The sequence below is a fragment of the Monodelphis domestica genome, chromosome 4 (assembly GCF_027887165.1).
Source record: "Monodelphis domestica isolate mMonDom1 chromosome 4, mMonDom1.pri, whole genome shotgun sequence".
Taxonomy (NCBI): domain Eukaryota; kingdom Metazoa; phylum Chordata; class Mammalia; order Didelphimorphia; family Didelphidae; genus Monodelphis; species Monodelphis domestica.
The window spans coordinates 372837336-372909424 of record NC_077230.1 but is presented as its reverse complement, the minus strand read 5'-3'; the positions used below and the strand labels follow the sequence as shown (position 1 = coordinate 372909424).

The window sequence follows — 72089 nt, the reverse complement described above, 5'->3', positions numbered from 1 at the left end:
AGAAAGAAAGAGAAAGAAAGAAAGAAAGAAAGAAAGAAAGAAAGAAAGAAAGAAAGAAAGAAAGAAAGAAAGAAAGAAAGAAAGAAAGAAAGAAAGAAAGAAAGAAAGAAAGAAAGAAAGAAAGAAAGAAAGAAAGAAAGAAAGAAAGAAAGAAAGAAAGAAAGAAAGAAAGAAAGAAAGAAAGAAAGAAAGGAAGGAAGGAAGGAAGGAAGGAAGGAAGGAGGGAAGGAGGGAAGGAGGGAAGGAGGGAAGGAGGAAGGAAGGAAGGAAGGAAGGAAGGAAGGAAGGAAGGAAGGAAGGAAGGAAGGAAGGAAGGAAGGAAGGAAGGAAGGAAGGAAGGAAGGAAGGAAGGAAGGAAGAAGCAAACAAACAAAAAGAAACAAAGAAACAGAGAAGGATTAAAGAGCCTGTGCTAAGGCTGAAATGAATTTCAGATGAAATATTGTATGTGACCATGATCCAAGATCATTCAAAAAGACCCATGATGAAAAATGTCCATCTCCAGAGAGAAAACTAATGTCTGAATGCATATTGAAGTATATTTTTAAATATCTCTTTATAATTGGAAAATTAGGGAATGTCCTTCAATTGGGAAATGACTGAAGAAATTGTTGTATTAGGATGATGATAGAATACTGTTGGACGAGATTATTTCAGAAAGATCTGGAAAGACCTATATGAACTAATTCAGAATGAAATAAGAAGAATCAGAAAAACATTGTACATAGTAACAGCAATATCGTGGAATGATCAACTGTGAAAGACTAAGCAATACAATGATCCAGACAGTTCTAAGGGACTTATAGCAAAAAATGCTATCTACCTCTAGAGAAAGAACTATTGAAGTCAGAATACATATCAAAGCATATGCTTTTTCACTTTAGTTTTTTTGAGTTTTTATTTGGGAGTTTTGGTTTTATATGAGTATTCTCTTATGAAAATGAATAATATGGAATCATTTTGAATGATGAAAAATGTATATCCCAGAGTGAATTGCTTCCCAGCTCTGAGATGGGAGAGAGAAAGAAGTAAGGGAGACAATTTGAATCATATGACTTCAGAAAACTTATGTGGAAAATTGTTATTACATATTTGATAAAGAAAATATCTTTATCAAAATAATTCTCTTTATTTTTTTTTATTTCTTACCTCATTTCTTCAAATCATTTCCATGTATTCATTCCAAGGCAGAAGAGTAATAAGAATTAGGCAACTGGGGTTAAGTGACTTGCTCAGGGTCACACAGCTAGGAAGTGTCTGAGCTCTTGACTCCATGCCTGGTGCTCTATCCCACTGGAGCCAACTAGCTGCCCCTTTTATGTATTTTTTAAAAATATGGCCAATATGAAAATATGTTTTGCATGACTTTATACATATAATAAATGTTAATAATTGCACATAAAAATTTAAATATTTAATGAAATAAATTTTTAAAATAAAAAAATACAGAAACCTACTTGATCAATGACAAAAGCCCAGTGGAATTTCTCGTTAGCTACAGGAGGGAGGATGGGAGGACAGAAGGGAAAGAATATGAATCATGTAACCATGGGAAAATATTCTTAAATAAATAAACAAACAAACAAAAATTTAAAAAATACAGAGACCTAGAGGAAAAACCTCAAAACCACATGGGAATAGTACCAACCATCCTCTTGTCCTGACTATCCTGTCTACTACTGGCTTTTTCTCTGCTACCTGCAAACCTATCTATGACCATCCATCTTTTAAAAATTTGCACTTGTTCCAACCATTCCTGTAGCTATTCCATATTTCAAATCCCCCTTTCTCTCTAGGATAAAGCATCAGTCCTTCCATTTCTTTTTTTGAACTCTTCTAGGCCTTCTGCCCTAATCATCCAACTGAAAATGCCCTCTCTGAAATTACCTGGGATCTTATAATCAAATCTAATAACCTTTTTTCAGTCTTCATCTTTTTTTGAATATTCTGTAGCATTGGTCACTACTAATCACCTTCTTCTCTTGCTACTCTTTCCTCTTCAGTTTTCATGGCACAGCTCTCTCTTGGTTCTCCCCTTCTATGTGACTGTTCCTTCCCAATTTCCTTTGCTAAATCTTTAACTGTGTCATGCCCACTAACTATGACTACCCCCCCCACTCCCCTCAAAGCTCTGTCTTGGGACCTCTTCTCTACTCCCTCTATATTATCTCATTGGTGATCTCATCAATACCAATGGGTTCAATTACCATCCCTTTGTAGATGATTCCTGAATTTCTATATCCAGCCTTATCCTCTTTTTAAAACTCTTACAGTCTCACATTATCAGTTGCCTTTTAGATATCTCAAATTGAATATCCTATGCTTATCTCCAACTTAACACAAACAAAATGGTTTTCATCATTCCTTTGCCCCTGGGGAAAAAAAAAAAACAGGATAGTTTTCCTATTTACAACTTTCTTATTGTCATGGAGGAAACCATCATCTTTCCAGTCACCATGGCTCACTTTTAGTTTTCCCCTTTACAACATCTCACACAGCCACCACCTAGCTCAGCCCCTAATTGCCTCTCTTCTGAACTAATTTTTAAAGTTTTAAATTTAATTTTATTGATTAATTTAGAATATTTTTCCATGGTTACAAGATTCATATTCTTTCTCTCCCCTCCTCCCACACCTTCCCATAGCCAATGAGCAATTCCCCTGGGTTTTACATGTGCTATTGATCAAGAACTATTTCCATATTATTGATATTTGCACTAGGGTGATCATTTAGAGTCTACGTCCCTAATCATATCCCCATCAACCCATGTGATCAAGCAGCTGTTTTTCTTCTGTGTTTCTGCTCCCAAAGTTCTTTCTCTGGATGTGGATAGTGTTCTTTCTCATAAGTCCCTCCGAATTGTCCTGGATCATTGTACTGCTGTTAGTAGAGAAGTTCATTGCAATCGGTTGTGCCACAGTGTATCAGTCTCTGTGTACAATGTTCTCCTGGTTCTGCTCTTTTCGCTCTGCATCAATTCTTGGAGGTTGTTCCAGTTCACATGGAATTCCTCCAGTTCATTATTCCTTTGAGCACAATAGTATTCCATCACCAACATATACCACAATTTGTTCAGCCATTCCTCAATTGAAGGGCATCCCCTCATTTTCCAATGTTTTGCCACCACAAAGGAGTGCAGCTATGAATATTTTTGTCTTTTTCCTTATGATCTCTTGGGGGTATAAACACAGCATTGATATGGCTGGATCAAATGGTAGCCCTTTTAAAGTCCTTTGGGCATAATTCTCCTGAACTTTTGAAATAGCCTCCTACTTAGTCTCCCTGCCCACTGATCTTTCTTCCATTCAGCTACCAAGGGATTTCCCAAAGGTTCAGCTCTGACCATGTCACTGATCTTTCTTCCATTCAGCTACCAAGGGATTTCCCAAAGGTTCAGCTCTGACCATGTCACTCTCTATTCAGTAAACTCCAATGGCTTCATTATTATCTCCACGATCAAATATTAAGTCAACAGTGTGACTTTTAAGATTCTTCATAATACAGCCCATTCCTACCTTTTCAATCATCTGTATTTTACTCTCCTTCATACACTCAATGATAGTCATGTTTGCTTACTTGTGTTCTTCACACAGCCCTTGGTCTTCTCTCTCCCTTGTTCCCCATACTTAGAACACTTTCCCTACTCACCTCATCCTCGTTATTTCTCTGGCTCTCTTCAACTCAAATCTCACCTTTTGTAGCACTCCTTTCTTACTCCCCTCAGCTCCAAGCACCTTCCCTTCCTGAAATTACTTTCTATCTACTCTGAATATATCTTAAATATACCTAGTTTTTTTCATGTTTGTCTCTTCCTTTAGAATGTAAACTCCTTGAGGGCAAACAATGTTTTTGTCTTCTTTCATATCCTATGTGCTTAGTAGAGGGCCTGGCATTTAATATACACTTTAAAAATTCTCACTAATTAATAAGAATAAAATTATAATAACTTCATTCAGTTAAGAAATTTGTTATTTTATCCACCTGTGTGATAGTTCATTCAACATTAAAAATAGAAGACTAGCAACTTGTCTATTCTCCATCAAACACAAAGATAAGAACAAAATGATAGTTTTAAAATAATAATTATTGTTATTGTTGAGGCTTTTACCAATTTTTCAATTTTATTTTTATCTGCATATTATTCATTATTGCAAGTGAATAATTCCATAAAACCAAACCCCCAAAACATATACCCAAATAAGCAAGTGATAAATGATATGTTTTCATCTGTATTTCTATTCCCACAATTCTTTCCCTGGAGGTAGATTTTTATTCATAAGTCCCTCAGAGTTGTCCTGGATTATTGTATTGCTGTTAGTAGCAAAGTCTATCATATTTCATTGTTCCACAATATTTCAGTTACTGTGTATAAATTTCTCCTGGTTCTTCTTTTTTCATTCTGCATCAGTTCATGTAGGTCTTTCCAGTTCTTTCTGAAATCATCCTGCTTATCATTCCTTATGGCACAATAGTATTGCATCACCATCATATACCACAATTTGTTCAGCCATTCTCCAAGTGAGGGACATCCTTTTAGTTTCCAATTATTTTTTAAGAAAATCTCTTTGGGGTACAGACCCAGTAGTGGTATTATTGTATGAAAAAGTATGCATTCTTTTTAACCCTTTGGGCATAATTCCAAATTGCCCTCCAGAATGGTTGGATCCATTTACAACTCCACCAGCCTTTATTGACTTTTTTAAATCAATTTTTACCAAAATTACCAATAGTCTCCTAATCATTGAACCCTTACTTATTGATTGATGCAGATTATACAAGAGAATGATAGAAACTATACAAAAGTATTACTGCAGACTAAAAATTTAGCACTGCCTAATACTTATACAGACATGATCTGGTAACTAAAATTATATATATCCAGAGGTTTGCTACCTTCATAACCAATAGATAACAAATCATCACACTACAAATATAGTTCTCAAAATTTCCTGAAGAGCTCAACCAATAAACTGTCCTGGGCCTAAGCCATCATCAGAGACAGAATTGTTGCCCACGAGTACCCAGTCATAACATTGATCCATAAAAATTTTAAAATAACATTTTAATAACTTGGTTATTCATTATCTCCAATCTACCTTTGATGAAAAGTCTTTGAAGTATAGAGACCCAAGAAAGAAGACCAGGATCATATTGGGGCAGGATGCAGTGCAAGTCATTCCCATAATCCTGTCTGCTATTGGAGTTGTGAACCAAGGATGCTTTCAGGGAGCCTACAGAGTACAACCTGATTCTCAATACTTATATTTAGTTACCAAAAGCCATTATTTTATCCACCTGCATAACAGTCCTCCAACATGCAATAGAATATAGTATAATGTGATACAACATGATACATATTATTAAGAGCCTGTTATGTGCCAGACACTGCTAAAGATTGGAGATACAATTAATAAAAAGAAAAGAGTACTTGCTCTCAAGGAGCTTATAACTTAATGAGGAGAGACAACATACAAAAGGAAGAAATATACAAAAGAATGATAGGAAGACAGTGACTTGAGCAAAGACCATTTCTATCTGATCTCCTCTGAAAAATATTGAGATGATGATGATGATGATGATGATGATAAAAACAACTGGAATTTAAGAAATTTCTTTATATATATTTTGTTCTTGAACATCAAACAAGGAGGTAGGTATAGCAGATAGCATTAGCCCCATTTTATAGATGAAGAAACTGAAGGTCAAAGAAACAGTTTCTTCCCTATGGCTACAAAACTGGTGTAAGAATTTCAAACCCTGTTTCTAGTGTGGTACATTTTCCAAAGAGTGAAGTAACAAGAAAAAAAAGTCAAAAATATTCTAGCCAAGGACCTATTAAGAATGTTTTTCAGTGAACCCATACAACCCAACAGGGCTGGGGTGGTCCCTCTCCAGAAGTTGGAAAGAGGGATCCCTATTCTCACTTAAAGAAGAAAAGAAAGAAGATTAAGTTTGATAAGGAAAGACTAGAAGATGCCTAGGACTCCATGGGATTGGAGTCAGGAAGAAACTAAATTCAAATCTCCTCTTGGATATTTGATATTGCATAGCTCTGAGATCTTGAACAAGTCATTTAACTTCTTCTTGCCTCAGTTTCCCTCAACTATAAAATGGGAATAATAATAGCACTTATCTCCAAAGGTTATTGTAAGGATTAAATGAAATAATGGGGTTAGCAAGAGATGAAAGAGGCACATGTATGTAGGACTGACTGCCAAGGGCATCTACATGCCTGGGATTCTGGGAGGGCTAAGTATGCACAAGCATCTGGAAAGAGTCTCTGGATTCCTGTGTAGGGATTTGAGCTCCAGGAGCTCAGAAGTGTGGACAAAGAGCAAGTAGTTGCTACAAGAATGCATCTGCCTGATGTAAACGTGGAGTTGGCAGCCAGACACCTCTGAATCTGGGAGTCGAGGTTAAAACGGTGGTTGTGGCTTAAGAGTCAGTGTGAAACAGTGTTCGCAAATGGTGTGTGTGTGTGAATTCATTGTTTTTCACACACACACACACACACCATCAAACATATACCAGTACAAAATAAACTCAGGTAAAAAGCTGTAAGATTATTCCTGTTCCAGATGACTCAGAGGATCTAAGCTCCCTTCCTTCTGTTTCAGGAGAAAGCTAGGGACAAGGGCTGAGTGACCTGGGGCACTGGGCATTGTGACTTGAGACATCTGATAATACTTTGATTCAACTCTAAGGGCTAAGAACTTAGAAGCTTTGTCACTGCTTCACTGTGTCAGCACCTCTGCCAGGAGTCTCACAGTCTTCATTTTATAGGTGAGGAAAATCAAGATGCCCCAAATGGGGCATCTTGCCCAAGGTCACATAAGTGACAAGCAGGATTTGAACCCAAGAGACCTTAACTCCAAAGTCAATCCTCTTTTCCACCTGCCATGCTGGTTTGTTTTTTGTTTTTTGTTTTTTGTTTTTCCTGCATGTGATGGGAATTCTCCTTTAAATATACTACAGAAGAAAATAAACCAGCTCCAACCTAACTCTAGAGCACATCTCTTGGCTTGGCCCCCATCCTCACTGTCCCCCCCCCCAGTATTCTGAGACTGTTTTTTCATTCTGATCCCTACTCAAATGTTGATCCATCTGAGAGTCACTGCTGATCCCTCAGCACAGTTATTAATAAAAATAAGAATAGTTAGCATTTATATAGTACCTACTCTGTGCCAGGTATTATGCTAAGTGCTTTACAAATAGTATCTCATTTGATCCTCATAAAAAAAAAGGTAGGTGCTATTATTATCCCCATTTTACAGTCAAGGAAACTGAGGCAAGAAGAGGCGAATTACTTTGTCCAAGATCTCACAGCTAGTAAATGTCTGAGAGAGGATTTGAACTTTGATCTGTCTGACTCCAAACCTAGCATTCTAACCCCATTGTGCCACCTACCTGTACCTAGATTTTCTTGGTGGCAAGTCCAGCACTGTAGGAGCTGTACTGGAGATTTATCCAGTTCTGGGAGCTATGTTGTAGGAAGGATAAACTACAAAAGTATCCAGAGGAGAAAGATTGGAATGGTGAGGAACCTGGGAATCCTGGTTGAAGGAACATGTAACGATCAGCCTAGTCAAGAGAGACTGGTACTTCAAGTACTTGGAGGGTTTACCTCTGAAAGAAGGATTTGATGTATGTTGCTTGATCCAGAGGGCAGAACTAAAAACACTGGGTAGAAGGGGTTCAGAGACAGGCTTAGATTCTATGTCAGGAGGGTTGTATTCCAAGTAATTTTCCTTGGATCTGGAGGGGAGAGGGAAAGTAATTAAAGGGTGGGATTGTGGTAAAAAGCCCAAGAATGTGAGGCATCACAATGGATAGAGTGTCAGGCCAGGAGTTAGAAAGATCTGAGTTCAAATTTGATCTTAGACACTTACTACTGTATGACCCCGGGCAAGTCACTTAACCCTATTTGTCTTAGATTCTTCCTCTGTAAAATGAGCTGAAGAAAGAAATGGCCAACCATTCCAGTATCTCTGCAAAGAAAATCTCAAATGGGGTCTCAAAGAGTCAAACATAAATAAAAGATAGAATAACACAAAAATCATGTTTGTCTCGGTTTCCTTATCTGTAAAATGAACTGAAGAAAAAATATTACAAACTACTCCAGTATCTTTGCCAAGAAAACCCCAAATGGGGTCATGAAGAGTTAGACACAACTGAAAAATGATTGAATAGGAAACCTCTCTTTTAGGTGATCAGTTTCCCCTGTATATACTGAATCACACAGGCATGGATCCAGAGCTAAGAAGGGGAGTCCACTGTATAAAGTGAGAAGATATAACATTCCAGCCCCATGGGCACAGCAGCAAAAATGACTGTTAAATTAGAGAAAGCCCCCTAACAATCAGAAGCAGGAGCATGGCAGTTACATAGCACTCCAAGGTTTGCAAAGCCTTTCACTTGAACTTCATGATAACCTTCAAATGTAGGGACTCAGCCTAACTATTAAAGAAACTGAGACTTCCTAGCTGTGTGACCCTGGGCAAGTCACTTGACCCCCATTGACTAGCCCTTACCACTCCTCTGCCTTGGAACCAATACACTGTATTGATTCCAAGAGGGAAGGCAAGGGTTTAAAAAAGAAACTGAGGCACAGAGAGCTTAGGTGATTTTTAGGGAACTAGCAGTCATCAGAAGGATGGTTGGAGGCCAGATCTTTCCCCCGTATGAGTCCCTAACTTTTGCTCCACACTAACCTGTTCCCTAAGGAACAATGTAAATGCAATGTTATTTGAGGCAAGAGAGAACACTGGGAATAGGGGATCCTGGAAGACTTCCCAGAAGAGGTGGATGAGCCTTGAAGGAGGAGAAGGTTTCGAGAGACAAGGTAGAGTGGTGCTTTCCAGATATGGGAGAATGGCAAGGAGGAAGCCTTTGTCATTGTATTGTTCCTCTCTGCTCTGCCCCTAAACTGGGTAGGGTCAAGACAGACTGAGAAGGTTCCAGGGTGTAGACTGCCACCTCCCCAGTCGGGAATGAGGAAAGGCCAAAGACAGATTTCCCCACAGGGTGAAACTAGAAGCAATGATGGGTCAAACAGTAGCTAGCATTTATATAGTAGCTATTTAAGGCTTGTAAAACCACTATGTGTATAAGTGTGTGTTTTAAAATTTTAGACTTGACAAGCATCAAATAAAATGGGCAGTTCCATATATAGAGAACAGGGAAAAGAACTGAACATGAACATTCCAGACTTCCATTAACTATAGTTTGCTTTTCTTTTTAAATATACACTAGGTGTTTATGTATGTTTATGTATACAGATATACACTATGATGTATTTAAAGGTAGATACCAAAGGTGGAGGAGCAGCCTTGAAAAGGGTAGTTTTTCCTAAACATCCCACACCCCCAGGGCTCCTCATCCACCTTTCACCGCATCCTCATCTGTGGCTCCAAGAAGCTACAGTCAAACCCTGCTGGGGAGGGGGATAGCTAGGTGGCTCAGTAGATTGAGAGCCTAGAAATGGGAGGTCCTGGGTTCAAATTTGGCCGCAGACACTTCCTAACTGTGTGACCCTGGGCAAGTCACTTGACCCCCATTGCCAGCCTTTACTGCTCTTCTGCCTTGGAACCAGTACACTGTATTGACTCTAAGAGGGAAGGTAAGGGTTAAAAAAAGCTGTATGGATGGACAGGATAAGCCAGATGGAGGGCAACTGATGAGTCTCAAATCCATGGATGAGTCAGGGGGCTTCTACCCCAAGCATGTGAAGGCTTCCCCCAGCAGAAGGGGTACCTGCGAGCGATCTGCTCCAATGGCCACGCAGGTGGTTGCAGCTGGTGCTGTGGAGAGCTTAGAGTTTGGTGGGACACTGAAGACGGCAAGGCCATCTGTCACTCCCCAGGGCTTCGCCAGCCATCCTGACTTGCGGCTTGCCACCGGACTTGGATGACTGGCAGCAGAGAGAAGCTGCTGACTTTATGCAGCTCTGCCTCAGTTAAATCCAGTTCCCACATGCCAACAAGTCACCCCACAGAGTCTTTGGTTTTCTTCCAAGCAGCATGTTTTATGCAAAGACTTTGCAAGTCTTAAACTCTCATATACGTGACAGCTTGATGATGGTGAGCGTGTTGTAGTCTGATAAGGGCAGATAGCAGGATTATAACCTCCTTCATACTGAAACTCAGTGCTTCTTCTTTTAACCCTCACCTTCCGTCTTAGAATCAATACTGTGTATTGGTTCCAAGGCAGAAGAGTGGTAAGGGCTAGGCAATGGGGTGAAGTGACTTGCCCAGGGTCACACAGCTGAGAAGTGTCTGAGGCTAGATTTGAACCCAGGACCTCCAATCTCTAGACCTGGCTCTCAGTTCACTGAACTACCTAGCTACCCCCTCCCCCTTCCATAACTTCTATAACTCTACTTGTGCAGTTGGTTTTTTAACTCAGGTATAAGTGTTAATATTATCCCTATTAAATTTCATCGTATCTGATTCAGTCCAATTGTTCCTCCATCAACAGCTGGTACCATTATTAGGCGAACTGGATGCATACCACTGAATTGCAAAGCTACCTACAGAATGGCAATACTAGAAGGGACCTTAAAGATTAGCTAGCCTAAGACCCTCATTATACAGAGGAGGGGCTATGGTCCAGGGAGAGGAAAGGACTTGTCTAAGGTCACATAGCTTTTTAGTGGCAGGACCAAGATTAGGCCTCTGGTCTCTTGAAGCAGCAAAGAGGAAGAAGAAAAAAAATATTTCTTTTTTGCTGAATTTTTATAAACCTGATAAGAATTAGGTCTAAGAAGGGGTTAAACCTATTGGTCACCTAAACCTGCTCTCTCCAGACCTGAGAATTAGCTCCTGGTTCCTCCTGAATTTTTTTGACACTTTTTCTTCCTCCTCCCTTGGTTTTAGCTTCTTCTCACCAGATTCTCACCTGGAGGAGAGCCATTGGTTGACACCTCTTCCTCTCTCTCTGTACCCATCAATCAACATGGTCATTCTTTTAGGTCTTTAAGAAGCTCAAGGTTTTTTTTTTCTTTTGTCAGTCTCAGCCATAGAATCAATAAGCATTTGTTATGTGCCTACTATGAGGCAGGCATCATGCTAAGGGCTGGAGATACAAAGAGAAGCAAAAGATGGTCCTGCCCACTAGAAGCTCACAATCTAATGGAGAGACATAAAGCAAAAAAATACAACAAAAAGCTATACCCAGCATCACGGTACATAATTAATATAGAGAAAGTACTCAAATTAAGAGAGACTGGGAAAGGCTTCCTATAAAAAGTGGGACTTGAAGGAAGCCTGGGAATCTAGGAAGCAGAGATGAATAAGGGAAAGCATTCCAAGCATAAGGAACAATTGGTGAAAATGCCTAGAGCTGACATATTATTCGATGTAAGATCAAAATAACTCCAAGTATTCTATTTTATAACATTTCTTAATAATCACTTGAAGTAGAGGAAATAAAAAGACAAAAGTAAAAAGTTTAAGTAAAGAGAAGTTTTCCCAACCACATTAGTGGGAAAAGAGAGTAAGAGGTGAGGTTATAAAAACTTTATCTCCAAAATGTTAGGACATGACATGAGGACAAAAGTGGGATTCTGGGAATCGTAGGTTTTAGGGTAACAGATTCTAATTTCACATCAAGGAACATCAAGGAGGCCAATATTGCTGCTTAGAAGGATGTGTAGAAGGGGGTAAGATGTAAGAAGATTGGAATGGTAGGGGAAGTTGAGGTTATAAATGACTTTGAATGACAACACTTGTGATTTCATAGGGAGGTTCTGGGGAAGGACTTCTACTACCAATGGAGTTTCACCTTCTCTTCAGACTATGATTCTAAAAAGTTTCCTGGGTCTTTGGGGGGTTACGTGACAAGGGTCACATAACCAGTGTGTCAGAGGTATGGCTTGGACTCAGATCTTCCTTCCTCCTTTAAGAGGTTTTACTGTTTCTGAATTATTTCAGAAAAGCAGGCAAGAGTTTAAAAAAACAATAAGGCAAAGTAAGAGTTACCAAGTCTTCAGCACCAACTCTGATCTTCTCTCAGCTCCTTGGATTCCTTTAGGACTTGACTACAGCCATGTTGGTTCTTGTCCCCAAAAAAACAGCTAGCTGTAGACCTGTCTGGGGTTGATGCCAGTCTGATTATGCACTAGTTTCAAAGGGCTAGTATTTAGACCTCACTGCCAGACCCTTGGAAAACCCCAGTTTCCAATCGGGAGACAAGACTGACCCACTAAAAGGACTGAGGTTATGTTAAAAGTCCCAAATACCCCAGTGGTAAGATTCCCAGAAACTTCAGTTTTCTAGACATAGAGACTCTCCTAGGATTCAGCTAACTGGGATGATCACTCCTGCTGACTCTGAAGAGTGACTCAGGGATGAGACCGCTGGCAGAGAAGAAAACTTTGGCAATATCTTCCTATAAAAAAAGGGTCATATGCAAAAATGGCTCAAACTGAGTCAATGACTAGACATCGCTGATCTGAAAAATAATCACAACCTAACTATTGCAAGCAGACCCAACGGAGAGATACAATTGATATTTTCCAGTTAGTCAGTCAATAAGCGTCAATAAAATGCTTGCTACATACCAGACATCATGCTAAGCACTGATGAGTCAAGAAAAGGCAAAAATGAGCCACTGCCCTCAAGGAGCACACGTTCTAATGGAGGAGACAACATGTCAACAACCATGTACATACAAGATGCATACAGTATAAATGGAGGGTAATCAATAATCAACTGTGATAGACTCAGCTACTCTCAGCAATACAATGATCCAGGACAATTCTGAGGGACTTATGACCAACGATGCTATTATCCACCTCCAGAGAAAGAACTATTGGAGTCAGATGCAGATGGAAGCACACAATTTCTCACTTGTTTATCTGGGGGGAGTTGTTTTGGGATTTGAATTTTATATTATTATTTACTTGAAAAAAATAAACAATATGGACATAGATTCTGCATGATTATATATGTATAACCCCGATCAAATTGCTTGCCAGCTCAGGGAGGGGAAAGGGAGACAATTTGGATCATATAACTTTGGAAAACTTATGCGGAAATTTTTATTGCATGTAATTGGTAATGAATAAATAAATAAATTATAAGTGGGAGGGAATCTCAGGCAGATGGTAGCAGCAGTAAGGGTAGTGGAAAAAGAGAAGAGAGACCAGAAGGGCTTCTTGAAGATGGTTGATTTTTAAGCCAAATCTTAAAATAAACCAAGGAAGCTAGGAGCAGGAGGTGAAGAGGAAGAACATTTCTGGCATTGGGGACAGTCAGTGCAAAAAAAGAGACACGAAGTCAAAAGATGGAGTGTCAAGAGTGAGGAATAGCCAAAAGACTAGGGTTGTTGGATCATAGAATATCAAAGAAGAATGGAGTGACATAAGACCCCTCAGAAAGGTAGCAAGAGACCAAGTTGTAAAGAGCTTTAAAAGCCAAACAAGGATTGTATATAAGCCTAGAAGTAACAAAAGAGCCCCCAAAATGGATTGAATGAGAAAGACTTCATGGTCAGACTTCATGAAGATCCCTCTGGGGGAAAGAACATGATTTGTGTAATCCTGGAAAAATGCCCTAAATTAATCAATTAAAAAAAAAAGATCTCTCTGGTGGCTGAGTGGAGGACACACTGGAGTAGGGAGAGATATGAGGCAACAGTCCAGGCTAGAAGTGGTAAGAGCCCCAAATAGGGTGATGATGCCCTGCAAATAGAGAAGAGGATATAAATAAGAAATATTTTGAAGGTTTAAAAAAAAGGACAAAATTTGGTAATGGATTGATATGTGGAATGAGTTCAAGTGTGGATTTAAAGATAACATGAGATGGTGAGCCTGGGAAACCAAGAAAGATGGTGTTACCCTTAACACTTCAGATGAAAGATAATGGTTTCCATTTTAGATATATTCAGTTTTGAGACTCCCACAGGACATGCAGGTGCCCAAAAGGCAGGTGGTTATTTAAAAATGAAGCTCAGACAGGCAGCTATTTAAAAATGAAGACTCAGTGAATTGAGAGTCAGACCTAGAGATGGGAGGTTCTGGGTTCAAATCTGGCCTCAGATACTTCCTAGCTGTGGGACCCTGGGCAAGTCCTTTAACCCCCATTGCCTAGCCCTTACTGCCCTTTTGCCTTGGAACTAACACACAGCATTGATTCTAGGATGGAAGGCAAGGACTTCAGGGGGGAAAAAAGAATGGAACTCAAGAGAGTAATTATGAATGGAGATATATATCTGGGAATCATCTGCATAGAAACAATAATCCAACCCATGAGTACTGATGAAATCACCAAATGAGACCATATACAAGAAAAAGAGGAAAGAGTCCAGGACAGAGCCTTGGGAGACACCTACATGATCTAGATGAAGTTCTAGCAAAGGAGAATGAGAGGAGCTCCTCTGAGAGGAAACATTTATTAAGTGTCTGCTGTATGGCAAGCAGGACAGCCAGGTTACACAATGGATAGAATTCTTCCTGAGTTCAAATCTGGCCTCATATACTTACTAGCTGTGTGACCTTGGATAAGCCACTTAGCCCTGTTTGCCTCAGTTTCCTCATCTATAAAATGAAGCTGGAGAAGGAAATGGCAAACTACTCTATAATCTTTCCCAAGAAAACCCCAGATGGAGTCAAGAAGTTGAGCACAATTGAAATGACTGAACAACAACAAAATATGCCAAAATATTAAGTGCCAGTGATGCAAAGAAAGATAAAAGACAAACACTGGCCTGAAGGAGCTCATGATCTAATAGAGGAGAGAATAAGCAAACAAATAATGTATAAATAAACTATTACAGGATAATAGGAATTAAGAAATAAAAGGAATGTATTAAAGGTGGTGAGAGGACAGATACAAGGAGAACCCAGAGAGAGTAATGCCACAAAAGCCTGCAGAGGAAATACTCTCCCAGAGATGGAGACTGACCGTGACAAAGACTGCAAAAGGTCTAAGAAGGATGAGGATATAGGAAAGACATAGATGTTTTTTAAACTTTTATGCCTTTAAGAACTCTAGTGGTCCTTATCCAAAATCCGACATGCACTGATGAGTCGCATTCCTTAGAAGAAGGTCTATATATGCCTCCACTAAAGGATTCTTTGGGTACCCCTTGATAGGTTGGGATATTTTTCCCTAAGGTTATCAACTCAAGCCCCCATTCAGATATGTTCTCTACAATACCAATTTCCAGCTGCAGTTAGTATCTCCATTATATTGTAGATAAATCTCCAGTGACTAGCACCCCAAAACCATTTAACCAATTAACATCAATTAGCTTTTACAGAGGGATATTTACTGCAAAGATTTAAGGAAAGAACAAACATTTAAGTGTTTATACTATGTGCTAGGCACTGTGCTAAGGGTTTTATAGATCCCTCATTTGATCTTTACAACTTTACAATAGTTTTTTTTAACTTTATTGTAATTTTTACTTTATTATTTTCTTTATTGTAATTACAAATAATTACAATGCAACTCCATTGGGTAGCTGCTATTATTTTCCTCATTTTACATTTAAAGAACTAAGACAGAGATTGAATGACTGGCCCAGGGTCACACTACTAGTAAATTTCCAAGGAATTTTATTCCAATATTTCCTGACTCCAGACCCAAGGATCTTTCCATTGTGTCTTCTAACTGACCAATAACAAGAACAGAAGTACATATCATTCCTCCAAAGTGGGACACATTTTCCTCTACTAATTTGGTCCCTCATACACTGGGTTCATTTTCTAAGTGGCTCTAAGTTTACTTCCAAGTGTTGAATTGATGGATGAAATTGTTCCAGAAAAGTGTCTTAGGCTGGTAGGTCAGATTTAGTACTAGGTTGGGCTCCATAGGTTGATTTTGACAGTATAGATGCCACTTTCACTGAATTGCTGACCTGCTGTATCTCACAAGGTATAGTCTAATCCATTCAATCTCCAATATTCTATTTCAGAGCAGGGAAGCATAAACCATACACATGTGTCAGTATCTTGGATGGGGAGATATTGAGGCCTCTTTGCCCACCCAGAGACTCACAATGGTCCTTATTCTAATGTGGCCAAGAAGTAGAGAGATGAGATTATCTAATTAGTGCCTTTTGTAAGAATACTGATTTTGACTCAAAAGTTATTCAAAATTTATTCACATGGAAAGCAGAAACAGTACCCGAGCACAAATCCACATAGGAGTTACAATGGCAGACCATGCTAGACATGTTTATAAGGACTGGACTCTCACTGGCCAACCCTGTCTTTCATTCTATTAGATTTGACAACTATGAGTTCACTGGTAATTTTAGAGGGAACAGTTTCAGTTGAATAATAAGGTAGGAAGACATATGGCATAGGCTTTAGAAGCAAGTAAAAGGAGCAAAAGTGGAGATTCTTGGTGTAGATGGCTTTCTCAAGAAATTTAACCAAGAAAGGAAAAAGAAAACACTATTGCTATTGAGGATATGGTCAAATTAAATTAGTTTCTACAGTGGTATTCCTAAGACTTTGTCCTTGTCCCTCTTCTACTGTTTAATAATCAGTTTAAATAACAAAGGACATAAATATCCAGTATGGTATATATCACTGATTGAAACAATAGGTCCAAATCAATTCAAGAGAAAGGTATAAAACCCTAAATGAATTGAACTCAAAAATATAATTAATTGTACAAATATAAGATGGAAGAGTTATGGCTAGATGATAGTTTATGTGAAAAAAAGATTAATTTTCTGATGAACTGCAAGTGAAATATTAGTCTACAATGTTACAGAGCAGTCAAAAATATTCTAATGCAATCCTCACCTTCATTGTGAGATCACCGTCTCAAATAGCCCTATGTCTAGAATATGAAAACCAAGTCTGGGCATCACATGTTAGGAAAGATATCAACAAGATCAAATAGTACATAAAGAAAGGTGGCCAAAATGTATTAGAACTGGAATTCATCAAATATTTATTATCATATACTACATAGACAATCCCTTGCAGATAGTAGAAGGAGCACTAGACCTCGAGTCAGGAAGACCTGAATTTGAATCTGGAATAAGACACTTCTAAGCTGTGTGTATGTCACAGTGTCTGTCTGCCTCAGTTTTCTCAACTGTAAAATGAGTGTAATAATAGCACCTACCTCCCAGGAATGTTGTTTAACCCAGTACCTCACACATGAGAGTAACTGAAATGTTGCCTTTTTCCATCCTTCTCTGTATGAAATCATAATAGATAACCAATGGCTGAAGGAATTAACTATGGTCCTTCAAAGAATCATGGAATGTTAGAACTGGTAAGAAATCTTGAACATCATCCAGCCCAATCTCTCTTCCCCAACCCCATTTTATCAATGAAGGAAGTATGTTTGACTTGGATTCCTGGAAAAATCCTAGAATATATTATTAAGGGGATGGTCAGTGAACATCTAGAAAAGGAAGCAGTTATTGGGTTACAGGGTTATTAGGTTTGCAGATTAGAAAATTAATGTAGATAAAATAGAGTTTAACCAAGAACTCCTGGGCTATTCTTGTGGTGAGAAAGGGAGAGATGTTGTCTAGGCAACAAAACTGGCAAGGTGGTTTTGAATGGAAAGATCCAAAGACTATAGGCATTAATGGTCCAATGTCACCTTGGAGAGAAATCTCAAGTCTTGAGGTCCGTCCAGGAGCCTCTTTGGAGGACCAGGGTCTGTCTGCCCAGAGGTGACGTCATGGTTGGATAAATGAGGTGAGATACACCGTGCACTCAGCCCACATACACAGGCATCACACACAGTGCTCTGCCATGGTATCATGGTATGTTTATTATATAGGTTTTTGGTACACTCGCAATCAAATTCTCTACGTATGTGACATTCAACAATTTGACTGGATATTATCAAATCACCTAAACAACACTCTTGTGATATTACTACAACAAAGAATTCTGTGATAATTTATTAGGCTTCTACAATACTCTGTGACAGATATGATTAATATGAGTAAAGCCATTTGTAGATTAGTACCCCTTGACCTGCTAAGAGGATCATTGTGGTTTTGGTCAGCTTTCACTATCCATCATAATTGCTTGGGAAATGAACAACACAACATATTCGTATCTAGGTGTGAGGACTTTAGGCCGATCAGTTTTGGGATTTTCCTCAATTTACAAGTTCTGGTTTTTTTGTGTTACTTTGAGATACCTAGCGACGCAGCTTGGCTTCTGTTCCAATAAATTCACTCAAGTGTGGTAACTGTAAGACAAGATTTATTATTTAGTAGGGCCTTGAAGCATATATTGTGCTAGAGAAAGGAGGGGTCATGGGCAGTAGTCTTTGGGTTTTTCTATAATTGCAATCTTTTGGGGGTAATAACCTAGGGGGCTTAAAGTAGGGTATATATTTATTAATTCTATAAGTATTTGCTCTCATGTTATTTCTCCTGAATTGGGGAGAGAATAATAATCATAACAAGTCCACTAGTGGGGAAATTTGGGGGAAAGAAGTCACAAAGGGGGATCAGCAGGGGGGCCTCATTCTGGGGTCTGTTTTGCTGACCTTCCTTCCTCAGACCATGACCTTGTCAAACAGTTGGTCAGGTAGGATGGCTTCAGGCACTCAAGTAGTTCCCCCCCCCCCCGCCCCTATTTAACATTCTAGTCAATGACTTAAATAAAGGCACAGATGATATCTTTATGAAACTCACAAAATGCATAATGCTTGAGGTTGTAGGGAGACAGTTGACCTATTGGAGGACAGTCATAATGTAAAAAGATCTTGAGCTAGTAAGCTAAAATTTTATAGGTATAAATGACTCATCTTACATATTGGTTCAAATAATGACCTGTCCAAGTATAAGATGTGGGGAGGTATGTTTAGGCAACAACTTTTTCTTAAAATGATATGAGAAGGGGCAGCTTGGTGGGTCAGTGGATTGAGAGCCAGGCCTAGATATGGGAAGTCTTGGGTTCAAATTTGACCCAAGACACATCCTAGCTGTGTGATTCTGGGCAAGTCACTTAACCCCCATTGCCTAGCCCTTATTGCTCTTCTACCTTGGAACCAATGCACAGTTCTAAGACAGAAAATAAGAGCTAAAAAAAAAAAGAGAGAGATGGGAGTTTAACAGACTACAAGCTCAGGATGAATCAACAATGTGACAGAACAGCTGATAAAAAGGTAAATGACTTTGGGCTACATTAGGAGGGGTCAAGCACCCAGGGAGGTGATTCTTGACATCTGCTGATTGATTATCAGATTGCATCTAGAAGAGTCTGTTCTGTTTTGGAAGGGCCTTGATGAATTGGACATTGTCCAATGAGGCTGGTAGGTGACACCGTGGACCAGAAGTCAGGAAGACAACCCTCAAACACTGTGGCCCTAAAGGTGGAACCAAGATGACAGAGTACAAACATAAAAAGCCCAACCCCTCTCTGAAAATCCTCTCCAACCAACTTTAAAATGAAGACTAGTGCGACAGAACCAACAAGGAGATGAAGTGAAGCAACTTTCCTGCAGAAAACAACTTGCAAGGAAGGCAGAGAGGGTCTCTTTTGCAGGGGTGAGACAGGAACAAGGCTGCAACAAGGAATACCAGGGCAAGCCAACAGCAAACCCACCTGCTGCTCCACGTTCTGAATCTGGCACCAAACCAACTTCAAGACCCCAAGACCCTGCCTAAGCCAACAGCAGAGCACCCCACACCTATCACTTGAAGTCCCAAGGCCAAGCATAAGCCTGCAGTGAGGCCCCAAGCTCCAGGTGCAAGGCAGTCCCCAGTGCCTGGCTGGTGTAGATCAAGAGACCTGGAGCCCCTGACCAGGTTTGAGGTGAGACCCTGGGCCCCAGCACAAGGGAGTTCACAATAGTCTGAACCCTACAAGCCATCAGCTGACCCTAGAAGAGCCTGAGTCAGCAATAGGAAATGACTTCAGAGCTCCCAGCCTACAGATCATCTTACCACCTTGGAAGAACTGAAACTTGCAGAAACCCAGAACTAGAGCTGAGGGGAGCAGACAAGTTATTCAGCCCAGTCTGCTTCAGTTTCTTCATCTGTGAATTGAGGATAATGATACCTTCTCAGAGCATAAAATATGAGGATAAAATGGATAAGTCACAACCCTTCTTGGCTCAGTTTCTCCATCTATGAAATGGGCATAATAGTAGCTTCCCAGAGGATAAAGTGGCATAATAATTCTAAAGTGTTTTGTGATCCTTAAGGTGCCATATAAATGCTAGCAATAATGATGGTGGTGGTGTGCATCTAGTTCATTTTACACGAGGGAAAACTCAAGGTGCTGGGAATGGTTATCCTGGACAACAAAGATTTTTGGGAGGCAAAGGAGGAAGAGTCATTGGACCTAATAGCTATGTCCCAAGTGTTGAAAGTTGAAATCCTCCCAGCAGTATCTCGCCATGCTATGTATCTCCCTACAATCAGAGCTATGCCAAAGGAGAATGATCTGCTTGAAGAAGTAGATTTCCAGACCTGGCGAAGGGAGGTCCTGGGTTCAAATGTGGCCTTCAGACACTTTGAGACCCTGGACAAGTCACTTAACTCTAACTGCCTATCCTTTACTACTCTTCTGCCTTGGAACCAATACTTAGTATCAATTCTGAGGCAGAAGGTATGGGTTTAAGAAAACAAAAAGATAATATATTTCCCATCACCGAGACTCTACAAGCAAAGACTGGAGGGCCATTTGTTGGTTATGTCGTAGAGAAAATTCTTGTTCAGATATAGGCTGGACCAACTGATCTCTGGTCCAAGAAATAAATAAATATTTATTAATCACTTTTGTACTATGTGCTAAGCATTATGCTAGGTGCTGGGGATACAAATATAAAGACTGAAATAATCTCTACAAGAAGGGAATTTACCAAAAGGGGAAGTGATCTGTTCAATACTGACAGGGTTTCATAATGTGAGAGGCAGGATTAGAACCCATCCATATCTCCCAAATTTCAGTCCAGGTCTCTCTCCCTTATTCTGGGAGAGAATGAGACCGTCTGGTTTATCTAGAACAAAGGTTTTCAAATGGAAGAGGTCTGTGACATTGCTTTAAGGTTCAGGTTGGTACTAGAAAGCCCAACCTGATCCTGTGTAATTAGAAAATCTTGAACCCTTGGATTTCATTTCCCAGAATCCTTTTCCCTTCATCAACATGGCATCCTTGCATATTGTTTATATTCGGTTCTGAAACTGCCTTTTCTCTATTTCCCTTGACTGGGGCTGTGGTAGCTCCTTCTTTGCTCTAGCTTTTATTTTCCTTTACTTCGAATTGTTATTATTAATAAATCTTATTAAATATGATACTTGAGGTATTTGGATATTAATTTTTAATCTTTAATAAAGCCTAATTTGTGCCTTGAGGGCCAGGTCCTAAAGAATGACTTCCTAACAAGTAGACCTGTCTAGCAGTGAATGCAACTCCCTGAGAAGCACAAGAACAGATACTACCGACCCCTCTAGGAAGCCCCTTCTTGAGGCTGACCCTGGTCTTACAGGAAGCCAGTTAAGGAGGTAAATGCATCTTCCTGGATGTGGGCAAGAGAATAGGACAGAGGGTCATTTGTGCTATCACTCGTTCCACAAAGAGGTACTGGGTACCTGTTACCTATAAGGAATGGCATTTAAGTTCTTGAACCTGATCCCTGGCACCTGCTGCCCATTAATTCTTCTTACTACTCCTACCTGCTCTCTTTCACATGGCACTTGTGTTCTCCTGGTACTTCTGATTATGTTCTATGCCCTCTATCACTTCTATGCCCTCTATCACTTCTGTGCCCACTTCCCACCTCCTGCTGCCCATGTATAGGCTTGATTCTCTTCTCTTCCCTGCTCACCTCTATGCCCACATCCTTTTAAAGTCCTCTGCTGGTTCCCTGACCTTGGACCTCAATTGGAACTTATTTAAAAAGGTTGATTTCGCTCAGGACTGGGCTGGTCCTATGCCCAGGTAACCTAACAGAATAAGTGCCATAGGGGAACCCTTAGGGTACAAGAGGAAGGGGGGAAGCCACCTACTTGTCCACCCTCAGCAGGCTCCAAATGGAGGAAGACCATGTACATGGGCTACGTTAGGCTGGGATAAGGACCCCAAGATTAGCTGAGAGGGAAAGGGAGAGTGCCCTTCTCCCCTCTGGAAGATGCCAAGCAAAAGCAATAATCACTCTGGGCAGAGCTACGAACGACAGGTAAGGGAGGTAGGATAGGCAAAAGGAAACAATGATATCTTTAAAGAGAGAGACCCTGTTTGAGGTTTTTATCCTGTCTCTGCCCAAGCCCATTGGATCTAAAACTCATCCACTTCAGCCTCTTCTGGGAACAGGCTCTGGGGTGCCCCATTCCATGCCCCAGAGGCTCTTAGGCAGTCTCTAGGACAGTCAGTCCAGGACCTAGAAGGAAGAAGGAATCAGTGACACACTACCCACTAGGAGTCAGACACTTTCCTAGGTTGCTGATTGACTAGAAAGAGGAAACTGAAAAGTAAATGAATCAAGTGGGGCAACCCCATCCGTCAGCAGAGCCCCAGGGGTTGAAGAGAGGGTGGAGCTGCTTGGCTGGGACCAATGGAACTCTAGAGATCATTGGTGAGTAAGACCTGAAGGCTGGTTGGCTGAGACACTGATGGGCGGGCAAGGGGGCTGAGGTGGGACTTCATCTCCATAAGAACCCAGGCCACCACAGCTCACAGTCTGGAATGCCCAACGTGCCATGAAGATGTGGGGTGAGTGATGGTTCAGATGGAGTGGCAGAGAATTGGTGTTTGGGGAGGGGGTGTTGGCAAAGAATAAGGAATACCAGGGGTGGAATGGGAAGGATCTATAGGATATTGGGGGGGGGGCAGGAGTACTCTTGAATGGATCAAAAAGATAGATATTTTAGATAGGGGATGGATTTGGGTTTGAGGGTTTAAGGGATGGCAATAGAGATATAGGAAATGGATTCAAGAAAAGGGGGCTACAGGGAATAAGAAAGGGTTCAAGGCTATGGAAAATGGAGACAAAGTCATGGGAAATGGTGGGCTGGAGTGGTTTTAGGTAGAACATGGACGTCATAGGGCATAGAACTTAGGGATAAGGTCAGAGTGATGAGGATGGAGCTATGGAGGATAAAGAAGGTACAATGGACTGTCTTGGACTAAGCTTTGGGACCTAGTCCTGGCTCTGTTGCTGATCTATGCTGAAAGTAGGCAAGACCTTTCCACTTTCTAGGTGTCAGTTTCCCCATCTTTAAAAGGAAAGAGTCAGAGTATCTAAGCTGTAATGTCCCTTCCAGCATATTCTGCCTTCTCAAAGATGGTTAAGTGAGAAGTGGGGGCTAGATATCTCCAAAGATGCATGGCCTCCTTTTCTAAATTTCCTTCTTTGGGGTTTCTCTCTCTGGACAGGAAACCTGATGTCATAGTTTTCTGCCCCTTCCTCAGTGGGTAGCCCATTAAAATTTATACCCTTTAAGTCTACAGGCTTCAGATTCACCGTCTATGAAACAGGTGAAACATTGGCAATGTAAATTATTTCTAACAATGCTCAGGGCTAGAAGCCAGGTCTCCTTCCTTGCTCCTTCCCTAGCAGGTTAGATGACCCTGGAGAAATGACATGACTTCTGTTTGTTTCCCCCATGCAGTAAACGTAAGAATCAATAGGTAATTATCACCATGTGACAGTCACACTTGACTTATTAGATGCTACTTATTTTCCAGAGGGAGAAAAGAGAATATCAATAGAGTCCTACATTCATTGTAGAGATGGGGAAACTGAGGCACAGAGAACAGAGCAGTGAGTTCAAGTTTGAGCCAAGGATGGAACCCAGCCTCACATGAAGATTAGCAAAAGTAATATTGCCCAGGTCACAGTCCAGTAGCCTGAGGAAAAACAGTTTTCTGATTCTATCAGAGATTTGTGAAGACCAAGAGGTGCCCTTCCTACAAGCCTCAGGTCTCTGACCCAGGCTTTGCCGGGGTAGCCTCAGGAACTGTGCTCATTGTTGAGAGCTGGATTCCCCTGAGCCCCTGGGACCAGCTTTGTGGATATCTTGTGAGGGGATTTATCCCTATATTTATCCATCTGTATGAGTCTGTCTACACTGTTGGGTATCTATGTAAGAGTGTGCCTGAATGAATGAATGAATGAATGAATGAATGAATGAATGAATGAATGAATGAATGAACATCTCAATTCAGATGAATGCATATATTCATTCATTCATATACATTTAGGAAGCATTGGCTGTATAGCAAACACACCATGTTATATAGGAATGGGAAAAAAAGACAATTCTTGCTCTCAACAAGGTTACCCTCTATTTGGGATAGAAAAGACATCAAAGTTCAACTCCCCCAGGGGGCATCTAGGTGGAGATGGGAGGTCCTAGGTTCAAATCTGGCATCAGATGCTTCCTAGCCATGTGACCCTGGGCAAATCACCTACCCTAATTGCCTAGCCTTTATTGCTCTTCTGCCTTGGAACCAATTCTAAGAGAGAAGACAAAGATTAAAAAAAAAAGTTCAGCTACTGGGTGCAGGGAAAGGTTGGCAATGTATTTGGCAAGGCTTCGAGGTCTTAAGGTACCTGAGCTCTAGAGACCTGGAAGTCTCTTAGAGACATTGAGTCATAGTCATAGAGATATTGCATAGATGACTCAGTCAGGCTTGTCAGATGGAACCTAAGGGGAGGGCAACCCCTGGGCACACCTCTATGAAAATGAATGTCACATTTTTTGGTTTTCTTTTGTTTTTGGGGGGGGGTTTGTTTTTGTTTTGTTTTGTTCTTCAAAAAACTCTTACCTCCTGCCTTAAAATCAATACTGTGTATGGGTTCCAAGGCAGGAGAATAGTAAGGGCTGGGCATTGGGGGTTGAGTGACTTGTCTAGGGTCACACAGCTAGGTAGTATCTGAGACCATATTTGAACCCAGAACTTCCCATCTCTAGACCCAGCTTTTAATTCACTGAGCCACTGAGCTCCCCACTTTGGTTTGGGGGGAGTACGTCTATTTTTGCCTCCAAGTTGGTGCCTGGGTCACTGTTTATATTTGTTTCTGCATGTGGAGCTGTGTCAATATGTCTATGAACACATTGGAATATATCTGTATGGAAGTGTATCTGTGAGTATGTTTATGTAGGAGGATCATATGTCTGCACATGTATGAGCATCTCTGTATATGTGTGTCTCAGTTGACTCCTTGCATATCTGAGTATCTGCAATATGTCAATCTGTGGAGATCTCCGTATGTACCCATCTGTGTGAACGTCATGTGTGTGTGTGTGTGTGCCTCCATATGGGACACATACTTTAATAAATACAAACACATACTCACACATATACAATGAAGACTCATCAAAGGGCCCAAGAGACATTGCAGAGATGGGGGGTTCTTGGGTCAAGAATGCTCTGGACTTGAATGAATCATCATAGCTGACATGAATATGGTCCTGTAATGTAGGAATTAAGTCTTATGGGGCAGAGGATAGAATACTGGACCAGAAAGACCTGAATTTGAGTCCTCCCTTTAATGCTTATGAGCTGTGTGACTCCAGGAAAGTTACTAAACCATTCTAAGCCTTAATTTCTTCATCTGTAAAATGGGACTAATAATAGCTCCTACATCGCAGGATTGTTGTGAGACTAACATGAGAAAATTCATGTAAAGCCCTTTATGAACTTTAAAGCACTACACAGGGGATCCCCAAAGTCTTAGTGCAGTAAGGCTTCTGGGTGGAATAGTACTGAGGGCTGAACTCAGAATTATGGAGAAGAGTTAAAATCCTGCCTCAGGCACTTATTAAACGGGCATCTCCTGACCAAGATTCTCTTAGCCTCAGTATTCTCATCTATAAAATGGAGATAATAGTAGCTCCTACACACAGGGTTGATGTATGGATCAAATTCAATAGCATAAAGTGCTTCATAAACTTTGAAGTTCAATGTCAATTTCAGTTATAATCTCCATTTCATAGATGGGAAAACTGAGATTTAGATGTGTTTGGTCATTTCAGTCATTTCTGATTCTTTGTGACCCCATTTGGAATTTTCTTGGCAAAGATACAGGAATGGCTTGCCATTTCCTTCTCCAGCTCATTTATCAGATGAGGAAACTGAGGCAAACAAGTTTAACTGACTTGCCCAGGATCACTCAACTAGTAAGTATCTGGAGCTGGATTTGAAGTCAAATCTTCCTGACTCCAGGCCTAGTGCTCTATCTACTGGGCCATCAGTATTCAAATCCAAGTCCTTTTTGACTCCAAGTCAAGAATTCTTTCCATTTCACTTTGACCTCAATGAAAAGAACAAACAGCCTAGCCCAGGGCACACTAGGTTGGGGGAAGGAAATGCTTTGAACCTAGTCAGTCCCTTCTTTCTCCATTCCCCTTCCTACATATTCAGATCATGAGTTCTCTGTTCACAGGTATCCTGACCTTGGCCTTCCTACTGACCATTACCAATTGCCATGGCTACTCTAAGTCTCTTGCCAAGTGCTTCGAGGATCCTGAGTATGAAGCCGTTCTGAAAATTGCCCAGGAGGGGCTTGGAACCTCTGCCATTCGGAAACATATCGTGGTGGTGGGAGCTGGGATGTCTGGGTTGATAGCAGCCAAGACCCTGCAAGAGGCTGGACACCGGGTGAGGAAGCAATCAATCAACAAATATTTATTAACCACCTACTATGTGCCAGACCAGAAGCTTCTCAAGAACAGCTCTCTGGTTCCCAGAAACTGTGAGCTCCAACAGTATGACCTGGTAGCCAAAAAGGAAAAAAAAAATGGAGCAGGGGCAAAGACTTTTCCTTCTAAACTCCAGTTTGTCTAGGTCTTTCCTTATTCAGCTTCTCTTATTCAATCTTCTCCTTCAAGGTCAGGATCTTTCTGCCTTCCCAAATGAGGAAATTGAATAGCTAGGCAGTACAATAGATAGAGTTCTAGATATGGAATCAGAAGACACGAATTCATATCCAGCCTCAACTACTTACTTGCTGTATGACACTGGGCATGTCACTTAGCCTAAAAAAAAAGGAAAAGAACTTGCCTAACTCAGCATAGAACCAGGGCATGAGCTCAAGGCCCTTGATTCCGAGGACAATGTTTTCCCTTGCACCATACCTTACCATGTTCTATCTTTCTGGTAGAATGTATGCTACTTAAGGACAAAAAATATCTTACTTTTGTATTTATACTTTTTGTATTTGTTTTTATGCTTAGCATGTATAGTAGGCATTTAATAAATGCCTTGTTGGCTAATTGATTAAACTCTTTATGCTGACACTGAGGGAAAGAGGGCCAAAGGAAATAGCCCCCACTCCTCACTCGGGGCTTTCTCCACTCTTATGTGCTTTCAAAGGGTACTGCTAAATACAGAAGAGTTCCTTCCTCCCTACGTCACTGTTGTTCAGTCATTGAGTGACTTGCCTTCCCCTCAAGTCAAGGAAGATGGGAGGGTGAGAAAATATGCTGGGAGAGTCAAGACTTGACTTAACAATGGGCTCTTCTTGAACCTAGGTGACAGTTTTGGAAACCAGAGACAAAATTGGGGGAAGAGTGGCAACATTCCGGAGCCCAGATCGGAACTGGTACATTGAATTGGGTCCTATGAGGTTGCCAGCCACCCACAGGTAAGACCTGGGGCAGGGAAAGAAATTGAATCTAAGGCATGTGTGAATTAAATATCTAGGAGACCATTAGATCCCAGAAGTCTTAAGCCATAGGAGTCAGAGTCATGTGTCTTAATTTGCTAGTGTGGCAGGTAAGATTCCTGACTACAGAAATCATGGAAGTCAGGGGATGTGACATATGGGGACTAAGGTGAAACCTTGGGACAATTGAAGGATCTTGGGAGAGGGTTTAGACTGAGTTTGAATAGCCAGTTTTCTCCCCAATTCCTTTGAGCTTGTGAAAGGATCCCTCTCTCTCAGCTGTCCCAGCTTATCTATGTAAGCCATCTCTGGCAAGTAGCATAGGAATCTGGGAACTCAGTCTCTTGGGCTCTGGTCCCTTCCTGAACTCAAGCCCACTTCTTGGCTGGCCTTAATTTGTCTGGCCTGACCATGTGGGTAGCTGGGTCCCCTTGACCCTGCTTGTAAATTGGACCAGGACTCATGGAGAATCTAGGACTGATGGAGCAGAAGTAACTTGGCTGGTGAGTTACTTAAAGTTAGAAAGGCTGGAAACTTGATTTTGCTCCTTCTTTCTCCTTACTAATAAATAAGTATAATTTAGTATAACATCTCCAAGGTTAATTTTTATTCATAACAGGGGAATGACAGGTTCTAACTTGGACAGTTGTCCCCAGTAATGAACTTTTCAAAGTCCTATCAAATACCCACTAGGTAACAGAGATAATAGAGATTGTTATCTTTATTTGAGGAAGAAGAAAACTAGTGTTCAGAGATGTCAAGGTACTCAATGTCCCACAACTAATTTAATGGCAGAGCCATTGCAAAGTATCATTGTCTCCTATCTCCAAGACCAATACTCTCCCTGTTTGCTCAGGATTGCCACCAGGGTCTGGCCAGAAGGCAAGCTATACCAAATAGTCAAAATTTATTTTTGAAAGTGAGTGGAGCTGAGCAAGGACTCTGAAAGAAAGGAAAAAACCCTGGAAATACTAAAATGAAGAGGAGGAATAAAAAAGAAAGAAGAGACAACAAGGAGGGATGTGGAGGAGAAGGGTTAGAGAGCAACACAGGGATGGAGGTGATATAGGAAACTGGTGGAGAAACTGGCAAAGGGAGATTTGTGTTGTAAACTCACATCAGAGAGGAACAAGTCACTCTCCTCTGTAGCTTGGTATGGTGGGGGGAAAAATCAAAAGATCTGAGTTTGCCAGTTTACTAACTGTGTGACTTTGAACAAGTTACTTAGTCTCTTTGAGCTATGTTATTCTGATCATTAGGCAATTAGGTGGTACAGTAGATAAAGTCTTGGATTTAGAGTCAGGAAGACTTTTGGCCTTAGACACTTACTAGCTATGTGACTCTTGGCAAATCACTGTCTGTTTTGGTTTCTTCAACTATAAAATGGGGCTAATAATAGTAACCCCTTCCCAGATTCATGGATCAAATGAGATAAGATTTGTAAATTTAAAAGATTTTTAAATTTTAAAGATTTGCTAGTTTACTTCTTTTTTCCATCATTAAAACATCCCACTTAGTTTACAAGAGTGTTGTGAGGAAAATCCTGAGTAGATAGTCAAGTGATAGTGATGTGAGCTGTACTTGGAATCTTTGAACATCAGCGCTGGATGAGAGGACCTTATTCAGTCTAACACTCTTCCCTCATTTTATGGGTGAGGATTCTGAGGTTCCCAGAGGGAAAATGACTCACTATTTATCCAGGGAATTAGTAAGTGGAAGTGGACACAAATTCAGTCTAGAAGTTTTCAGGACCAAGGAGAGTTATACCTGCAGTGTGTAATGCGGGACAGCTAGGTGGTGCCATAGTGCATAGAGTGCTGAGCTTGGTGTCCAGATGACTCATCTTTCTAAGTTCAAATCTGGTATCAGACACTAGTGGTGTGATCCTGGGCAAATCATTTAACCCTATTTCCTTAGGTTTCCTCATCTATAAAATGAGCTGCTGAAAGAAATGGCAAGCCACTCCAGTATCTTTGCCAAGAAAATGCCAAAAGAGGTCACAAAGAGTCAGACATAACTGAACAACAACTGTTGTTTATAATTAGATGACCTGAGTTGGAAATTTAGTTTTTCTGCTCTATGACAATGAGCAAGAGACCTCCTCTCTGGGCCTTAGTTTTTGTCATCTATAATATAAAATGGTTATGACCTCTAATTTCCATACCTTCTGGCTCTAAATCTATGATCCAAATAGATGATATTTGAAAAGTGCTTAGCAAACTTTAAAGTGCTAGCTATTTTTAAATTTATTATTATATTATAATATATTATTGTTATTTAAAAGGCTAGCTATTGTTATTGTTATAACCCCTCTCTACTATAATTTGCATGGGACACACTATTTTGCATCTTTGCTCAAACTATAAACTAATAGAAATTATACCTTCGGACCCTACTTCCCTTCATCGCTTCTTATCTTCCCCCTTCACGTACACAGTGAATCCATTACCACCAAATCCAAAGATGTAGCTCAGGGGGAGTGAAAGAAGTCTGGATAGATGCCAAGAGACCTTGATTCCAAGCTCCAATTCTGCCACCAGCTTGTTATGTGACCTTGAGCCAATTCTTTTCCTTTTCCCCAGTTTCCTCCTCTGTACAATGAAGGGGGTTGAGGTTAAGGTCTTTTTCACCTCAAAAAGCTGTAAGAGAATGGTACATTTCCTTAAAGTATACATCCAGAAGAGAAAAAGAAATCTATTCTTATCCAATATATTTTCACTCTATTCCTCTGAATGACCTCAGAATTTTTTTAAAGTTTGATTAAAGAAGGGAAAAAGCATTTATATAACATTTATTTTGTGTCAGGCAGGGCTGCCAAATACTTTACAAGTATTATCTCATTTGATCTTCACAACCACCCTGGGAGGTACTTATTGTTATTATTCCCATTTTACAGATGAGAAAGTGACTTGCCCAGGATCACACAACTAATAAATAAATGTCTGAGCATGGATTTGAACTCAGGTCTTCCTAATCAAAGTCTACCATTCTAACCACTACAGCATCTAGCTGTCTCAATTATTCAAGAAAGAGCAGCAACTATTATTCTTTTCTTGAAACCAAAACAAGATAAAATTGGCTAAGATAAAAGCAGGAAGAAGCAAATACTGTACTTCAAGAAGTACCTATTGATCAGAGCTCTCTGAAGGTGGAAGGGAATGGTAGTTTTGGAATTCCCTACTAGGGAAATCTCTACTGGGCCAGAAGAGGTGACCAGACCAATATAACCAATGGCATTCTTTTCTTTCGGTATTCTAGGCTGGTCCGACACTATGTGAAGAAAATGGGTCTAAAAATGAACACCTTTATCCAGGCTAGTAAAAATACCTGGTATTACATCAATGGTCGTCGGCATAGGACCTCAGATGTATTGGCCAACCCCAACATTCTGGGCTATTCTGTGAGCCCTAAGGAGTCAGGCAAGATGCCCAGTGAACTCTTCCAAGAGGCAATATCTAAGGTGACCAATAAACCCCTCATTCAACCACCTTCTTCCCCTACACCTCACCAATCAGATAATAGATCCTTTGGGAAGCCCTTGTCTAACAGCCTTAGGGTCTGACCAACTATCCTGAGTTCAACTCTCTGGAGCCTCTGCTCATTCCTGTTTTCCCATTGGGCTTTATCTCCAGGTCAGGAGGGGACAGCTGGGAGCCTAGAAGCATTTGTGCCTCATGCCTCACCAATGTCTCCACTCCAGAGCTCTTAGTCTTTTCCTGTCATAATCCCCTCTCAGAAAATGAGCAGCTCAAACCAAAGGACACATGTGTCTCCAGAAGTCTCTTAAGGAAGAAGTTCTTTGCTAAAATTTCAGGTTTTATAGAAAATAGGTATGCCCAAGAATTGTGATGTCCTGAATGCCCTGCCCAGAAGTATAGTTACAACTGGTCCAAACCTCTTCTATCTCTTCTACTCTCCCTTAGCCCCAAGCCAGGTCCTCAGACTATTTCCTCCATCAGACATCCCCTCCTTCCCATCCATCTCTTCCATGCCCTCTCTCCTTTGGAAAGAAGAATGCAGAGGGGAGGTATTCAGGCCAAAGGCAACAATAAACCCCAAGTGCCTTGTCTATTCCTTCATTAACCCATGATCCTTCCTTTCCCTATAGATAGTGGACGAGCTGCAGCACACCAATTGTAGCTACATACTGTCTAAGTATGACACCTTCTCCACCAAGGTAATGGTTCCATGAGATGGAGGAGGGGGAGGGGATTCTCCACCCAGTTCAGCCCCACATTCCCATCCCTTTCCCTAATTGTGCCTACTCTCTCCTCCTCAACCCTCTGTTCACTGTGCTCCCCACCCAGGCCTACCTGATAAAGGAGGGGAAGCTGAGCAAGGGAGCTGTCCAGATGATTGGGGATATCATGAACGAAGATGCTGGCTACTACAAATCTCTCCTGGAGTCTCTGAGGAGTGATGAAATCTTCTCTCATCCAGACAGGTGAGGCAGAACATGAACATGAAGCCCATTGGGAGAATGGGGGAAGGGGCAACCATTGTTGCAATGGCAGGAATTTCCCAGCCCGGAAATGCCTATTAAATGCCAGGGGTGGTGCTAAATGTTTTACAAATCATAACCCATTTGATTCACACAACAAACCTAGGGGGAAGAGGCAGTAGAAAACAAGAAGCTCTCTCTCTGTCCACATCTAGTATGTGGACAAGAAGAGCAGAGAGATCTTGAGGGGGGCAACAGCAAGAAAGTTATACATAATGGCATCAAAGCAGTTTAAGCAAAGCATAATAGGAATTCCTAAGGGGAAAGGTCATTATAGAATAAGGAAATGTGGAAAGCTTCATGGAGAAGGTAGCATTTTAATTCAAAGAATAGGTAGGAGAAGAAGAAAGGGAGGGTATTCTAAGCACATAGACAGCAGGAACAAGGAAACAACAATGGGAAAGTGGAAGGCATATTTGGGGGCAGAGAATTATCTGGTTTGTTTTTTGTTTTTTCTTAATTCAAGTTTTATTTAGGGATTCTTGAAATGGCAAAGAAACTTGGTTTCCATTTTTGACCATTGTTAAAGTAGGTAAAGGAGTTGGGGAAAATAATGCTCCCAGACTTCCCACTGTCCCTCTACTCTACCCTGGAGATGAAACCTCATGGGAAAGTAGGAATGAACAGAAGCTCCAGAGATCCAAACTAGATCTAGCATTGAGTTAAATCTGGAATGCAGAAGGAGTGTACTCAACAAAATAGTTGTCCTGATGACCACCTGCAGAGTGAGCAATTACTCCCTTTTTTTCATAGACATTAAGTATGAGAAGACAATGTATCTGGGGGACCTGGCAAATAAAACAGAGCCAGGTTGTGACTAGCCTTGAATCCTAGGATAAGGAGAGGCAGTTGAGAGCCCTGACGTGAACAGAAGAATGGCATGTCCAAATCTAGACACAAAAAAATTCTACTCTGTCAGTAGTATGAAGAAAGACTTGGAGAGGCAAAGGGTAAAGGAGGGAACAAATTTAAGAATCTATTAACATAATTCAGGTAAATGGTGATATGGGCTTATTTTAGGTATGACAATAGAGAAGAGGGGGGGATATATATGTGAGAGCTGTCACAGAACTGTTCTAAGCCGACTACATGAGATAAGAAGTTCATAAGATCTAAACTGGAAGGGACCTCAGAAGCCAAGAGTCAAACCTCATCTTTTTTTTAAACCCATACCTTCTGTCTTAGAATCCATACTACGTATTGGTTCTAAGGCAGAAGAATGGGAAAGGCTAGGCAATGGGGGTTAAGTGACTTGCCCAGGGTCACACAGCTAGGAAGTATCTGAGGCCAGGTTTGAACCCAGGACCTCTCATCTCTGGGTCTGACTCTCAATTCACTGAGCCACCCAGCTGCCCCCTCCTCATCTTCTAAAGGAAGAAATTGGGTCCCTGGAATTAAGTAACCTGCCCAAGGTCACATTGATGGAAAGTAGAAGTCAGGATTTGAACACAAGTCTTTGGCCACAGAGTCAATTCTCTTTCCACTGCATTAGAACTAGGACAGGAAAATGGGCAGGATTCTCCTTTTGACTCCTTCCTCTCTCCCCAGTGTTGGGAGCTAATTACTTCCCCTTCAGTCATAGGAAAAGCTCTGATCTGGGGGTCCTTAACCTTTTCCATGTCATGTCATGGACTCTTATGACAACTTAGTGATGCTTATGGACTTCTCAGAATAATGCTTTAAAGTGCAGAAAAGATATAGAATTAAAAGGAAATTAATTATAATAAAATACATCTATCAAAATATTTTTCTATTCAGTGAATTAAGAGTTACAATGAGTTAAAAGCTCCTCCTCTAATTGTGGAACAGGTTCTCCCCTCCCTGGAGACATTTGCCTTTTTAAAGTCAGACCTACCAAGAGCAAGGCTTCACACCAAAAAACACTGATGAATGGTGGAATTTTAAAAGGTTCGAGAGGCAAATAGGGTGCTACTGATGAACATCAGAGGGTCCTGTAGGAACACCCCATAACCTGCCACATCCTTTTCTCTCTAGAGAGCTGAGAATCTCACTTCCCTTCTCCTTTTTATCTCCCTGGACAGCTTTGATGAAATCACTGGAGGCTTTGATCAGCTTCCCAAAGCCCTGTACAACTCCTTGAAGTCTGGCACTGTCCGATTCCGTTCCACAGTGGAGAAGTTAGAGAGGGATGGGGATAAGATCAGAATTACCTATCGGACAGAAAGACCCCACTCAGTCCCAGTCACCATTACAGCAGACTTTGCCATCATCTCACCAACAGCCAAAGCTACACGCCTTATCCAGTTTGAACCCCCACTTTCCCTGGCCAAGCAAGATGCCCTCCGCTCCATCCACTACACCAGTGCCACCAAGGTGGCCCTTGTCTGCAAGGAGCCCTTCTGGGAACAAGATAACATCAAAGGTGGGGCAACCATCACAGATTTGCCCACAAGATTTGTCTACTACCCCAGTCATGATTTCCCTGGCAACATAGGTGTCCTTTTGGCCTCCTATACCGTGGGTGATGACTCCACCTTTTTTGCTGGCATGAAACATGAGAAGGTGGTGGACCTGGTGCTGGGTGACTTGGCAACTATCCACCAGAGACCTAAGAAGGAGCTGCAGAAACTGTGCCAGACATCCGTGGTAAAACGTTGGACCCTGGACCCATTCACCCTAGGTGCATTTGCAGAGACCACCCCTTACCAGTTTGTTGACTATTCAAGGCCCCTCTTTGAGCCTGAGGGTAAAATTCACTTTGCTGGTGAGCATACTTGCCAGCCACATGGCTGGATTGATACAGCCATCAAATCTGGGCTCCGGGCATCCAAGAACATACAGAAAGCCATTGATGCTCTATCTGAAGCTCACAATGATACTGATCTTTTCCATGGTGTTGTTGATGACTATGATGCCAAGGATAGCTATGACTCTAACGTGGCTTTGGATGAGGGATCATTTTTATTTCTGGAAAGCAAAGGAAAACCACAAGAGGTCTGCTCATCAAAGAGCAGTCATTAAGAGAAGAGAAGGAGGTAGAAAAGAGGTGGGAAGCAGGCAAGATAGAATTCATTAATATAGCCTAGGGACTGGCATATAAAGGAAATGAATCCAGTGAACTCTTATTTATAGAGTAACTATTATGGGCAATATTGGATGCTAAGAAATTAAGCGGTAAAGTCTAATCAAAGAATCAGAATAATTGAAAGGAACTTCAGAATCTGTCTGTGACCCGAATCTCATCAACAAATTCTTGATTCCTCCACGAGGAGAGAGGGCTTGGCCTCTCATTGCTAGCCTCTGTGCACTGGGTTCAAGGGCGGGGCAGAGCAAAAGCTTGACCCTGCCATAATTTAAGGCTAAAAGATCTGGGTGTAAGAAGTAGGTGAATCGGAGTGAACAGAATGGTCCTAGTGGTCCTAAAAGTAAATGTTTGAAATGTGGCTGCTACACCAGGTCTATAGCTTGGGGACAAACATCTTTCCTAATTCATGTTCTGCCTAACAGATGTAGGCTGAACACTACACGGGTGCTTATTTGGGTGACTTCATGGCAGAGAAACAAGGGTAAGAGATGGTAAGAGTTCTTTGCCCAGGGGAAACAACCATAGGCATGGGATTTGAGTATATCTGGCCATTCACTTCACCAAATAAACAAGAAAAAAATCTACTATTTTGTTAAATAGCAAATATATTAAATTAAAAAATATATTTTCTGGAAACTGAATAAATAATATTTCTTGCATATATGTGCAATGTTATTTTTTCCAAATGTACATAGCTGCTGATGTGATCAAAATATAAATTCATTTAAAAAGTGTCACTGATCTCAATCAACCAACAACCATTTATTAAGCCCTACTGTGTACCAAGCACACAATGTGTGTATGTTTGTAGGAATGGGGGAGTGATACAGTGGCAAAAATGAAGTCGTTTCTTCCCTCAAATAAATAACATTTAACAGAGGAAACAAACATACATATAAATAAACAAAATATTTACATAGCGAAAACATTTATTTCTTATGCAAGAAGAATGGGGTGGTCAGAAAAGACATCATGTAGGAGATAGCATTTGAACCGAGCCCCAAAGGGAGGTAGGAATTCTAGAGGGAAGAGGTGAGGAGTGAGTGCAATCCAGGCATGGGGGCCAGCTGATGCAGAGGTGGAATTTAGAGCAGCTTCCAGGCATCTAAATGTTCTTGATCTATGTGGGGTATATGAAGTATTTAGAGAAGACTAGTACCTCTGGCACAAGGGCTCATCAAACCCTTTTCAAGGCTGCTTTCCTTCTTTGGTATCTATTTGATACCTAGTTGTCACCTGTTGCTCCAAAAAGCTGTAGTATGAGCAGCAGTCATACCTGAGTAAACCATCTTGGCATGGAGGCTAAATCAGGTTTAGAGTGACTAACAGGTCTCAAATCCATCAGTGAGTCAGGTAAATTCTATCCCAGGCACAGGCAGATGAAAACAATTTGTTCCAATGGACATGAAGGCAGAGGGAGTAGGCACTGTGGACCACTTAGAGTTTGTTTTGTTTATCAAAGAAGCCAAGGTCATCCACTGCAACCCAAGTCATCACAAGTCATCTTGACTGGGGGGGAAAGAGATCCTGGGTTCACATCTGACCTCCAACATTTCCTAGCTATGTGACCATGGGCAAGTCACTTAACCCCAATTGCCTAGTCTTTACAGCTCTTTTGCCTTAGAATCAATATTCAGTGTCAATTCTAAGACAGAAGGTAAGCGTTTAAAAAAAGGTAGTTTCATGAATCCCTCTGAAGATATAACTATTGTTTTCATAAATCATTTGAAGGATAAAATTATCATTAAGGCAGGTTAAGAAATTATTAGTATTTTGGACAGCTGGGTGGCTCAGTGGATTGAGAGCCAGGCCTAGAGATGGTAAGCCCTGGTTTCACATCTGGACACTCCCTAGCTGTATGATCCTACTAGGCAAGTTACTTAACCCCCATTGCCTACCCTTTACTGCTCCTCTGCCTTAGAACCAATGTTTAGTATTGACTCTATGACAGAAAGTAGGGATATAAGAGAGACAAAGACACAGACAGACAGAGATACAGAGACAGAGAGAGACAAAGAGAGACAGAAAGAAAAAGAAAGAGACAGAGACAGAGAGAGAGAGAGAGAGAGAGAGAGAGAGAGAGAGAGAGAGAGAGAGAGAGAGAGAGAGAGAGAAAGAGAGAAGGGGGGAGAGGGAGGAGAAGGGAGTAGGGAGAGAGAAGCCAATAACTGCAACTCAGCCTCATTTAAATACAATTTATGTGCAAGTCAAAAGGCATCATCCATACCATTTATTATTTTACTATCTTATTATTTTATTCCTACCTCAAAAGTCTGATGGGCAAGTGACAAGGCAGCAGATGCAGATACACAAGGAGTGGTAGTCACAACTCTGCCCACAGGCAGCCCAAGGCATAGAGTCATCTTCTTACTGGAGGTAACAATGGGATTTAATAGCCCCTGGATGTCTGAGCATCCTTTTTTAAGGACCATGCTACTCACTTCCCAGAAGGGGCTAGAAAAGTTGCCTGAAAAATTATCTGCTTGAAACTATCTGCCTCACCTGACCCTGGCCTGCTTACCTTGGCAAGCAGGGATACTCCCATATGATCAAAACACAAAAAAAAATGTACAAAAATTTTTTCAAAGGTGATTCTATTCACCATTGCTATGTGGAATGTAGGTATGTTAGTAGACAACCTGAAATCCAGTAGACCTAAAAGATGAAGAGCTCTTATTGCAAGAAAACTTAGCAGATATTGTATACAAACGGCAGCCCTGAATGAAACAAGGCTTGCAAATGAAGGCAAGCTTACTGAATTGGAGCTGCATACACATTTCTTCTGGAGTGATTGCTGAGAAGAAGAGTACCATGAAGCTGAAGTAGGCTTCATAATTAAATCTAATCTAGTCAACAAGATTTTTGCCTGCCAGAAGTTGTGAATCACAGGCTTATGACAATGCAATTGTCAGTTGCAGGAAAGTACCAAGCCACCATTATCACTACATATGCTCCCACCATGATGAACTCTGATGTGGTCAAAGAAAAATTTTATGGAGGTCTAGAGACCCTCACCAACAGTGTGTCAAAAGAGAATAAGCTTGTAGTTCTGGGTGATTTTAATACCAGAGTATGCACAGACTATCAGATAAGGCAGGGAATCCTTGGGGGGAATGGCATTAGACACAGCAATAGCAATAGTCACTTACTACTGAAGACTTGTGCATCTCATGACCTTTTCATCACCAACACTGTCTTTCATTTACCTAAATGCAATAAAACTTTGTGGATGCACCCCTGAAGCAAACATTGGTATTTAATAGGCTGTGTCATTTTAAGGAGAAGAGCCAGACAAGGTGAAGTGTGGCACAGAGTGCTGGACTGATCATAGACATATTCTCTGAGCTATACATTGATATTCAACAAAATCAGTGGCCCCGAGGCAAAACAACTACCAGTAAACTTACTGTCAACACTAGAGTGCTTCTCAGTGTGCAGTTTGTTGTTGACTTAGAGGGAAAACTAAGCTATCACATAGTTGTCAAAAATAGAGCAGAAAAGGAATGGGCTACTTTCCAAGATTTAGTATACAGCACCATATGTGCTTATCTAGGCCAAAATACTTACAAACATCACATTTAGTTTGATGAAAATTATAGGGAAATTCAGAAGCTACTAAATGAAAAATGGGAACTTCACAGAGTTTACCAACAGTATAGTTCATCCATCTTTAAGAAGGTAGCATTTAACTCCATCAAAAGTAAAGTGCAACAAAGGAAGTCCTAGGTTCAAATCTGGCCTCAGACATGCCCTGGCTATGCGATCCTGGTCAAGTCACTTAACCCCCATTGCCTAGCCTTTACCATTCTTCTACCTTTAATAATTAATTATTATTATATTATTATATATATTATATAATATATATTATTATATATTATTAAAAAATAAATAATTAATAATAATTAATACACACAGTATTAATTCTAAGATTGGAGGTAAGTACAAAGAAGCAAAGTACAAAACTTGGAGTGATGAAGGATTCTTGGTTCCATTAGAAGGCAAATGAAATTCAGCATTACACTGATAGTAACAACCTGAAGTGCTTTTATGATTTCCAGAAGGCTACATATGGACCAAAGACCTTTGGTGCATCTCAACTATTCAGGACTGATGAAGCCACCCTGATCAGTGATAAGGACATGATCCTAGAGAAATAGGCTGAACATTTCCATAGTGTTCTCAATAGACCTTCATCAGTCAGTACTAAATATACCTCAGGCTGAAGTCAATCCCTCTCTAGCTGAACTTCCAACTAAAGAGGAGGTTTTGAATGCCATCGGGTTCCTCTTGTGTGGCAAAGCACCTGGTGCTGATTCTATCAGCCAAGATTTACAAGGCAAGGGTTCCATTGCTCATACAAAAGCTAACAAGTCTTCCTGGTTATATTAAGGAGAGCTGTCCAGCAGTCTCTCTGAGGGTCCAAGGTTTCTCCGTCTAAGTGTGATGATCCAGTCCAGTAATGAAGATGAGAGACACTGTGCTCAGGCCCATGTGCATAGGCATCACACAGTATTCTGCCATAGCACAGAGGTTCCTTTATTATATAGGCTGGTGATTACATACTTCTTTGGCACACAATCAATTTTCTACATATATATTTCCATGGAACTTAACAACAAGACACGTAGCCTAAGGAGATAGTCAATGAAGCATTGTTGTTATAGATGAATGACATAAACAGGGTGATCTAGAGGTTAGTTCTCCCTGACCTAGGAGAATCATTGTTACTTTTGGTCAGCTTTCACAATCAATCACAATTACTTAGGAGATGGATAACAAAACATTTCGTAGCTAGGAACAATGTTAGAGGGCAATTTAATGACAGACCAGATTTGGAATTTTCCTCCATTTACAAGTTCTATTTTTCTTGTGTTATTTTAAAGCACCTGGCAATGTTGCCTGGTTTCTGTCCATAAACAGAATTCAGTGGAGTGTGTCTTAAAGGTGATTGATGTTCTTGGCTTGCCTGGCTTGTAATGGGAGTGAATGTAGCTCTGTGGAGAGGGAAAGGAGGGCGGTAAAGGGTAGTGATCTTTAGGTTTTAATTCTGTGAATGTAATCTTTTGGGGTAATAATCTAGGAGGATTAAGGTGGGATATATGTGTATTGATCCTATAAGTATTTGCTCTCATATTATTGCTCCTGTATTGGGGAGAGAATAATAATCATGACAAGTTCATTAGTTTGGAAAATTGGAGAGAGAGAGAAGTCACGGGGGGGGGGGTGTTCCGTGGGAGCCTTATTTTTCCAGAAATTTGCTTTGCAATTCTGGAACTCACTTGTGACCATGTCAGACAGCATGGGCTTGATGCTTCCCACATTATATGGCAAGAGAAGATTATGCCTCAAGAGATCAAGGATGCTTTCATTGTCTACCTCTATAAAGGAAAAGGGAATAGGTTGCCTTCTGACAATCCTAGCAGAGTCCCTCTCAATCATTGCTGGCAAGATTATTCAATTTTGGTAGATTCTCTAGGATTTTCTATGTATATCATGATATCATCTGCAAAGTGATAGCTTTCTTTCCTCATTACCTATTCTAATTCCTTCAGTTTCTTTTTCTTCTCTTAATGCTATAGCAAACATTTTTAGTATAATATTGAATAATAGTGGAGATGATGGGAATCCTTGTTTCACTCTGATCTAATTGGGAAGGTTTCTAGTTTATCCTCATTACAGATCATGCTTGATGATGGTTTTATTTTTTTAAGTGTATAAGAATATATATATATTTTTTTTTTTATTTAATAAGATGATTTAGAATATTTGCCCATGGTTACAAGACTCATGTTCTTTCCCTCCCTTCCCCCTACCCACTTCCCGTACCTGACGAACAATTCCACTGGGTTTAACATGTGTTATTTATCAAGTCCCATTTCCATATTATTAATATTTGCACTAGGGTGATTGTTTAGAATCTACTTTCCCAGTCATAGCCCCATCAACCAATGTGATCAAGCAGTTGTTTTTCTTCTGTGTTTCTTTTCCCACAGTTCTTCCTCTGGATGTGGATAGCGTTCTTTCTCATGTGTCCTTCCGAATATTTCTGGATCATTACACTGATACTAGAAGAGAAGTCCATTACATTTGATTTTACTCCAGTGTGTCAACTGTTGATGGTTTTAGATAAATGCTCTTTATCATTTTAAAAGAAAACTCCATTTATTCCAATGTATTCTAGTGTTGTTAGTAGGAATGGATGTTGTATTTTGTCAAAAGCTTTTTCTGTATCTATTGAGATAATCATATGATTTATGTTGGCTAAGTTATTGATATAATAAATTATGTTAATAGTTTTCCTAATTCTGAGCCATCCCTGCATTCCTGGTGTAAAATTCACCCGATCATAGTGTATGATCCTTGTGATGCCTTGCTGTATTCTCCCTGATAGTATTTTATTTAGAATTTTTACATCAATATTCAATGGAGTGATTGGTCTAAATTTTCTTTCTGTTTTTGTGCTTTTTCTGATTTAGGTATTATTCAAATATTTGTTTCATAGAAGGAATTTGGCAGAATTCCTTCACCTATTTTTCAGTTTATATGGTATTAGAATTAGTTGTTCTTTTAATGTTTGGTAGAATTCACTTGTGAATCTATCTAGCACTGGGGACTTTTTCTTATAGAATTCATTGATGGCTGTTGAACCTCCTTTTCTGTTTTGGGTTTATTTAAATATTCTAATTCCTCTTCTGTTAATCTGAACAATTAATATTTTTAAATATTCACCTAGGTCACTTAGATTGTCATTAGATAGACTTTTGATATAAAATTGGGCAAAATTACTCCTAACAATTGCTTTAATTTTCTCTTTGTTATGTGTTCACCTTTTTTTATTTCTGATACTGGTAATTTGGTTTTCTACTCTCTTTAAAAAAAAATCAAATTAGCCAATGATTTATCTATTTTATTGATTTCCCCCACCCACACAGAAAACTAGATCTTTGTCTTATTTATTAGTACAATGATTTTTTTACTTTGAATTTTATTAATAGCTCCTTTGATTTTCAGGATATCTAATTTGATGTTTAATTGGGGATTTAAAATTCATTCTTTTTCTAGATTATTTTGGTTGCATGCCCAGTTCATTAATCTGTCCTTTCTCCATTTTGAAGTAAGCATTCAGAGATATAAATTTCCCCCTAAGTACTGCTTTAGCTACGTCCCATAAATTTTTGTACATTGTCTCCTTGTTGACATTCTCTTTAATTAAATTGTTGGGTTTTCTATGATTTATTCTTTGACCTATTCATTCTTCAAGATAATATTACTTTGTTTTCCAATTAATTTTAATCATTCTTTCTGCACTCTTTTGTTGAATGTAATTTTATTGCATTATAATCTGAAAAGGATGTATTTAATATGTCTTCTTTTCCACATTTGGTTGTGAGGCTTTTATGTCTATTATATAGTCACTTTTTGTGAAGGTGCCATGTATTGTTGAGAAAAAGTATATTTTTTCAATTCCCATTTAGTTTTTTCCATATCAAACTTTTCTAAAATTCTAGTCACATCCTTCTTATTTATTTTTGGTTGGATTTATCAAGTTTGGATGGGAAAAGTTGAAGCTTCCCACTAGTAAAGTTTTACTGTTTACTTCCTTTTGTAACTCATGTAACTTTTTTAGGAATTTGGACTCTATGTCACTTGGTGCATATGTTTATTATTCACATTACTTTATAATCTATGGTACCTTTTATTAAGATACAATTTCCTTATCTCTTTTAATTAGATAAATTTTTACTTTTACTCTGTCTGAGATCATGAGTTCTTGCTGTTTTTTAACTGAAGCTGAAGCAAAAATAAATTCTTCTCCAGCCTCTTACCTGTACTCTGTATGTGTCTCCCTGCTTTGTGTTTCTTGTAGAAAGCATATTGTGGAATTCTGGTTTTGAATATCCTCTACTATCGTCTTCTGTTTTATGGGTAAGTTCATTCATTTGCATGATTATGTGTGTTTCCCTCCATCTTATCATTCCCCCTGTTTATACTTCTCTCTCTTGTATCTCTCCAGCCTTTCTCTATTCACTGTTGTTTTGCTTCTGAGTACCATCTCCTTTGATTCACCTTTCCTTTTGACTGTTCCCCCCCACACACACTTTTGGGAAACAAACTGAGGTTTAGGGGACTTTGTATATCTCTCAGAAATAGATCTGGTATCTAAGCTATATAAACAACTAAATGGCATAGTATATATAGAACTAATAGCCATCCCCCAATACATAAGTGATCAAAGATATACACTCCTCAAAAAGAATTACAAACTATTAACAATGGAAGTACACTTCAAATCGCTAATAATAAAAGAAATTAAAATCAAGATAACTCTGAGGTTTTACCTCACATGCTAAAAATTGGCAAAGTTGACAAACGCTTGGAATAATCTATGTTGGAAGGCTTTGGGGAGATAGACACACTAGTGAATTTCTGACTATGCTGTGAATCAGTACAACCATTTTGGAAAACTATTTGGAATTATGCAAATAGAGTATCTAAACTGTTCATATTCTATTGCTGAACAAGTTGTAACATATGATAATAATAGAATACTGCTGTGCTATAAGAAATAATGAGAAGAATGATTTCAGAAAAACTTGGAAATATCTACATGAACAGATGCAAAGTGAGGGAAGCAGAACCAATAGAATATTGTACATAGTTACAGCAGTATTATATGATGAACATTTATTAATAACTTAACTATTCTTACCAATACAGTGATCCAAGACAATCATTCCTCAAGAACTCATGATGGAAAATGCCATGTGTTTCCAGAGAAAGAACTGAAGTCTGACTGCAGACCCCAGACATATTACATTTTACTTTTTTTCATTTTTCTTTTGTTTGTTTGAGTTATGTTTCACAAAATTACTAATATGGGAAATTGTCTTATATAATTACATACATATCAGATTGCTTGCTGTCTCTGGAAGGGAATGGGGAGAGGTGAGAACTTGGCTCAAGCTTTACAAAAATGAAGTTTTAAAATTGTTTTTTCATGTAATTGAGGAACAATAAGATTATTTTTTTAAAAAGAAGAAAACTGTCTCTACTCTGACTCGGAGATTTGACTATTAGTCTCAAGGAGGCCATTGATAAGAAGAACAATCTCCAATTAGACCCAGATTTTTATAGGAGCATTTTTTAATAGCAAAGAACTAGAAACAAAGCAAATGCCAGCTGAATGAGGAATGACTAAACAAATTGTGATTCACACATGTAATGGAATATTACTGTGAGGAAATAAATAATGAATGTGATAAAAGCAGAAAATCATGGAAAGATCCAAATGAACAGATGGAGAATTAAGTAAACAAAATCAAGAAAACAACATACACAATATAAATGAAACCTCAGCCTAAAAAAAATCAAAGGTGATTTTTCAAAATTACAAAGAATATGTCTAGCTGGGAAGAAAAGATATGAGAAGACACCCTCAACCCATCCCTTTGCAGATGTGGGCAGTCCATGAGTATAATACATTGTACACGCTTTTGTACTTTTTTGTGTTGGTCAGTTTTGTTGATTTTTTTCTTTTCTCTTTTTTTTGGTCTTTAAAAATTATTACTTGTTATGGAAATATATTTTGTGTGATAATACATGTATAACTCAGATTGAATTGCTTACCATCTTCAGGAGGAGGCAGGGAAGGAGGGAAGGAGACCATTTGGATCATCTAACTTTGGAAAACTTATGTGGAAATTTGTTATTGCATGTAATTGTTTTTACATTTTAAATTATTTTTTTAACTATTATTTGTTACATAGAATAACTCTGGGAAGGGAAAGGGAAGGGATGCTGGAGGAAATTTTGGTGAACAAAAGATATCCACAACATTTATTTTTTAAAAAGTACACAGGAGAAAACAAAAGGAAGTTCAAAAGGAGACATAAACAGGGTGATTTTGTTACTATTGTGCTAAATTTAATATTACTTTTAAAAAAATAAGCCATGCAACTGTTTACAGTTTTACAAATAATTCTCCCTATTGTTCCTTTTTTATACCAAAATGTTCATATTTGTTGATATTAAGTACATAATTTAAAAGACTTTAAATTAAAAAGAAAGAAATCAACTTTCTATTAGGCATTTTTGTTTTGTTTTGACTCTGTGACCCCAAACAAATCATTTAACATCTCTAAGTTACGGAAAAGAGACTAACCTGTGGCTATAGAACAAATCCCTGACCAGTGGCTCCCTGTGTCAATGAAATCACAGGTTGGATCCCTATTCCCATCCCTAACGATTAATTTCAAGATCATTCTCCTTAGCAGAGAAAGCAGAAACAAAATACAAATCAGCCAGGGAGCTCTTCAAGGGCAGAAACTCTCTTTTTAATTTCTTTGTATTCCCTGTTCTTAGCTCAGTACCTGGCTCAGAGATGGCACCTAAGAAATAGTTATTGCCTGACTGTCTGGCTGATTGACTGAACTGAGCTATCCATATTCTCTCCCTGCCTGGTGATCATTGTCCCCACTGCTCAGACCTGCAGGGCAACCTCATGGAACTATCATAACACTATATTCAAGGAAGAAAAAGATGCAACTTCAGGTGATAGCTATGGAGGTAAAAGGGGCAACAAAAGGGAACTCCAGAAGCCAAAGAGACTCTGAGAAACAGAGCCAAGAAGTTAGAAATGAAATGTATTTGCTGGGAGATTTAATTAGAATACCAGTATAACTTCTGTCTTACCTTGAAGCATGATTTACGAAAGAGTTCCTCCCTTCACACAGAGGAACCTGTCTCTGATTCTACCCATGTTGCTGACGATGTTTCTCTGGTTTTATTTTTTTTCTTTATTATTGACCTTGTTACTCTGTCTCCTCAGTACATTACTCTTTGGTTTATGGTTCTTGCCTGGCCTATTCTTTAAGAATTCACTGGATGTTGACTCAAGACATGTTTGCTCATTTATTGTTTTAAAAAACTCTTGCCTTCTGGGGAGCAGCTGGGTAGCTCAGTGGATTGAGAGCCAGGCCTAGAGACGGGAGGTCCTAGGTTCAAATCTGACCTCAGACACTTCCCAGCTGTGTGACCCTGGGCAAGTCTCTTGACCCCCATTGCCTAGCCCCTACAACTCTTCTGCCTTGGAACCAATACACAGTATGGATTCCAAGACAGAAGGTCAGGGTTTAAACAAACAAACAAACAAAAAAACAACCTTTGCCTTCTTTCTTCAAATCAATACTCTGTATTGGCTCCAAGGAAGAAGGGCTATATAATGGGAGTTAAGTGACTTGCTTAGACACAGCGAGGGAGTGTCTGAGGTCAAAATCGAACCCAGGACCTCCCATCTCTAGACCTGATTCTCTATCCACTCGGTCACCTAGCTAACCTCTTGTTTGCACATTTATGATTAAATAGTCAACAATAGTCAACAATGAATCTGAGATATCAAGGAGTTCCAAAGTTAAGGAGTAGTCATCCTACATATGAGAATATGGATCACAAGATGTCAGAAAACTATTATTAAAACTGTATCTATATGTAATCTGGAAAAGAAAAATATAATTTAAAAATCTTTTTAAAAAAGAAGTACATCATAGGTCAGCATTTGCTCAAAACCAAAGTTCACAAGCCCCCACCAATGTGTTTCTTTTACCACATCAACCAGAGGATATAGTATTTCATAGCAAAAGACATTTATTAAATAGTACAGCAATTAAAAGTGGCAAAAAGGATCTCCCTCCCATATTACATAGAGGTATATTTTCCCAAAGGTCAGCATATCACCAATAAAAACAGAGATATATATATGTGTCTAGGGCAACTTATACTCCTATATTGGCATCTCAGTTAGACCATCTCCCAGCCTCTACTATCGGCTTTGTATGCATCATGTGTGTATTTTGGTATGTATGGACATATAGATATACATTAGGGTATAAATTCTTTGAGGACAGGGATTATTTCAAATTTGTCTTACCACAGTGCCTGGCATGCAATAATATATAATAATATATTAATATATAATATTATATATATAATATAATATATAAAAATATAATAATAAACACTTGTTTGTTAGCTGATTGACACTGGTGTTTGAATATATTCAGTGTAAACTTTTATTTGATTTATGATCAGAAAATTCATTTTAACTACTCTCCTACCTCTGATTAACAATCTGGAACCCTGGAACAAGACTGAAGGAGAATGGCTAGGGATATGTGGAGGCAACTGAGTCCATAGAAATCTCTTCTGGAACAATATGAAAGGTGCTAGGTGGAGCTGGCAAAACTGGGGTCCTTTGCCCTAAACAGATCACTGCATTCCCTACATGAGAATTATTTCCTCTTTAAAAGTTTTTTAGGCTTTCGTAAGTATGGCTGGGGACAGATTTATTGACCAAACAAAGAAAAAAGATGATCATAAAAGACAAAATGGTTTGATTAAACAAAATTTAAAATGAATTTGCATGTAAAATATGGTTACAATTGGAGGGGAAAAAATAAAATGAAAAAATTCTTTGCAGCAAATTTCTCCAATAACAGTATGATATCCAAAATATATAGGGAATCAATGCCAAAATTGTAAGAACAAGTCATTTCTCCAATAAATAATTATTTGAAGGATATAAGCAAACAGTTCTCATTTAAAAAATCACTTGATTTTATGTCTGTCGATAACCAAATGAAAATAAAAATTAATATAGAGGGCACCTTGGTGGCTCTATGGATTGAGATCCAGGTCTAGAAATGGAAAGACTTGGGTTCAAATGTGACCTCAGACGCTTCCTAGTTGTGTGACCCTGGGCAAATCATTTAATCCTCATTGCCCAGTCCTTACCATTTTTCTGCTTTGGAACCAATATTCTAAGTCAGAGGGTAAGGGTTTTAAAAAAAAGGGAATATGAATGAAATATTTACACAGAAAATGTAAAAGGAAGTTCTGAAGAAGACAACAACAAAGGCAATATTGGTATTACCACATTAAAATTTTTATAATAAGCTATATGTGGTATATGATAGTGATGGAATACTATTGTGTTATAAGGAATGATGAAGCAATGGCTTTCTATAAGGACTGAAAAGACCTATGTGAACTGATGTGGGATGAAATAAGAGAACCAGAACATTATACACAGTAACTGAAACATTGTGGAAAGATCAAATGTGATAAACTTTGCTACTAATAGCAACATATTGATCCAGGACAATGTTGAGGCACTTAAGAGAAAGAACACTATTCACATTTAGAGAAAGAACTGTGGGAGTAGAAACACAGAAGAAGACATATGATTTATCACTTGTTTATATGGGTATACAATTTGGGGTTTTAGTTTTAAAAGACTATTACAAAAATGAATAATATGGAAATGGGTTTTGCATGATAATATATGTATAACTCAGATTGAATTGCTCATCCACTCTGGGAACGGGGAGGGAAAAGGGGAGAGAGAGCACGAATCATATAACCATGGGAAAAAATTAAAAATAAAACCTAAATAAAATAAGCTATATGTAATCGATTCTTGGTTTTATATGTAGCCTTTGGGGCATGCTGAAATTGCCTAGCATGGAGACATCCTGTGTCCTCTAGTTTGATTAGCTCTGAGGCAAGAACAGTCTGCATTTCTAAAACCTGATCAGACTGAGACTCTCTCTTTTTTCCAGCCTTCTTTCCCACTGTATCCAGAGTCTGAAGTTCACCCACAGTTCTTAAATTGGACAGAGGAAGGGAATACTTTCTCCCTCTTCCTCCTTCTCCATTATTAAAGGTGTTTGTCTTGATTTGTATTGTTTGTCCTCAGTTTCACATGCCAGAAGGGGTCTTTCCCAGACCTGGGAGTTGGCACCATTGACTTTGGAAACAACATTGCAACCAGAATTCCAGGTGAGATGCTGCAGCCAGTTAGTTAGGCAAGGAAGCCCAGAGAAACCAGGGGGGGCTGGGGCTCAAGTCCAAGGGATTTGGGACTAGGATTATATTAGCTGAGAACTGGGCTGGACTGATTGTTTAGTTGTATTATAGCTTTGAAATCAATGTTTCTTTGTAAAACTTAATCTGACTCTTAATAGTTAAATGGAGAGGGCAGCTAAATGGCACAGTGGATAGAGCATAAAGCCTGGAGTTTGGAAGATTCATCTTCATGAGTTCAAAACGGGTCTCATATACTTACTGTGTGATTCTGGACAAGTCACTTGACCCTGTTTGACTCAGTTTCCTCATCTGTAAAATGAGTTGGAAAGGAAATGGCAAACCATGCCAGTATATTTGCCAAGAAAATTCCAAACGGACTTATAATGAAACTGAAACAACAAAAGTTAAATGGAACTGGGGTGCAGATGACCCCCATAATTAGGTGGACATTGGTGGTAACTAGAGAGAATGGCAGAGATCCTAAATCCCCCATATTTCATTAAGAATACCTGAAAACCCTAGGAGAGAAGAGAAATGTGACATCCTTGACTTGCAGGTGGTTCATGTGAGGTTTTGTCTAGAATAAAATGGGGTCCCTTTTTTCAGAGACCCTTGGCGAGATTTTCTGCTTAGAACTATTGATTCTAGATTGTGAAATCTTAGAAAAATTTTAAAGTTCTAGAAATATGTAGTTGGGTTTTTCTAGTGTTTGTCCCTCACAAGTCAGTTCCTTTGGTTTAATTTTGCAAGCTTAATTTGTTTGATTGCTTAACTGTTTAAAGACTGATGTTTTTTGTATTATTGAATTTCAGACATAGGCATTCTCACGGTAAGAAGTTGTAAGGCATTTTGTTTTCCCAGAGCATAAGCAGTCTAGGATCTATTTAAATGCAAAGGAACAATATGAGCATTTCTATTTAAACAGGAGCAGTCAAGTGATTCCAGATTTTCCATTCTTGCTATCTCCAGAGTGTAGAAGATGATAGAACAATAATAACTAATATTTGTATAGTGCCACTATGTGCCAGGCACTGTGCTAAGTATTTTGAAATATTATCTCTTTTGCTCATTACAACAACCCTGGGAGATGGAGTTATCATCTCCATTTTATAATTGAAGAAATTGAGGCAATCAGAGGTGAAGTGACTTGCCCAGGGTCACCTGCTAATAAGCTACTGAGGCTGTATTTGAACCTAGGGCTTTTTGACTCCAGGCATAGCACTATATCTACTGTGCCACTGATCTTCCATAGTATGGACATCATACAACATAACCAAGATAACATTTGGGATAAAAGCATGGGTTGTTGCCCTAGGAAACAACGTAGATTCATTAAAGTTTCAAAGCAGTTTCCCAAATTCAATTCAGTTTATTCTTCTAATAATAATAATTATTATTATTAGGTTCTTACTAGCTGTGTAACTCTGGATAAGTCACTTAGCCTTGTTTGCCTCAGTTTCCTTTTTTTAAAACCCTTACCTTCCATCTTAGAATCAGTACTGTGTATTGGTTCCAAGGCAGAAGAGTGGTAAGGGCTAGGCAATGGGGTTTAAGTGACTTGCCCAGGGTCACACAGCTAGGAAGTGTCTGAGATCAGATTTGAACTCAGGACCTCCCATCTCTGGGCCTGACTCTCAATCCACTGAGCCACACAACTGTCCCCCTGCCTCAGCTTCCGCATCTGCAAAATGAGCTGAAGAAAGAAATGGCAAACTTGTTTCTTTGCCAAGAACACCCCAAATGGGATGATGAAGAGGCAATGAACGTGACTGAAAAACAACTGAAAGGCAACAAAAGTTATATTCCTGAGTCTAACTCATTGCCTGTCCTTTGTAGTAGTCCAAGATTTATGGACTGAATTATTCCCTCAAATAGATTGGCTACCCAACAACACGTTTTGGTCTAGGTCAGGGGCTAGCAAACTATGGCCCAAAAGCAAAATCTAGACTACCATTTGTTTTGGTATTCCAGGGAGCAGAAAATGGTTTTGATGTTTTAAAATATAATAAAACAATAAAAATATCAAAATTAACCTTAGCTTTTGGATCCAAAAATAGACTTTGGTCTGAAGACATAGTCTGCTAACCCATGGTTTAAAGAATAAACATTTTGCATCCTCATAGCTTTTCTTGTATGGATTTCTTAGGCCAATCTCTTGAATTCTTGTGGATTTTTCTGAGAGTGCTCTATAAGGTCTGGGGCTCCATATATACTAACCCAGTATCATTCAGGCAGCTAGGTGATATGGTAGATATAGAGCTGGGCTTGGAGACCGGAAAACCTAAGTTCAAATATAATTTTAGACATTTGCTAGCTATGTGACTAAGATAAGTCACTTAACCTCTGCCTGCCTCAGTTTCCTCAACTGTAAAATAGGGATAATAACAATATCTACCTTGCAGGGTTGTTGTGAGGATTCTAAGAGAGAATATTTGTTAAAAACACCACCAAGTCACATCTGTGTTTAATAAATACTTGCTAATTGGTCATTTGATTGATGGGTCAAAGTCAAATCCTGACTACATCAGAGATCACAGAATCACACATTTAGAGCTAGAAGGGATACTAGTTCAAGTCCTTTATGAAAACTGAGGCCTAGAGAGGATAAGTAATTTCCCTAAGATCACTCAGGGAGAAAAAAAATGGCAGACATAGGATGGGAATATAGGTCACCTGATTTATACAAGCTAAATGGAACCACTCCAGCCACCTCTCCACTATGGCGCCATGTAATAATCCTGTCTACGGAGATCTAAAGGGCTGTTGGGTAGCAAAGAGATCAAGTTCATTCCGTTTAACCACAGAGAAGAGAATTAGACCAAGGCAAAGGAGAAGAAAAAGGAAATGGTGGAGGTAGAGGTAAGGTCCAAGAAATGGACTGGACAACATGAACACTCCAATATAATAGGATGACATTTTAGATGGTCGATGCGTTCCAATGTCACATAAGTTGAAAATCATACATAATGGTGAACTCCACAATTTAATAACTATTTCTGATAGGAATGTATGTAGGCATTTTAAGACTTCCTGGGCTTATCAGAGCCACTAATATCATTATTCTTGTATTTGGGGGCCATTATTAGTAACCAAATAGTGTTAATGAAGCAAAGAGGAGCATTGCTCTGGCACAGATATGACTTGTTACCAGAGAGAACTGCAGACAAAGACTCGTGTGGGAGCTGATGTTTGGTGCAAAACAATGTAATGACTCACACTAATGCTTGTCAGAGCAAGGGAGTGATTGGGCGAAATGTTGGGAGACTTTATATCACTTGGGGAAATGGTGCAGATTTAACAAGTAATTAAAATTATGTTTATTTTACATATTGTTCTGCCATTACTTCTTTTTATTACCAATTGCTTATCTCTGAATTAGCCTGTGTGGCGTTCGCTTCAAAGAAAGTCCTACTTGTATATAATCTGGTCATTCTCCCAGCCAAGCTCCTTCCAATGCCTCTAGTTACAGGGGAGAGGCTGGCTCTGGGGAGCACTTTCTCCTAAGTCAGTGGATTCAAATCCTCCGCTTGTCCTCCACAGGCATAGAAAGGAAAGCCAGGACTGAAGAGCCAACGGTCTACCCTGCCTGAAGCAGAAGCCAAGATCTTCCACAGGGGAGAACAGGACACCTCAGGGCAGCAGCTTATCAGGAATAGAGAAGAGTCAAGACCAGGACTCTCCACAAGGAGAAGAGAGACTTCAACTGATAGAGATAAGGACGGAGTATGCTACCATCTTGGAGGGAAGATCTGCTCTGCAAATGCTGGGAGGTGGGAAAAGGCAGGATGAGACTGAAGAATAGGAAATAGTCCAATCTGGCTGGAACATAGAATTCAAGTCATATACAAGAAGGATGGAAAGGGAGGTCAGACACAGATTGTGAAGGGACGTAATACAAATATAAGGAGTTTATATTTTATCCTCTAAAGTTTAGATTTTTTCTAATTTTAGATAATTTCTAATTTTAGATTTTTTTCTAATTTTAGATAATTTCTAAATTTAGATAATTTAGATAAAATTAGATAATTTCTCATTTTTAGATTTTCAGTGGTTCCAGAACCACTGAAAAATTTTCACAGGATAAGTAATAAGCCATGGGAAGAGTCAGTCAGTATCTGTGTGACAGGTGAATTGGAGGACTCCAAGGACAGAAGCTGGTGGAAGGTAGAGACTAGACAACCACAACATTGGAGACATTGGCAAGAGAGAGCAATAGAGAACCTTTGTATAAGAAGTTTAAGGTCTGCAAAGCACTTTACCAAGTATTCTCTCATTTGATCCTCACAAAAACCCTGGGCAATAGGTGCTATTGTTATACCCATTTCATAGATTAGGAAACCGGCACAATGAGAGACTGAGTAATTTGCCAAGAGTCATACTGGTAGTGTCTGAAACTGGATTTGAACCCAAGACCTTCTGATTCCAAGTCCTACATTCTCTCTATCTCTACTGGGTCACCTAGCAGAGATGTGGTATGTTCAGGGAAAAGCCAGAATTTGGTTAGAATATAGAAGTTCAAGGAATAGAATAGGGAGGGTTTAGGAGGCAGGCACATATGTTCAGAGGAGGAAGGGGTAGACAGAAGAGGACAGTGTCTGGGGATGGAGAGGACTAAAGCAGATACAGGTAAGAGTCTGGGGAAAGAAGGCTCTTGTTTCCTCGGTCTCTCTCCCTCCGTCTCTGTCTTTTTCTCTATTTCTGTCTGTCTGTCTTTATCTACCTCTGTCTCTCTTTCTCTTTATCAACCTTGGGGTTGATAAACACTCATGATTGGGAGCAATTAGCGGGACTGGGGATAGGATCCTTCTAGAGAAAAAGGGTGTAACCTGGGAAATTAAATATAATGCCAAGCCAAAATTCCCAAGGGTCACCAAATCCAAGGGCTAGGCAGGATTCTAAGGGTTCATAGTAGTGGTCAAAGAGTGAGGAGGAGGCAGGAAGGAACAAGTATTTCTTAAGTACCTTCTATGTGCCAAGCATTGTGTTAAGCTCTTTAAAAATATTATCCCGTTTGATCCTCCTAACAACCTTGGAAAATAGGTGCTATTATTATCTCTGCCTCATAGCTGAATAAATGGAGGCAGACAGTGGCTATGTGACTTGCTTGGAGCCACACAGCTAGGGTTTGGCCTAAGGCTGGATTTGAACTCAGATCTTCCTGACTTCATGTCCAAACTATCCATTATAACACCTCGCTGAGTAGAAGCCATTAGACAAAGGAAAGACACAGAAGGGGAAAGCACTGGTGCAGCTCGACGATTTTCTCTCCTAACTTCTTCATGGAGGCAGAGTCGTTTTCTGATGGGAGCATGCTAGTCATTCCTGCTCCTTGCTGCAGCACAACAGCATCACCATGGGCTTGGACCCCTGCAGATGAAAGGCATATCCTAGAATCTGGTTCTGAATGATGGACTGGGAAGCAGGGGGTTCGGATTTGCTGACAAGGAGACAGGAGAAGCACTAAGGAGGGAGAGATTCTTCCAACGTATTAGTCAGAAGGATCTGATTAGAATGTTGATGTGATGGAGACTTCCCAGATCCCAACCCCTAGGTAGTTTCCATCAGTTGAATTTGCTGGATGTCAGCCTGCAATCCTTCACCTCCCTACTTCTGAGACAGAGAAAGAGATGCAAAAGAAGAGACAGAGACAGAGAAGAGAAAGAGACAAAGACAGAGACAGAGAGATGGAGAGAGAGATAGAGATAGAGAAAGAGGGGGAGAAAGGAGGAGGAAAAGAGGGAGAGGGAGAGACACAGAGATGAGAGAGACACAGAGATATAGATAGAGAGGAAAAGAAGGAGAGAGAGATGGAGAGGGGGAAGGGAAAGAGAGAGAGGAAAAGGAGAGACAGAGATGGAGAGAGAGACAGATATATAGATATATAGATATATATATAGAGAGAGAGAGAGAGGAAAAGGAGAGAGAGTCAGAGGAAAAGAAGGAGAAAGAGATAGAGAGGGTGAAGGGAAAGAGAGAGAGAGGAAAAGGAGAGAGACACAGAGAGATGGGGAAAGACAGACATAGAGAGACTGAGAGAGAGAAAGAGAGAGGAAAAGAAGGAAAGAGAGAGGAAAAGAAGGAGAGACAGAAGGAGAGACAGAGAGATAGAGACAGAGACAGAGAGAGTGAGGCCTGGTGCAAAGCATTGTGTATACAAATAATGTAAATAAAATAATCTATGCCCTTGGGAATTATGGAAGCAGCTAGGTAGCAGTGGATAGAGCACAGACCCTGGAGTCAGGAAGAATAATCTTCTTGAGTCCAATCTGGCCTCAGACACTTACTAAACCCTGGATAAGTCACTTAACCCTGTTTGCCTCCATTTCCTCATTTTAAAAAATGAATAGAGCTCTGGACTTGAGGTTAGAAAGATCTGAATCCAAATCCAGACACTTACTAGTTGCACAACCCTGGGTAACTCATTTGACTTGTTTGTCTCAGTTTTCTCAACTATTAATTAGGGATAATTATAGCATCTACCTCCCAGGGGTCTTATGAGAATCAAATGAGATAAATATTTGTAAAGTATTTAGTACAGTGCCTGGCACATTGTAGGTGCTAGATAAATGTTAGCTATTATTATTACTACCTCTGGAGAAAGTCCAAGTTTCAGGGGATTTAGAAGGAGAGGAAAGCCATAGTGAATATATGGTGGGGAGGCTTAGACCCTGGCACAGGATTTAGATGTAGAAAGAAACTAGAGGCCATTTAGACCAATATCTTATTTTATACCTGAGGAAACTGAGACCCAAGCAAATATAGTGACTTACCCTGGTCACCCATGTAGTAAGCATTTGTTAAAATTAATTTTGGTTGAGACTGAAATATATTAATTAAGTAGTCACCAGTGATTTAATTTCTAAATCCCAAAATGAATTACTAAAATAAATAGAATTTATGGTAGTTTATTTACAATAGAGGGAAGATATTAAGGAATAAGAGAGAGAGAGGAAACTCTGGCTTCCTCTAAGTCAGGTAGAAATTCTAAGGCCCTAATCAAAGAAAAGAGTCTCAAGACAATGGGCCTTTCTAGAAGCAGGGTCTAGTCAGCCTTTCACTCACCAACGGTGACAGTCTAAAAGCAAAAACAGTCTGAGGTCTCCTGCAGTTCCTCCAATCCAATTCTGAGTCAGAGATCTTCCATCAAATCCAAGCTCAAGAGACTGATCCTCCAGTCCCACTCTGAGTCATTGATCCTCCATCCAACTCAAATCTTGAATTGAATAATCTTCTTCTGAACTTCTGTCCTCTTTTCAAAGATCTTTTTCTCTTGTGTCACATCCCCTAAATTTCACATCTACCAATCACAGCAGATGCTTTTCTCCAGGACTGTCCACTCTTTAGTTCACACCTTCTTTGGTTAGATTATACCTTTTGGGTTACTTAACACCTTTTTTGGTTAGTTTACTTTTGTAATTACTTAACACCTTTTGTAGTTAAAATGGGTAGATCTACTTAAAATACTGACTTACCATCTTTTTGTAGATTCAAATCTAAAAATAGATTGGATTACAATTCAATCTTCCCAATAAAAGAAGAGATAAGTATTTTCATTGTTATAATCAGGAGATAGTTAAATCCAATCTTCACATATTCAAACCCAGGTCCTCTGACTCTAGCCAAGTGCTCTTTCTGCTTGCCTCCTCATTTCTTGGCAATCCTTTGAGTCAATTCAAATTGATTCCCTTTCTCAATAGACACAGTAACTCTAACCCTAATCCCATTTCCATTTCCTACTACTCATAAAAAGCAAAATGGCAAAGCTTCCCTTGGGTGAGTGAGGTAATGTGATTTAGTGGAGAGAACTGGGTTTAGAGTCAGAAGACTGAGTTCAAATCACGACTGCCCTTTGTGACCATGGGCAATGCACATTATCTCTGTTGGCCTCAGTTTCCTCAGCTATAAAATGAGGTAGAGTTCAACTATGTGGCCATTAAGGTCCTTTCTCAGTCTAGATCTAGAATCCCATCTCTACTCCCTTCCTGGACAAAGGATAAAGACTGCTTTATGTAAACTGTGTGCCTCCTCCATGCCTATCCCTGCCAGGTACTTAGCACAGCATTTTGTACACAATAGGTGCTTAATAAAAGTTTGTCATTCAGAGGAAGAACTGTGGGAGTAGAAACACAGAAGAAAAACAACTGCTTGATCACATGGGTCCATGGGGACATGATTGGGGATGTAGACTCTAAACAATCACCCTGGTGCAAATATTAATAATATGGAAATAGGTCTGGATCAATGACACATGTAAAACCCAGTGGAATTGCTCGTTGGCTCTGGGAGGGGGAATGGAAGGAGGGGAGGGAAAGAACATAAATCATGTAGCCATGGAAAATAGTCTAAATTAATTAATTAAATAAAATTTTCAAAAATAAAGTCTTTATGTTTATAAAAAATTAATTAATTAATTAAAATTTGTCAAAGATTGAAAGGGCATTTCCTCCATGAACCCACTCTTTGTGCAGGATTTGCACTGTCCATGTACTCCCATAGTAACATATCTTCCATCAGAAAACCTTGGCTTGCTGGTTCCCCCTGGTGGCTCCTTGCTGTCATCTACCTTCTCCAGACTGGTCTATATATTCTAGTCTACATTCTGCCTGCATATTACCCAGATTTTTTCCCTTCTAGGAATCATGGAATGGCTAGCTGGAGCAATGGATAGGGCACTGGGTCTAGAGTCAAGAATACTCTTCTTCCTGAGTTCAAATCTGGCCTCAGACACTTACAAGCTGTATGATCCTAGACAAGTCACTTCATCCTTTTTGCCTCAGTTTCCTCATGCATAAAATGATATGGAGAAGGAAATGGTAAACCATTCTAGTATGTTTGCCAGGAAAACCCCAAATGCAGCCATGAAGACTTGGACACAACTGAAATGACTAAATAGGAAAGAATGATTCACTTACAGAAGCCCAAAGGATCACACAGACCTTGCTATTTGGAAGGACTTATTTTAGTTCTGAGTTTGGGGCTTCCCAGAGGCTCCACTGCTGGTGGCTCAGCAGTGCTAAACCCTTCTATAAGTTCTGGCAAGGATTAGGGCTTCCAGAAATCATAATCCATCATCAGCAAAACAAGTCTTGAAGATGAAAATACCATCCATAGCAAAGAAGGAACTGCTGGGAGTCTGAGTACAGATCAAAGCATGCCATCTTCTCCTTTATTTCCTCCACAAGATTCTTGCTGTATATGTGATATGTGACTTCTGCCATGAACGTACAGGGATGACCTACATTGCCTTGCAGAGTAAGGGGAAGGAAGGGAGAGAGAAAATCTGAATTTGAAAATATCAAAAATTGTTTCTACAGGTAACTGGAGAAAAAGAATATTTGCTCACATTTATTTTGAAGTTTGTGCTCCAATCTTCTCTATAACTCTCTGAGACCAGTGCAGCCATTTCTCAGGTGAGGAAACTGAGGCAAAGAGAAATTAAATGCCTTGTTCAGGGTCATACAGGTAGTATCAAAAGTGGAAATAGAACATGAGAGAGTCACTCGCCTTCCTTTTGCTTTGTATTCCTTACCTGTGAAATGGGTGCACCTCTCTGTTATCTCATTATTTTATCCTTACAATCATCTTGGAAAGTAGTTCTATTATTATCTCATGAAGATGAGTCTTCTTGACTCCAGCCTGGGCACTTTATCCACTGTGACACCTAGCTGCCATTGAGGTAGAGAAAACCCAAGTTGAAATACAAGCCTCAGATACTAATTAACTTATGTAGCCCTGGACAAGTAATTTAACTCCTGTTTGCCTCAGTTTCCCTATCTGTAAAATGGGAATGATAATAATAGCACCTACCCAACCCCAGCCCAAGGTGGTTGTGAGGATGAAAGGAGATAATTGTAAAGTAATTAGCACAGGGTCTGGCGCATAGTAAATAGCATATAAATGTTGTTATTATTGAGACATATGGGCAAATTAGGATGGTGGTCCTAGATATGCCTATACATAAGTTAGAGTTTGTCTGAACTCTGTAGACATGTAGATGGGTTCTACCCATCACAAGTCTCTACTTGATCCCATGAAACCTCCTCTTATCCACCCAGGTAAGAGTGAGCTCTTTTGCCTCAAATCTCTTCTAGCACATTGTTGGAAAATCCCCCTTTTCCAAATCTCATTCTTCTTTTCAGAGAGTGCAAGGGGGAAGAGAAAGAAAGAAAGAAAGAAAGAAAGAAAGAAAGAAAGAAAGAAAGAAAGAAAGAAAGAAAGAAAGAAAGAAAGAAAGAAAGAAAGAAAGAAAGAAAGAAAGAAAGAAAGAAAGAAAGAAAGAAAGAAAGAAAGAAAGAAAGAAAGAAAGAAAGAAAGAAAGAAAGAAAGAAAGAAAGAAAGAAAGAAAGAAAGAAAGAAAGAAAGAAAGAAAGAAAGAAAGAAAGAAAGAAAGAAAGAAAGAAAGAAAGAAAGAAAGAAAGAAAGAAAGAAAGAAAGAAAGAAAGAAAGAAAGAAAGAAAGAAAGAAAGAAAGAAAGAAAGAAAGAAAGAAAGAAAGAAAGAAAGAAAGAAAGAAAAGAAAGAACTGAGGTGAGCAAGACAGTAGCTTGCTCCAGCCACCAGGTGCCACTGCCTCCCTGGAATAGTGAGATTCCTATCGGGGCCAGAAATGGGGAAGATGGAAAGGACTTGAGAAGCTGGCCTTTCTGTGTAGTTGGACCAGTCAGGTGATCCTGACTCAGGAGTGCCAGTCTTGTGGATTTCTATTTCATAAGTAAGCTGAATAGTTCTATGCCATTCAAAGGAGATAATATTTGTAAAGAATTTAGCACAGTGCCTGGCACATAGTAGGTGCTTAATAAATGCTTCTCTCTCTCCTCTCCACTCCAACTTTCTAGGCTCCACTGAAAATTCCTTGAAGAGAGGAAGTTCTTCCATCTCCCAAAGGTCCCCCACAGAGAACATGCCCAACATGACTCCTCATCATTGATAAGGAAAGCCTGGACCTCATGTCGACTAGATTTCCTTCTAGATTCCATCCATAAACCACAAACACTGCCTCCACCCTCATAGACACTTAACCCCCAGTCAGTAAACATATATTAAGCACCTTCTACCAGTCCAGATATGTCACAATTCAACTCAAATTCCTGTCTTCTCATTGCCTACTGAAGAAGCTTGACATTCAATGGCTGCCACAATCTGCCTCCAATCTAATACTTCATTCTTTTCCCAGACAACTCCATTCATGTGGATTCTTTTCCATTCTCTCTTCTCATATTGCCCTTACACTCATCTCCGTTCCTCGATTCATACTGTCTCCCCTGCCTACAATGAATCCTGTCTCTCTCCAACTCTCCCTGCTTCCATGAAACCTCCCCTGATCTCTGAAGAAGAGTGATTTCTTTTGCCTCAAATCTCTTGTGGCATAAATTGAGAGTTTAGCTTATGAGGAAAACCTCAGAATCTAGAGAGGAGAAAGGGGATGTATAAGAAGAAGACAAGTGGCTCTGGAAACAAAAAACCTAAGTTCAAATTTTATCTCTGATAGAGGTTTTGAGGAATAGAGTTAAAAAACTGATGACTCTCAGGACTTCCATAAACTAGGAGGTAAAGGTAATTACTGGGGAGTTGGGGAAAGGGCAGTGAGGCTAGATCTGAGGAGAGAGATTTGTAGCATTCAGGTAGAGAGTCTTTTCAGGAGTCAGTAATATATGGATAAAGGGTCAGCTGAAGTGAAGCAACAAATGGGCCCCTGATAGCTCTGGGAACCCTAACTCTAAAGCCCCTCCTGACTTCCCCAGTTTCATGTGTATGAATTATGAGTAATAAGTTATGTCCATCATGGGCTGAGTTTCCATCTAGTGCAACATTCTCCTTTAGCCCTGACCATAATAAAACTAGATCAAAAGCATCTAAGACATAAAACATGTATATATTAAGTGGGAATCAGGTAGTTGAATCATTTTCTGCTCCCAAAATTCCTAAACTTCTCAAGATAGTGAGATAGAAATTTCCAGAGGAACAACTGATTGGGGGGGGGGGGAGCATCCTTCCATGAATGGACTGATAAGAGGAGGCATCTGGCAATCCTGCTGCTTGCTCCTTACAATGCACTGGGTGGCCAGCATGGTACTCTGCTGATCTCTCAAGGCATAATGGAATCTGCTGAACTTTTCTCTGTTTGGCTCCCTGGTCATTAAGATTCCAACAGGACTCCCCAGGTCAGTAACACCATGACGATAATACTCCATACACTCTCTCTTTCCCAGCTCTCTTCTCTGATAGCCCCTATGTCCCGATTTTCCTTACTTCTTTCATAGTTCTGTTTTTTTCCTTACTCCCAGTTCTTCAAGGTTATACCCTGACTACTTTTCCACACTTCATTTTTCCAAATTCATACCTCCTGACCCAAACTCATTATCCAAACATAAGGTTCCCCTGCTCACCTACCTCAAAGTCTTTTCTTCAGTAAACTAAAGCTTCCCCTCCATACTATTACAGCTGGATGTCTCAGTGGACAAAGCCCTAGAGTTGAAGTCACAAAGACCTGAGTTCAAGTCCAGCCTCAGATAGCTTATTAGCTTTGTGACCATCCCTTAACTGCTTCCTCGTCTATAAAACCTCAGCTATAACCTCAGCTTCCTTGTCTATAAAATGGTTATAGTTTTATATAAATATATGTATATATATTATTACATGCATATAATAATTATTACATATATATAATATACTACTTCTATCACAGTTAACTAGCATGAACATAGATGGTCATAAATTAGAGCTGGAAAGTACCATAGAGGTCATCTAGTCCAACCCTCTCTTTTTACTTACATTCACCAGAGAGCTGAAGTGTTTTATCCAGAGTCACACAGCCAATGTCAGAAGCAGAATTCAGATGTAGTACTTCCTAATTCTGGGTCTTGAGGTTCTATCTACCATACCAATGGCTCCAAGAATAAGACATGGAAACCTTTATGACCCTTGAAGGGGTCCCAGGAAGTCAAAGCTATTTTTGTAATCACACTCAGTTGTTTTAATTTCAAAGTATCAAAAGCAATAACTAATGGTAAGCATCAATAGACAAAACTCACAAAAACCAAAGCTCTTTCAAGGGGTCTTCAATAATGTTTAAGAGCGGAAAGGGAACCAGAGACAAAATGTTTGAGAATCATCGAACAATATTGTATTATTTCTCCGGAAAGAGCAGTGAGGAACTAAGGGCTTGAGAGTGGTCAATATTGGAAAGGTGATCCGTGATTGCGGTGTCCTTGAAAGAAAGCCAGGCTAGTCCCAGGAGGCAGAAAGGGACTTGGGAAAAAGGGAGTCCTTCTCCTAGGTCCAAAGTCTAGGTACTGAAGTTCCTAGCATCCAGACTTAAAGATAGAACTTTTGAAGTTACAGTCCAACACCTTCGTTTTTAGAGGTAGAGAAGGATGAGGAAAATGAGTAGAGGGGCCATTCCAGAGGGTAGTGAGATGGACATGGCAGGACAGGGGACACAGAAGATAAGGATTGGGATGGGATGAACGGAATGTGACTAGCTGGATGGAGATGAGATTAGGAGGAGTATGAACAAGAGAAAGAAACATTAACCTAGACAGTTATCAGTTCAAGATAGCTGAGATTAGAGGGGCAAGAGGGAAGGAGGTGACCTGGACTGGAGCTCCAGAGCTGAGAGAAGCTTGCAGAATGAATTGGCCTCCAGGCTCTAATTGGCATGCTGGTCGGCTGGAGCTTTCCCAGATCACCTGCCCCACGTGCTACTTACTCCCTTGGAGCTGTCCCAGATCACCTGCCCCACATACCATTTCTCAGGCTTGATTGCAGCTAGGAAGGAAGGACCATGGCTGACGACTTTGGCATGGGAAGGGAGGAGGCAGCCTCCACAAATGTGAGGCTTGGATGAGTTGGAGGTTAGACTTTCTTCTCCCTGTCTCAGCCTCACCTGGGCAAGGCTCAGGAGGCTGGGGAGCCACCAACCTAGCTGCTCTGTCCTGGGCATAACCTCAAGGCAGAAGCCATCCCACCAGAGGGCACTAGCTCTTCATAGGCCCATCCAGAGATCTTAAAGCAAGACTGAGACTCTCCAGGCCTAGATAGAGCAATCAAACCATGATTTCTCTCCCTAGTTTATCCCCCTCACACACACACACATACACACACCTATCTCTTCATCCTGCCTTTAACTGAAAGCTCTCCTCTTAAGATCTAGCCTTTGTGCTTAGCCAGCTGCAAAGCCTTCCTCCCCACAAACACACTGGTACCCAGACGACACTCCCCACTCACCCCACCTGAACCCCCACCAATACACCAATGGATAAAATGTTGGACATGGGATCAAAGGACCTGAGCCACCTACTATCTGTGACCTTGAGCAAGTTAGTCACTTGACTGACCCCTCTGGACCTCTTCTGTTAAGTGAAAGGTTCTAAATCTTCCATCTCTAAATCTTTGGACCCTATGATTCTAACACCAAAGCCTCTGTTTCAGTAGCCATTCCTCTTCCCTGAGCCCCCATCTCTGCCTTTCCTCAAGGAGTAGACCTCATCCTCTTCTACCTTCAATTAGGGAAGTAAGGTCTTGTTTCATCATCACACACCCCCATACCCACTTGACCAGCTCTGCCTTCTCCACTAGACTGTGAAGTCCTAAAGGACAGGAATGTACTCTTGTTAACTTCTTCCTGCCCCACGAGACTTAGCTCAAGATATTCAAACACTCCCATAGATCTGTGACTCTGTCCATGGATCCTAGGATCATAGATTTAGAGAGGGAAGGGATATCTAATCAACCCTCTCATTTTATGAAGGTTACAGAGGTGGCTAATGGCAAAATCAGGATTCAAATTCAAGTCCTCAGATTCTAAAGCCATCATTCTTCCCATGAATCCCAAGGCTGAGCCATTACTTCACCCTTTAGTGGATGAGTTGCTGTATCCAGAAAATATCACCAGATGGTTAACCTTCTGGAGATGAGCTTTTGGGCACTTAGCCAGACTGGGCTAGGGAGGGGGAAGGCAGAGAAGAGTCTGGCTTGTACTTAAAGCCTTTCCAGCTTGGTAGGACCTGCAATAACTTGCCCTCTGCTGGCATATCCTTCAAAACCAAAGTCACCTTGATACAATGATGAGGCACTCAGTACAAGAGGACATTAATAGCATTAGGGGAAAGAAGAGAACTTGATTCTATTGTGTTTGCTAGTTTCTTAAACACTTCTGATGCTCAAAATGTTTCTGGGGCTCCCTTTCAAGAATTCTCTTCAGAGACACAGACAATTATTTGTATGTATGTACCTAGAGGTATATGTACAGGCATATTCATGTATATATAAAAGGATGTTCAGAACCAGATGATAATGCTCTTTTGGAGCTTAGTTTCTAGAACGCTGTGCAGGAACTTTATTGCACATCCATCACTTGGGCATGTAAATGGGCATGCTTTTATCTACATGTTTTGAAGACCCAAATTTTCAGTTCCTCCCCAATCTCATGGAATCTTATGTTTAGAAATGGAAGGAGCATTACAGCACATCAGATCCAATCACTCATTTTTCAAATGAGGAAACTGAGACTGAGAGAGGTCGTGTTTTGCTCAAGGCCAGATGGCTAGGAAGTGGATGAGGAAGGATTTGAACTCAGGGCTTTCTAACTCCATGCCCATTGCTCTATTGGATAGATTAAGGAGCTAGGCAGAATAGGGGATAGATTCTATCCCCTATTCTGCCTAGCTCCTTAATCCCTCCCTGTAGGACTGAGTGTAGTGACCTACTGAATCTAAATATATTAACTGTCTGAAGAAAAAGTAACTCCTCAGAATTCCCTCAGTAATGGTGAGTGAATAGGGAAGAAGAGTCTCATGAAATCTCTACCTTTTAATGGCATAGGAGAATGGTCTGCATTCCATTGTGTGTGGGTTAAATGAGAGCCACTTCCAACTCTCATATCATCAGGATTCTGTGTGAGAAGAGAGTCTGAAAAGACCAGCACAGGTGAGAGGTGGAAAGTTTGTGACATTCAAAGGACATGGGGAAGAACGGCAGTCATGCCTTGTGCTCCAGCATTCATAAACAAATGCAACTGGAGACTATGTGGAGTTGGGCAACTGGGATGCTGAGACTGATGGGACATAGACATATGTTCAAGGGGAGACGGGGGTGGGAATGGAAACCTCCAGGTTACCATCCTGAAGCTCTGTTTTCTAAGAAGTCAGTATTTGCTAGCTCTAGTGTTGAGAGAGAGAGAGAGCAGAGTGAGCCAGCAGGGACTGTTTGTGGAAGAAACTCTTCTAACATCCTGCCAAGAGTTGAATTACTTACGTATCTATCCTCCTGATTTGGGAAGCCCATGGGATGCGATGCGATGCGATGGAGAGTGGACTCCCAGTTGCCAGTTCCTGAAAGTATGAGAAGAGATAGCTTCCAAAAATTAGTGGTGAGATTGACCCATTGCTCAGTTTCATTCTTTGCTATTTACCTTGCATTCTGTCTTTAGCAAATGCCTTTTGCTTTACTGGGATATCATTTGTCTTATTCTAGCTTAATTAAGCAAATCAAATGAAAATGGGGGCTCATGAGCAATGGATTGAGATAGCCTATCACCCCATTGAGTGCCAGGGATCTGGAAGAAGTCAGCAACAAGTAGACTTTGGGGACCCTTAAGGTATTGCATAGGTATTTATTCTACCATCACTCCAACTCTGCCCTGACTCTTCCTCAAGGAATGGAGGTACTTGTATTCTGTAAGACTATGCTAATAAAGCACAAGCTCAAGCATGTTAACACGTTGGAAAGGCTTTGAGTACCAGTCCAGAGAAACAGATTGTGGTTGAGGATCAGCCCGATGAGGTTCAGAAAAGAGGATCAAAGGACAGTTAGTTACCAGGTGATGAGAGTTGGATTTTCCCCCCAGAAACAACAATTCACAAAGGGCTACTAAGGCATGGAGGAGGAGCAGGCTTAGGTCTGCTTGGGTGGAGGGAGGAAAGGAAAGTGGGTGGGACCCACACCAATGAAATATAGTAACAAGCCTCAGGCTATATGACTCTAGTGGAGGCATACAATGGACGCTTGGCAAATGTTCATTAATTAAAAGAGTTGTGAGTTATTAAAACAACTGAGTTCTCTTCCAAACTCTCTCCTGTCCTTACTGAGTGACCTGGGGCAAGTCCCTTTCCCTCTCTTAGCCTTGGTTGCCCCATCTATAAAATGAGGGCATTGGACAAGATGGCCCCAGTGGTCCCATCCAACTCTAAGTCTTGGTTCTATGAAATTGTTTCAGCTAAGACCTCAGTTTCCTCATCACTGAGGGGTTTGGACTAGATCCAGATTTCTAAGGTCCTGGAAACCATCTAACTTGGTGGCACAGTTCAGTTTTCCTAGGGTACATCCCTCAGACCAGAACCTCTGAAGTCTGTATCACTTGATCTTTGGCCGGGTGTCTGCTGGGTCACTCTGGTCACTCTCCTGAAGGGCACCTGCTCCTGGATTTATATGAAATCAACCAGCCTCAGTTGGTGACCAGGAGGCCAACAGAGCAGCAGGGGAGGGAGGTTCCCCAGTACTTAGATCATCTTGTCTGAATTCAGGAGAGGTCAAGTGGGTCTTGCACTAGCAGGGGCCAAGCACACTCACTCTCTGGAAAGGACCTGAGCTAGACCAAGGACCCTGGGCATTTGATCCGTGCAGGGTGCTGGGGTGGGGGGTGGAAAGGACTGGACAGCAGAAGGGAGGTGGAAGGAGAGAGAAACTTAAGGATGGTGGGACTAGGGACTGAGGACTTGCCAGAACTCACTCACTCACTGTCTTGGCCTCACTCCCCTGGGCTTACAGGGAGGCAGCTTGGTACTTTTCCACTGCCTGGCAGTGGCTGTCAGAGACACATTCTCTCTGCCTTTCCCAACCCCCACATTCTCTGGACTCGGGCATCAGCAGATCCCTGCAGGAAGAAGTGGGTGGGGGCAGGAGGTGTCCCCACAGGCACAAACCTCTCACCAATTCTTTCCAAGGCACTCGTGTACGCAGAAAGACCTACAGAAAGAAATATACAGGCACACAGATATTTTCTATTCATTTCAAAAAATATTTATTAAGCACCTACTCTGGGTCAGGCACTCTGCTAAGTGCTAAGGCAGGTTCTGCACCTAGTACTGTGTTCCTGTTCCGAGCACTGTTCAGGGTCCTGTGGGAGACACAAAGCTTAGAAAAGAAGCTGCTCCTGCCCACTTTGGGCTTGTAACTAAATAGGGAAACATGTCATACACATACATAAGTCTGATACAAGAGGCAGCACAGAATAGTGGATAGGGCTCCTGCCTTGGAGTCAGAAGGACCTGGTTTCAAATCCTGCCTCAGCCACTTTGAGTGTGAGGCTCACACAAGTCATCAAACCTCTGTACCTCCTTTCCTTGTCTATAAAATGAGGGGGTTGGACTCTTGGACCACAAAGCTCTGAATTTCTGACCCTATGATCCTAAGTGTATGAAAGATATGAGGTTAATGCTAGGTGAAGGTATTACTGACTTGGAAAATCTGGGAAGGCTGGAAAGAAGCCATGCTGAAGCTTGGCTTTAAAGGATAGGTAGGAATGTAATGGGCAGAAGTAGGTAGGGTGCAGGGAATGGTGGGAACAAAAGCCCACAAGAGGGAAAGAGCAGAGGACAGGCTAGGGCTATCCAGAACTAAAGCACAAGAGTATACAATAAATCCAGAATGAATGAGCCATTAGAAGGTAAGCTCCTTGAGGGCAGTTTCTGTCTTAGTTCCACCTGTGGATCCCCAACACCTAACTTGGTACATTTTTTTCTTAAACTAGACCTGTGATTTCACTAATACAGGGAACTCCCAGTAAGGAAAGGTGCACTGCCAAAATAGATCAGCTTTATTCTGTCACTTACTGAACTTGTCTGGGATACTGACAAATTAAGTGAGTTACCCAGGGTCATTCAACCAGTATGTGTCAGAGAAGGGCTTTATCATTTTTTTTTCATTTTAAATTTAAATTTTATTTTTAAAAATATTTTTCCATATTTATGTGATTCATTTTCCTTCCCTCCCCCCTCCCAGAGCCAACAAGCAATTCTGCCAGGTGGTACAAATGTTAACACTTGATACCTATTTCCATATTAGTCATTTTTACCATAGAGCAATCTTTTAAAGCCAAAACCCCAAATCGTATAGAGGTAGGTTTTAAATAAGGGCAGCTAAGTAGCACAGTGGATAGAGGACTGGAGACGGGAGATCCTGGGTTCAAATCTGTCCCCAGACACTTCCTAGCTATATGACCCTGGGCAGGTCACATTGCCTAGCCTTTACCACTCTTCTGCCTTGGAATCAACACTTAGAATCAATTCTAAGACAAAAGGTAAATAGATCTTATGCACAGGCCTTCCACACTCTGACCACCTTTTCTTTCTACCATACCAGATCACCTCACACCTGATAGGTGCTTTACTTGCTATCAGGTACTACACCTGCCATTTTATAGGCTCTTAACACTTGCTTAATGAATTGGAGAACCCTGAATTCTAAGCAGAGGATTTTTTAATTGTATTTTACATATATTTTATATATTATATATTATAATCTTATATATTATTAAATTAATAAATATTGTTAAATGCATTTAACAATATATTTAATTTATTTTATAATTTTATTTTATATATATATGTATATATATAATTTGAAATCTTCCAGGCAAGTTTTAAGCAGAGGAACATGACCAGATCTGTACATAAGGACATTGAGTCTGGCAGTGGGTATAATGGATGGATTGAGGCAGGAAAGACTTTCAAGGAGGAGGCTACTGTTAGGAACAGTTTGTACGGGTATGTGATGATAGGTAGTAGCAGAGAGGATAAAGAGGAGAGGATGTATTTAAGAAATGTTGAGGAAATGTTATTCAGCCATTTCAGACATGTCCGATTCTTCATGACTCTATTTGGGGGTTTTCTTGGCAGAGAAACTAGAGTGGTTTGCCATTTCCTTCTCCAGTTCATTTTACAGATGAGGAAACAGAGGCAAACAGGGTTAAGTGACTTGTCCAGGGACACACAGCTAGTAAATATCCAAAGCTGGATTTGAACTCAGGAAGGTAAGCAAGTCTTCCAGACTTCTGGCCTGGGACTCTATCCATTTTGCCACCTGGAGGGGATGGGAGGGCGTTTTTGAGAGATTTCTGGAAATAGTAGCTAAGATAGATTGAAGCTATAGGCTCTCTCCAAGGCTGCTCTGCCTTTGAATATAGAATGGCACAAAGTGAGATGCTTCAAAGACGGGGCCCCTCATGGAGGTAGGGGAGAAAGGAGGGAGGCAGAGAGACAGGAGGACTACCTTGCACAGCTGGGAGGAAAGAAGGAAATGATTGAAAGCCTGGAAGTCAGAAGATTGATGGAAAACTGGGGGAATAATTATGAGTGGAAGCCAGAGCCTCTTCTGGACCCATTAAGGGCAGAAGCTGCAGGGTTGAAGCCTCCATGGGTGAAAAGACCACTCACACTGGAAGGGTTGTCCACTGAGGAGCCTGGGGAGCTACCTGTAAATCCAAATGAGAACCCCAATCCTAGCTCTCAGGGACTCAGACTCCAGGAGCTGGAAGTACAGATACCCTATTCAGAGCGGTGACTAGAAATGTTTGCACCTGGGGCAAAAGGCAACCCAACAACCAAGCATCTTTTACTGGTGAGGCCCTGTGCTAGGTACTGAGGACACAAAGTCAAAAATGAAATAATTCTTACCTTCAGGGAACTCATATTCCATCAGGGGAGCACCATGAGAAAAAAGAAACAGAACACAATGGATAATGTACTGCTGGACTTGGATTCAGGAAAACCTGAGTTCAAGTCTGGTCTCAGACACTTAGTAACAGTATGACCCTAGCCAAGTCACCTCAGCCTGCCTCAGTTTCCTCATCAACAAATTGGGGGGGGGGGAGGGAGCAAGAGCACCTACCTCCCAGGATTGTTGTGAAGATCAAAAGAGATCATATTTGTAAAGCACTTAGCATAGTGCCTAGCATACAACAGGTGCTTAATCAATGCCTATTCCTCCACCTCCTCCTCTTCCTCAGTGTCTTTATCTGTAAAATGAAGGAATTGGGTTCAATGATCACTAAGGTCCCTCCCAGTTCTAAATCTATGATTCTATATAAAATAGACACAGAATAAATGGGTAATAGGGATAAGGAATGGCCTTATACATTCATTCATTTATGTAAGGGGCCCTCAGATGAGGAAATTCCCTTTACCAATGCTACAGGTGGTCACCTTCTCTGCAACTTGTAGACTATGAGAATTTTCCAGAGCACCAACAAGTTAAATGTCTCACACAGGGTTACATAGTCAGCATATGACAGAGGCAGGACTTGAATCCACATCTTCCTGGCTCCAAAGACATCTATACTACACTGCCTCTAACAAAATAAATACAAGGGGGCAACTAGCTGCACAGTGGATAGAGTGCCAGGCCTGGAGTCGAGAAGATCTGGGTTCAAATTTGACCTCGAACACTTCCTAGGTGTGTGATATTGGGCAAGTCACTTAAGCCCAACTGCCTAGCCCTTACCATTCTTCTGCCTTAGAATCCATACTCAATATGGATTTTAAGATAGAAGGTGAGGCAGGGAAGAGAGAGAGACATGGAGAGAGAGACAGAGAGGGAGAGAGAGGGGGAGAGAAGGAGGAGAGGAAGAGGGAGAGGAAGGGTGATGGTGATGATGAGATAGATAGATAGATAGATAGATAGATAGATAGATAGATAGATAGATAGATAGATAGAAGATAAATAGATAGATGGATAGATGGATGGATGATATAGGTAGTAGACAAGACAGGCAGATGGATAGACAGGCAGACAGACAGACAGATAGACAAAACAGATGGATGGATAGATATAGATAGATGAAGATGGATAGATAAATAGATGAATGGATAAATGGAGAGATAAATAGTTATAGCTATAGATAGATAGATAGATAGATAGATAGATAGATAGATAGATAGATAGATAGATAGATAGATAGACAGATACACAGATAGATAGATGGATAGATAGATAGATAGATAGATAGATAGATAGATAGATAGATAGATAGATAGATAGATAAATAGATAGATAGACAGATGGATGGATAGATGGATGGATGGATGATATAGGTAGTAGATAGACAAGACAGGCAGATGGATAGACAGGCAGGCAGACAGACAGACAGACAGACAGACAGACAGACAGACAGACAGACAAGACAGATGGATGGATAGATAGTAAATAGATAATAGACAGATAATTTCATGCTCACATGAACAATGTGTTGAAGTTAACAAGAGAGTTGGGTTATCACCACTGATGCTGATGCAAAAACCTGGCATCAGGAGCTGAAGTGTCATGTGTGAGAAACAACAAAAAGACTGTTTTGGCTGGACCACAGAAAATAAAATGGAGTAATCTACATTCAGACTGGAAAGGTAGATTGGGGGTAGGCTAGGAAGGACTAGCAAAATCATCTGGGGGCACATCCAGGACCCCACTCAGGCTCCAGCTCCTGCAGACAATAGCGGAGTTACTGGGGCTACAGGGAGCCCCAAGGGGGGAAGGGGGGGGAAGTCTGCAGAAAGGCCCACTTACATGAAGTGAGAAGGAGCCCTACTAGGGAGCTGCTGGAGTTGATTAAATGGGGGATGGCGTGGTCAGATGTGCATGGTAGGAAAATGCCTCTGGCAGCTAGCTAAAGGAAGAGGTGTAAACAACAATGGGTTTGTGTGATGAGGAAAAGAAAGGCTCAGAGAGACACTAAGATGCAAATTTGGGAGGGACCTAAAACATGCCCTCACTGGAGGACATTGAGGGGGAAACAGAGAACCAGCTACAGCTCAGAGAGGGGGGACAAGCAAGAGCTTGGGAGGGAAGGAGGCCGCCCCAGCCTGCCATGTGGGAGCAATTATTCTCACTTGCTGGGGAATAAGTTTCTCTGTTTCTAAGTTAACCATAGATTCCCCAAAAAGCTGCCAGCACCCAGAAGCAAAGTCCCTCTCAACCCTCCCCATCCCCCAATCATACAGTTTCTCCCTTGGGACCTTCTTCTCTTTTATTTCTATACACCTCAGCCTCACTTGCTAACAATAAGGAAAAGGTAAATTTTGCATAGAGCACAAGCATTTCCTTTAGCCAGTTCAGAAGGCTAAAAATGGAAGGGA

The 72089-nt window shown here is 40.4% G+C and overlaps 1 protein-coding gene and 1 long non-coding RNA gene across 4 annotated transcripts; both read left to right on the top strand.

Annotated features, from left to right (window-relative positions):
* Nucleotides 1-25458: 25458 nt before the first annotated feature.
* On the top strand, nt 25459-35781 carry LOC100032718 (L-amino-acid oxidase-like). The gene is made up of 6 exons (XM_007492963.3): nt 25459-26548; nt 27421-27533; nt 30813-31014; nt 31663-31731; nt 31862-31998; nt 34098-35781. Exons 1-6 carry the CDS (start codon nt 26315-26317, stop codon nt 35035-35037), a joined length of 1695 nt encoding a protein of 564 aa, XP_007493025.2. The 5' UTR covers nt 25459-26314; the 3' UTR covers nt 35038-35781.
* Nucleotides 35782-40039: 4258 nt separating this feature from the next.
* On the top strand, nt 40040-54747 carry LOC130453866 (uncharacterized). Of its 3 annotated transcripts, XR_008911499.1 has the most exons (4): nt 40040-40191; nt 42969-43027; nt 48855-48937; nt 52505-54747. It is a non-coding gene; the product is annotated as an uncharacterized LOC130453866 (long non-coding RNA). The 3 variants fall into 3 exon arrangements; XR_008911498.1 differs by lacking the exons at nt 48855-48937; nt 52505-54747 and adding an exon at nt 43820-44700 and having other exon boundaries at nt 40043-40191; XR_008911500.1 differs by lacking the exons at nt 40040-40191; nt 48855-48937; nt 52505-54747 and adding exons at nt 40340-42215; nt 43820-44700.
* The last annotated feature ends 17342 nt before the right edge of the window (nt 54748-72089 follow it).

Bases quoted from the DNA above. Each gene is read 5' to 3' on its own strand.
- LOC100032718 (XM_007492963.3), top strand. From the start codon at position 26,315: ATGAGTTCTCTGTTCACAGGTATCCTGACCTTGGCCTTCCTACTGACC. The intron at 27,534-30,812 runs GTAAGACCTGGG...TCGGTATTCTAG, and splicing joins AGGTTGCCAGCCACCCACAG to GCTGGTCCGACACTATGTGA. The intron at 31,015-31,662 runs GTGACCAATAAA...CTTTCCCTATAG, and splicing joins TCCAAGAGGCAATATCTAAG to ATAGTGGACGAGCTGCAGCA.